We start from the raw sequence: 65,955 nt of genomic DNA on the forward strand, positions 1-65,955 counted from the left end.
GTAACTGTGCAGGTTCTCTCTCTCTCTCTCCTGCACTGTCCTCACCATGTACTTCCTTTGTCTGCTCTTCTCCCTTTTAAAACTGCTGTTGTTTTGACTTTTTTTTTCCAAAGTTCCAAAACAATGCAACAGCATCTAAAACAGTAATTGCTGCTCCTGGAATTCAAGGAAATCACCTCCAGCACATAAAATACCTCAAAAAAAGGAGCAGCTCTCACAGCCAGAAATTTTTCCGTTCTCTTTTTGAGTTAAAGAATAAATTGATTTTTTTTTCTTTAAATAGTGGAAATTGGGAGTTCTTTTCGCTCATACTTTAATAGATTATGCGGTGAGGTGAGCTTTTCTTGGTATTAGCAAAAGGGTTTACTGCAGTGTTGTTACAATATCTGCAGTGCATCTTGTAGATAGTATACACTGCTGCTACTGAGTGTTGCAGGTGGAGGGAGTGGATGTTTGTGGTGCCACTCAAGCAGACTGCTTTCGCCTGGTCAGTATCAAGCTTCTTCCGAGCTGCACTTATCCAGGCAAGTGGGGAGTATTCTATCAAACTTTCAACGTGTGCCTTTTAGTTGATGGACAAGCTGTGGGAAGTCAGGAGGTGTGTTACTCGCTGCAGTACTCCTTACCTCTGACCTGCTCTTGTAGCCATGGTGATTATGTGGCGAGTCCAGTTGAGTTCTGGGTCAATTGTAACCCCAAGGAAATTGATAGTGGAGGATTCAGTGATGGTAACACCATTGAATGCCAAGGTGCGATGACCATATTATCTGACATTTATTGGCACAGATTAACTCAACTCTGTATTACCTAACGTGGATTCCGTAACTCATGTCTCCAGGAGTCTTATAGAATGTCTTCTTCTCTGACATTCCCACAGTCTTGAATGTTTTATTCTCACTGATGTCTATGTACCGCAGGCCTTTTCCCCAGCCTTGACTGCTTGGACACCACTAATAATAACGGTTTATCTCACTCTCACTCTCTTGCTCTTTCTCTCTCTCTCTCTTTCTCTCTCTGTCTTGTTCTCTCTCTCTCTCTCGCTCTCGCACTCTCACTCTCACTCTCGCTCTCTCTAGTGGTCATAAAACCCAAGCCAGCAAACACCTTAGTTACCATCACCCAGGTGGCTAGTTGGGCATTAAGTTGAAATTACAGGACAATTGTCAGTGCTGTTTTGAATTCAGTGTTCAAAGCGATTTTTTTTTAACCTTTTTTCCAACAAGGTCAAATCTTCACAGAACTAAAATTAATCTTTCCTTCACTTTAGAACTCAAGGTCTCAAACAATTGTCTACATCAAGCTGATTCATATAATGTGAAATTTATGAATTAACAAAATATAGAATTATTACCGTGAGATTTTCCTATTTCTTGGCAATATTCGTACCATGAAAATAATAATATTTTATGCCTTAATTTTTTCCTTGTTAAAGATGCCTTCACAATTCAAAAGTCAGGCATGAAAGCAATGCCTCTTTCCCTCTTGGTATACCAGCCTAAAATGTACCCAAAACTGATGCACTCAGACTGAGAGAGCTAGGCAAAGGTCAACCTGTGACTCATGCTCCGGGTCCGTGTTCCAATCTTTAACTCTCTGAGTTGCTAATCAAAGCTATGAAAAATCTTGGAAGAAAAGCAACAATGGTTTTTGGCTAAACTTCCAGGAAATATAAAGATCATCCAGCAATTATAGGTACAAATTTCACTGAGTGTTCAATACTTTCCATGATCTCTCAACAAACATTGTGAATTCTCGCTTGACGGAAGATAATCTGATAACCCAATTAATGTTTTTCTGAGATAGCAAACAAAATAACATGTGTGTCTCTGGGAATTAATTATTTGTCAATGATTCTAACTTCAGAAAAAACATTATGAATAACTTGAGCAAAAGTACTTCCAGGCCAAATAAGTAAAAATCTCAAAATATTGCATGCTTTTAGGAATGTCTGTTCAATTACAGAGGAGGGAAAATGATCAAATGCAAGCAGAGAAAATAAATGTCTTTTTTCTGAAATTCAATTTTTTTTTGGGTACTCAAAGTGCTTTGTGCCTCAGAGCCCTGATTAATCATGCTGAAAAATTGGTGGAACTTCTTGTTACCGAGCAGCTTGAAGGCTGTATTTGCACGGCTACTTTGAAATTTACATCAAAGCAGTTGTAGTGATGGAACATAACTCTTGTCCTTGATATTGTTTGGACAATGGAGCTTCGTGACATGAAACACCTGGAGGAGGTAGGCTTGGTTTAGACATAGCATAGATGTTTCCTAACAAACCTGGTCAGAAGTGTTATCACGCACCTCTGGAGCAGGAGAATTGAACCCAAACCTCCTCACTCAGGGATAGGGACACTACCACTGTGCCACAAGAGCACTTAGACACAGCACAAAGTGTAGGATTTGTTTTATTATAGTCATGTGTACCTAGGTACAGTGTAAAGCTTTGTTGTGAACAGTACAAGTCTATCTTAGGGTACTTAGACAAAGTGAGACATACAGATTACACTGGAGGTACACAGAGTATGACCAACATTATTTGAAGTTAAACAGTCCATTCATCAGGAGGGCGAAAATGAGGACTGCAGATGCTGGAGATCAGAGTCTAGATTAGAGTGGTGCTGGAAAAGCACAGCAGGTCAGGCAGCATCCGAGGAATAGGAAAATCGACGTTTCAGGCAAAAGCTGTTCATCAGTCTAAAAATGGCAGCTGCTTTTGCACCTGTTGGTGCATGTGTTCAAGCTTCTGTATCTTCTGCCTGACAGCAGAGGTTGTAGGCGACCATTACCGGATTGGATGTGTCTTTGATGATGTTGACAGCCTTTCTGTGGAACAAAAAGTGTAAATGGAGTCCATGGATGGGAGGGTGGCTTCCGTGATGGTCTGGGTTGTGCACAAACCTTCTGTAATTTCTTATGAGCTTGAGCAGAGCATAAAATCATAGAATCCTTAAAGTGTGGAAACAGGCCATTCTGCCCTACAAGTCCACAATGACCCTCCGAAGAGTAACCCACCCAGACCAGCTCCCCTATTACTCTACATATACCCCTAACTAATACACCTAACCTACACATTCCTGACCACTATGGACAATTTTACCATGGCCAATCCACCTGACCTGCACATCTTTGGATTGTGGGCGGAAACCTAAACAGCCGGAGGAAATCCATGCAGACGCGGGGAGAATGTGCAAACTCCACACAGACAGTTGCCAGAGGCTGAAATTGAACCCGGGTACCTGGCACTGTGAGGTAGCAGTGCTAACCACTGAGCTATCATGTCACCCTACCAAGCAGTTACCATACCAGGCCATTATGCACCCGATAGTATGCTTTCTATAGTGCACCTGTAAACATTGATGAGGATCCTTATGAACGTGCCCAATTTCTGAACCACCTGAGGAAGAAACAGCATTGTTGTGCCTTTTTGACCATCGCAGGACAAGTTGTTAGTTTCGTCACTCCTTGGAACTTGATGTTCTCCACCTTCTCAACCTCAGCTGCACTGATGTAAATCAGGGCATGTCACCTCATTTCTTTCTGAAGTCAATAATCAGTTCTTTAGTTTTGCCAACATTGAGAGAGAAGTTGTTATCATTACACCACAACACCAAACCCTCTACCTCCTTTTTGTCTTCTGACTCATTGTTATTTGACATCTATCACAATGGTGATGTCAGCAAACTTATAGATGGTGTTTGTTCAGAATTTGGTTAACCAGTCATCGGTGTATAGGGAGTACAGTAGGGGCCAAAACACATCCTTGGGGGGCTCCAATGTTGCAGGTTATCATGGAGGAGGTAGTGCTTAACATGGACATCCTGAAAACCTTTTACATTTATGTACATTTTAAATACATTGGGAATACAGTTAAACACGTTCAGTGAAAAATGCACAGGGATTGATCCAACTCAATCTCCTCCTGAGGTCCACAGCATCACAAATGTGGGTCAATTTAATTTGCTCTGTAAATGTCAAAAAAAAATAGCTAAAGGCATTGGACACTACAAAGGCTACAACCCCTGAAATAGTACTCACGAATTGGGGCCTAAAATACTCCCTACCTAAGCTGTTCCAGGATAGCTACAACTATTGGCATTCATCCAACCATGTGGAAAATTGTCCAAGTACACCTTCTCCACAGAAAGGACAAGCAAGACAAACCCAACCCATCCAATTACCACACTACCAGTTTCTTTTCCTATTCATTTATGGGATGTGTGTGTCACTGCCTGGCCATCGTTGATTGCTCATTCCAAATTGCCATGAAGAAAGCAGTGGTGGGCAGCCTTTTTCAATTGCTACAGTCTTTGGATGTAGGGATATTCACATAGGAAGAAAGTAGCAGGAATTTAACACAGTGTCAGCAAAGAAACAGCAATATAGTTCCAAGTCAGGATGATGGAAGACTTGGAGGGAAGCTTGCAAGTGGTTGTTTTCCAATGTATCTGCTTCCCTTGTTCTTTTAGATTGTAGAAGTTGAAGGAGCTATGGTGAGTTACTGCAGTAGATGGTACACACTGCTGGCCCTGTTAGTTGGTGGTGATGGTAGTGAGTGTTGAAGGTGGTGCATGAGTTTACAACATGTGGGCTGTTTAACCTTAACAATGTCAAATATTCTGAATCTTGTTAGAGTCATAGAGATGTACAGCATGGAAACAGACCCTTTGGTCCAACTCAATCTCGTCCCACCTGCCAGCACCCAGCCCATATCCCTCCAAACTCTTCCTATTCATATACCTATCCAGATGCCTTTTAAATGTTGCAATTGTACCAGCCTCCACCACTTCCTCTGGCAGCTCATTCGATACACGTACCACCCTCTGCGTGGAAAAGTTGCCCCTTAGGTCTCTTTATATCTTTCCCTTCTCACCCTAAACCTATGCCCTCTAGTTCTGGACTCCCCCACCCCAGGGAAAAGACTTTGTCTATTTAACCTATCCATGCCCCTCATGATTTTATAAATGTCTATAAAGTCACCTCTCAGCCTCTGACGCTCCAGGGAAAACAGCCTTAGCCTATTCAACATCTCCCCATAGCTCAAATCCTCCAATCCTGGCAATATCCTTGTAAATCTTTTCTGAACCCTTTCAAGCTTCACATCATCTTTCTGATAGAAAGGAGACCAGAAATGCACACAATATTCCAACAGAGGTCTAACCAATGCCCTGTACAACCACAACATGACTACCTAACTCCTGGAGTTATGAACCTGCACTCCAAGGTCTCTTTGTTCATCAACACTCCCTAGGACTTTACCATTAAGTATGCAAGTCCTGCTAAGATTTGCTTTCCCAAAATGCAGCGCCTCACATTTATCTGAATTAAACTCCATCTACCACTCCTCAGCCTATTGGCCCATTTGATCTAGAACCTGTTGTAATCTGAGGTAACCTTCTTCACTGTCCATTACATCACCAATTTTGGTGTCATCAGCAAACTTACTAACTATACCTCTTATGCTCACATTCAAATCACTTACGTAATGATGAAATGTAGAGGACCCAGCACCGATCCTTGTGGCACTCCACTGGTCACAGGCCTCCAGTCTGAAAAACAACCCTCTCCCACCTCCTCTGTCTTCTACCTTTGAGCCAGTTCGATATCCAAATGTCAAATTCTCCTTGTAACCGTGCTAACCAGTCTCCCATGGAGAACCTTGTCAACTGCCTTACTGAAGTCCATATAGATCACATCTACTGCTCTGCCCTCATCAATCCTCTTTGTTACTTCTTCAAAAAACTCAATCAAGTTTTTCAAGAACTCATAATCAGTCATTGCCTTTCCAAATACATGTACATCGTGTCCCTCAGGATTCCCTCCAACATCAGGCCCACCACTGACATCAGGCTCACTGGCCTACAGTTCCCTGGCTTGTCCTTACCACCTTTCTTAAACAGTGGCACCACATTAGCCAACGTCCAGTCTTCAGGCACCTCAACTGTGATTATTGATGAAACAAATATCTCAGTAAGAGGCCAAGCAATCAATTCCCTAGCTTCCCACAGAGTTCTCAATGACACTTAATCAGGTTCTGGGGATTTATCCACTTTTATGCATTTCAAGACATCCAGCACTTCCTCCTCTGTAAAATGGACATTTTTCAAGATGTCACCATCTATTTCCCTACAGTCTATACCTTCTATGTGCTTTTCCACAGTAAATACTGATGCAAAATACTCGTTTAGTATCTCCCCCATCTCCTGTGGCTCCACACAAAGGCTGCCTTGCTGATCTTTGAAGGGCCCTATTCTCTCCCTAGTTATCCTTTTGTCCTTAATGTATTTGTAAAAACCCTTTGTATTCTCCTTAACCCTATTTGCCAAAGTTATCTCAGGTCCTTTTTTTGCCCTCCTGATTTCTCTCTTGCGTATACTCCTACTGCTTGTATACTCTTATAAGGATTCACTCAATCTATCCTGTCCATACCTGACACATGCTTCCTTCTTTTTCTTAACCAAGCTCTCAATTTCTTTAGTCATCCAGCATAAAAAGGATTCTGGGTAATCCAAGATGGAGGATGGGAAAAATTTCTGGCTGTAACCGTTGCTCCTTTTTTGAGCTATTTTAGGTGTTGGAGGTGATTTCCTCAAATTCCAGGAGCAGCAATTGCTGTTTTATATGCTGTTGCATTGTTTTGGAACTTTGGGAAAAAAAATTCAAATCAACAGCAGTTTTAAAAGGGAGAAGGACAGACAAAGGAAGCACATTGTGAGGTCAGTGCTCGAGAGAGAGAGAGAGAGAGAGAGATAAAGAACCCACTCTGCTAACTGACAGAGTTAGCAGTTACTGCCTTTGCTGTTGAATTCATGTATCGCTGGACATCGGAGTGTATCTAGGAAAATTAACAAACAGGGAAATTCAAAACTGATCTTGGAGAAACCTGTTTGGGAAAGGTCACAGCACAGAAGCAGACAAGTGGATTTTAAGCGAGGCCTTAAAATAAGTCTCCAGTAGTAAGTAGAGTGAGTTCTTTCTTGATTATATGTTTTATTGAGCTATGTTTCTTGATTAAACTTAAAATACAAGCCATCGGTATTCATTTAACCTGCAGCAGTGTTTTGTAGAGGGATAAGACATTGCTATTTTCTGGGTCTGTAGATTGAAAGAAGCAAAAATGGCCCTTTGTAGAGTGATATGCTCTTCTTGTCGGATGTGGGAGTTTAGGGAGAGTTTATGGGTTACTGAGGATTATATCTGCAATAAATGCCATTCACCGCGAATCCTATCAGATTGAATGGATCAGTGGTAGAGGCATTGAAGAATTTACAAGGGCAAGGAGATGTGATGGATGGCAATTATTGGGAGGGGGGAAAGTCTCAAATACAGTCACGTAGATGGGTAAACTCCAGGAAAGATAAGAGAGGTAAGCAGGTAGTGTAGGAGTCTTCTGTGGCTATCCCCATTTCAAACAAGTATGCTGTTTTGGAAAATGTAGGGGGTGATGGACACTCAGGGGTACATAGCACGAACAGACAAGTTTCTGGTATTGAGACTGGCTGTAATGTAATGAGAGGTACATCGGGTTCCAAGCAATCGATTGTGTTAGGGAACTCTCTAGTCCAAGGTACAGACAGACATTTCAGTGGCCAGCAGTGAAAAATCAGAATGGTGCATTGCTTCCCTGGTGCCAGGATCAAGGATGTCTCAGAGAGGGTGCAGAATGTTCTCAAGGAGAAGAGGGACCAGCAGAAGGTCATTGTACACATTGGAACCAACAACATGGGAAGGGAATAGATTGAGATTCTGAAGGGAGATTACAGAGAGTTAGGAATTTTAAAAGGAGGTCCTCGAGATTAGTAATATCTAGATTACTCCCGGTGCTATGAGCTAGTGAGGGCAGGAATAGGAGGATAGAGCAGATGAATGCATGGCTGTGGAGCTGGTGTACGGGAGAAGGATTTTCATTTTTGGACCATTGGAAGCTTTTTAGGGGTAGAAGTGACCTGTACAAGAAGGACGGATTGCACCTGAATTGGAAGGGGACTAATATACTGGCAGGGAGTTTTGCTAGAGCTGCTTGGGAGGATTTAAACTAGTATGGTGGGGTGGGGGTGGGGGTGGGGGTGGGGGCGGTGGGTAGGTGGGACCCAGGGAGATAGTGAGGAAAGATTTCAATCTAATACTGATACAGTTGAGAACAAAGGCAAGTCAAACAGTCAGGGCAGGCAGGGACAAAGCAGAGAACAAGGTAGGACTGATAAATTAAACTATTTATTTCAATGCAAGAGGTCGAACAGAAAAGGCAGGTGAACTCATGGCATGGTTAGGTACATGGGACTGAGATATCATAGATATTATAGAAATATGGCTCAGGGATGGACAGGACTGGCAGCTTAATGTTCCAGGATATAAATGCTACAAGGACAGAAAGGGAGGCAAGAGAGGAGGGGGTTGGCGTTTTTGATAAGGGATAACTGCTGTACTGAGGGAGGATATTCCCGGAAATACATCCAACAAACTGAGAAATAAGAAAGGGATGATCACCTCATTGGGATTGTGTTATAGACCCCGTAATACTCAGAGGGAAACTGAGAAACAATTTTGTAAGGAAATCTCAGTTATCTGTAAAAATAATGGGATGGTTATGGTAGGGGATTTTAAATTTCAAACATAGACTGGGACTGCTATAGTGTTAAGGGTTTAGATGGAGAGGAATTTGTTAAGTGTTTACAAGAACATTTTCTGATTCAGTATGTGGGTGTACCTTCTAGAGAAGGTGCAAAGCGTGACCTACTTTTGGGAAATAAGGCAGGGCAGGGGACTGAGGTGTCAGTGGGGGAGCACTTTGGGGTCAGTGATCATAATTCTATTAGTTTTTAAATTGTGACGGAAAAGGATAGACCAGATCTAAAAGTTGAAGTTCTAAATTGGAGGAAGGCCAATTTTTTGATGGTGTTAGGTAAGAACTTTCAAAAGCTGATTGGAGGCAGATGTTCGCAGGTAAAGAGATGGCTTGAAAATGGGAAGCCTTCAGAAACGAGATAACAAGAATCCAGAGAAGGTATATTCCTGTCAGGGTGAAAGGAAAGTCTGGCCAGTATATGGAATGTTGGATGACTAAAGAAGTAATCCAGATATTACTACTCTCAAGGAACTCCTTTTTAAATCCCTGCTGATCCCTCTGTAATCTCCCTTCAGAATCGCAAACTTATTCCTTCTTATGTCATTGGTTCCAATGTGTACAATGACCTCCTGCTGGCCCCTCTCCCCTTTGAGAACATTCTGCACCCTCTCTGAGACATCCTTGGAAGCACCAGGGAAGCAACACACCATTCTGATTTTTCACTGCTGGCCACCGAAACATCTGTACCTCAGACTAGAGAGTCCCCTAACACAATCGATTGCTTGGAATCCGACATACCCCTCATTGAATTATAGCTCGTCTCAATACTAGAAACTTGTCTGTTCATGCTATGTACCCCTGAGAATCCATCACCCCTACATTTTCCAAAACAGCATACTTGTTTGAAACGGAGATAGCCACAGAAGACTCCTGCACTAGGTGCCTACCTCTCTTACCTCTCCTGGAGTTAACCCATCTATGTGACTGTATCTGCAACTTTCCCCCTTCCTATAATTGCCTCATTTCACATCCCTTTGCTCTTGTAAATTTCTCATTGTCTCTAACGTTCTCTCCAACCGATCCACTCAATCTGTTAGGATTCGCAACCAACAGCATTTATTGCAGATATAAACCTCATCAACCCATTAACTTTCCCTAAACCCCCACATCTGACAAGAGCATATCACTCTACCAAGGGCCATTTTTGCTTCTTTTAATCTACAGACCATAGAAAATAGCACAGTCTTTTTCCTCTACAAAACACTGCTTCAGGTTAATTTAATAATTTATGGCTTATATTTTAAGTTTAATCAACAGACATAGCTCAATAAAACATATAGTCAAGATCATCTGGGTGAACTGAGTATATTCCATCATAGTCCTGAATTGTGCCTTTTTGATGTTGGACAAGTATCGGGGAGATGAGAGGAATTAATCATGACAGAATTCTGAGTTTCTGACCTGCTCCTGCAGCTACAATAGTTATTGGGCTACTCAAAAGGAGTCTGTGATCAAAGGTAATCATTAGGATCTGATAGTGGGGAATTTGGTGATGGTAATACCACTGAACATAAGGAGGTGATGGCTAGAATGTCTCTCTCGTTGGGGATAATAAATGCCTGGCACTTGTACGAGCAATTAATACTTGCCACGGATCAGCCCAAGCCTGGATGTTGTTTAAATCTTACTGCATGCAGATGCAGTCTGCTTCTGAGGTGTTTTGAATAGTACTGAATGTTCTGCAATCATCAGAGGACATCCACACTTCTGACCTTAATATTGTGAAGATTAAAGTATAAGCTCACCACAGTCTGCTTGATATGCACATGTGAAATATCAGTATTCTGATTTTCCCCTGCTGAACTCCCACCTTGTTCTCCCTAAGTTACACGTTTAGATCAGAGGAATGGAAGGGAAGAGGTGGGGCTGGAAGGGGGTATGGGGGATGGGTGGAAAGGTTATTTGAAATTCGAGAACTCAGTGTTAAGTCCCTCTTCAGTACTTGCATTGGTACTGTTCTTCAACTCTTCTGCCAATTTAACATTGAGTTCTTCCAGCCTCCTGTTTGTCTACTTTAGATTCCAGCATCTACTGTTTGTTTTTGTCTCTATAAAGCCTATCGTGGCTGGACAGACCCACAGCCATGTCCCCACATCAGATGCGTGCACATGATTAAATCATTTTCTTCTAACTGCTGAAGTTGACATTTCTAGCAATAGTGTTGCAATGATCTTCTGTCAAGCTCATTCTAAATACAGTTTTGAAAATATGAACTTTACATTTTACTCAAGCAAATAAGCAGTCACCTCACCATGCTTTCAGTGTGATTTGGGCTGGATGAGAGAATGGACAAATACCTGGCAGTATAATGTGGATAAATGTGAGGTTATCCACTTTGGGAGCAAAACAAGAAAGCTGATTATTATTTGAATGGCTATAACCTGAGAGAGGGGATTGTGCAAGGAGACGTGTGTGACCTCATACATCAGTCACTGAAAGTAAGCATGCAGGTGCAGCATGGAGCCATGGAGGCAAATAGTATGTTTTATGCCATGCAGGTCAAAGCAGCTTACTTGCTTGGCATCCCATCCATCGTCTTCAACATTAACTCCCATAATGGTTGAAACACAGTGACAGCAGTACATACCATCTGCAAGATGTATTGCAGCAACTCAACAGGGCTCTTTCAACATTACTTCCAAAATCTTTGACCTACAGCACTTTGAAGGCCATACAGATACATACCTGCTGATTTCCCTCCAAACCAAGCTTCATCCTGCCTTGAAACTGTATTACCATTGCTTCACTGTCACTAGGTCAAAATCCTGGAACTTGGAACTCCCTTACTAATAGTAATGTAAATGTTCATATGCACCATGGACTACAACAGTTCAGAAAAGTGACTCACCAGCATCAATTAGTGGGGATTGGTAATAAGTGTTAGCCTAGCCAGAGATGTCCAGATCCCATGAAAGGATATAAATAACTCCTGCTGTACTCTGGCATTGACAGCGAAATGCAGCATGGACATGAGTACACATAGGCAACATTCTTCGCAAAGAAGGTAAATTGCAGTTGCAGCCAGGAAATAACAATCAGTTCTATCTTGGCTAGAATCAACAGCTAGTTTAAATGTATCACCAATTTTCCAATCGTTTCATAATTTGGAAGATTTCATGAAAGTGTCTTGCTCCGAAATGTATTGTATTTGATAAATGTTATCTTAAATTTCAGAAATATTTTCTACAGTTCTTAATGAAATCCAATTTTATTACTTTCCTTTCCTAAAGTCACTTCCAGCAACCTCCGAAGATTCACCACATGGATTGCATTCATTTTTCACAAGGGACTGGGAAATCAAGGAGGTTGTAGGTACAGCTTTAGTTGGCAACAGTAGAATAAATAAACAGACTTTTGAATTCAGTAAATTTCCAACACAACAATTGTGTGTCCTTTGATTTTGTTATTAGTTATCAACCACAAGATGTTAAATAATTAGAATACTAATACAAATCTTCAATGATCTCTCAGTCTTCAATGACATGCTTTATGCTACCCCATTTATTCATGCGAACAAAAGTAAGGAAAGCACGATTGCTTACACTTTGGGTGACAGCAATAACAAACAGATAAGGCTAGACTTTATACAGTTAAATAAAAGGGCAACACTAAAAGCTCTTTATGTGAATTCATGTAGCATTCTAAACAAAACAGATTAACTGAATGCATAAATAGAAATAATTAAGTACAATCTGATACTCATAACAGAGACATGGCTGTTAGGATGACCTAGCATGGGACATGAATGTTGATGGGTACATAATATTTAGGAAGTAAAGAATGCCAGTAAACAGGGTAGAGTTGGCTTTGTTAGTTAATGATGGTATTAGCACAATAGAGAGGGATGAAACTAAGGTCAGGACACCAGGATGTAGTTTAGGTCGAAATAATAAAGAGACTTGTGGGAATGATGTATGAGCCCTCAGAAGTCATCGCATGAGAGGACGAGGGATAAAAGAAGAAATAAAGATGTGGTGATAATCTTGGAGCATTTGACTTTGTATATGGTCTGAAGAATCAGGTGGGTAATGGTAACCTAGATGATCCTTAAATGTTTTCTGAACAGTTTCTTTAAATAGCACATTCTGGAGCTAACCAAAAAAAAGGCTACACTAGACCTGGCATTGGACAATAAGATAGGATTAATTATTGATCTCATAATCAAGCCAGCCCAAGTAGCAGTGACCATAATTTTACATTCAGTTTGAGGGAGAGAAGAATAGGTCCAAACCAAGTATTTTAAATTTAAATAGAGGTAATTACAAGAGCATTAAAAACAGATCTAGCTAAGATGAACTAGCAACTTAGTTTAAATGATAGGTCAATAGAGATGCAGTGGTAGACATTTAAGGGAATATTTCACAACACAGAATACATACAATTTAATCAGAAAGAAAAATTTCACAGAGAGAAACCACCAGGGGTGGTTAACTAAAATGTTAAAGAAAATATCAAACTCTAAAAAAACCATAACTGCTCTTCAAGGATGAGTAGACAGGCAGGAGGCTGGAAGAACACAGCAAGCCAGGCAGCATCAGGAGGTGCAGAAGTCGATATTTCAGGTGTAACCCTACTTCAGTCCTGACAAAGGGTTACACCCAAAACATTAACTTAGGCACCTCCTGGTGCTGCCTGGCCCTCTGTGATCTTCCAGTCTCCTGCCTGTCTATTTTGGATTCCAGCGTCTGCAGTTGTTTTGTCTCTTCAAGGATGAGTGATCGTTCTGAAAGTATTTAAAAAAGGAAAGTATTAATGAAGTAAGTGTTACTCCTATGGAAAATGAGTCTGGGGAAGTATTAATGAAAAAATAACAAGATTGCAGATGAAATGAACAGGTACTTCATATTGACCTCTTGTGGGAGAATCGAGGAAAAAGGGTTATGGTTCAAAAATAAGGGTTGCCCATTTAAAACAGTGATGTGGAAATTTTCAGCTTGCACAGGGTAGTTAGTCTTCAGAGTTTTATTTCTCAAAATGCAGTGAAGGCACAGTTTGAATATTTTAAAGGCAGAGCTAGATAGATTCTTAATAGACAAGAGTGTGAAAGGTTATCAGCTCAGTGAAAATGTGGAGAACGCTGATCAACCATGTTCTTATTTAATGATGGAGGAACCTTGAGGTCTACTCCTGCTCCTAGTTCAAGTGTGCACAAATTATCGTAGAATCATAGAATCCCTACAGTGCAGAAACAGATCATTTGGCCCAACAAGTCCGTACCAACCCTCTGAAGAGTATCCCACCCAGACCCATCCCCTACTCTATTACTTGACATTTACCACTGACTAATGCACCTAACCTATACACTCCTGAGCACTGTTAGCAATTTAGTATGGCCAATTCACCTAATCTGCACATCTTTGGATTGTGGGAGGAAACTGAAGTACCTGGAAGACATTAAATGCCTGTGAATTGTATAGATGAAATGCAAAGATCCTCATCATCACAATGAGACACTTTCTTTTGGAGTCTCTAACATCACTCTCTACAACTCCAGGCTACAGCATACATGTAAAAATGTATATTGCCACAGCAACTCAAACTCCTACAAACAATGGGCATGGGATACGTGGCTCAGTTGGCTGGACAACCTGTGTGAATCAGATTAATACCAATGGCAGTGGGTTGGATGCATGTTTTAACTGGTGAGATCATGGGCTCTGCCTCCTTGCCCTACCTATGGTATAGGTTACAGTGCTGTGGTCTGGACCTGTCTTCTGGCAGAGAAGACAAAGAATGTTTTTCTACAAAAGCTCATGATTTAGAATTCTTTCCATTTGCTACTCAGAACTATATATAACAAAAGAGAAACAATACAATTACTTGGACACATTTTTATCTTGCATCATCCCATTTCAATTCCCAGTGTCAAATTTCAATGTTGACTGTGCTACAATGCTTCATCTTCATATGATCATTTATTACATCCACACAATGAAATACAAGTAAGCTATTATTTTCATTAATCACTGATGATTTATTTTTGTTGGTAGCCCATACTGTAACAGATACAAGCCAAGTGGATTATTTGAACATGACTGTCCTGCCTGAGGAAGCGTTGAGGAAAAGATCTTTTGAATAAATATTAAAGCAAAGTAATCAGTGAAAGTAAAGAGATGGAGCCAGTAAGATCAATTTTGGATTGCTATAGCTCAGAGCTCCAACAGGCACAAGGGTTTCTAATGCACTACGATTCTGTAGATATTCATTAACTCTTTCATTAGAACAATCAGGAGAACCACCAGGCACACTGCTCACATAATAGCACACTTTAGCATATGGGTAAAGCAAACAAAACATTCAAGTTGCTGAGTTATGCATAGAAACTAATATGGTTGTTCTTCAAAACAAAACGCTAAAATATTAAATTATATCATAAAAATGGAAGTAGTTAGTGAGTTTTGAGAAGATTTGTAGCTCAGGTTGAGGTTCTGGTTTGCTCGCTGAGCTGGAAAGTTCATTTTCAGTTGTTTTGTCATCATACTAGATAACATCATCAGTGAGCCTCCGGTGATGCACTGGTGTTAGTGACCTGCTTTCTATTTATGTGTTTAGGTTTCCTTGTGTTGGTGATGTCATTTCCTGTGGTGATGTCAGTTCCTGTTCTTTTTCTCAGAGGATGGTAAATGGGATCCAAGTCGATGTGTTTGTTGATGGATCTAGTTGGAATGCCATGCTTCTAGGAATTCTCGTGCATGTCTCAGTTTGGCTTGCCCTAGGATGGATGTGTTGTCCATACTAGTGAGAGTGGGTCATGTTTTTTGTGGTGAGTTGATGTTCATGTATCCTGGCGGCTAGTTTTCTGCCTGTTTGTCCAATGTAGTGTTTGTTACAGTTCTTGCATTCTTACATTACATTGGACAAATAGGCAAAAAAACTAGCCGCCAAGATACATGAACATCAACTAGCCACAAAAAACATGACCCACTCTCACTAGTATCCTTACATACAAATGAAGAAGGACACCACTTCGACTGGGACAACACATCCATCCTAGGGCAAGCCAAACTGAGACATGCACGAGAATTCCTAGAAGCATGGCATTCCAACCAGAACTCTATCAACAAACACATCGACTTGGATCCCATTTACCATCCTCTGAGAAAAAAACAGGAACTGACATCACCACAAGAACTGACATCACCAATCCAAGGAAACCTAAACACATAAATAGAAAGTGGATCACTAACACCAGTGCTTCACCGGAGACTCACTGATTATGTTACCTAATATGGTGACAAAACATCTGAAAATGAACTTTCCAGCTCAGTTAGCAAACCTACATGCAATGTAAGTAGTGTTTGATGGCTCAAATGGCTTAGAGAATTAATTATTGTGCCCACGTAAACCAATAATATTTCAAGTGGAACCTCAGACTTTACTGAATTAATTGAAGTGTCTTTCAACAATCCTCAGCATCTGATTTAAAGAAACATATCCAGGATTCTTGCTCCTGATTCCATACTGCTACCCCATCTTAAATGCTTAAACGAGGAAGACTAGAACTGAAAACAAAAGTAGAAAGTGTTGGAGAAATTCAACAGATCTGGAAGCATCTGTGGAGAGAAAAAAATTGTTAATGTATTGGGTTCCCATGTTCCTTCATCAGAACTGCTCTGTGAATAACCTGCCAATATTTACAGAGCAGGAAATAGAGGGAATTTACCTGGAGGTTTACCCTCCTCATAAGCAAATAATAATGTGGCCATTCTGCGTCTGTATCCTGTCATCCTTCTATTCAATCTTCGATGCATTTCAACCAAATCATAAATTTTGAAGCACTGTGCCAACTAAGCTAAGTTATTCCTAGCATGTGTGGTATTTCAGAAATACTTAAAATGTAGCTCAGTTTGCTGGATGGTAGAATGTGATGCAGAGTGACACCCAACAGTCTGGGTTCAATTCCTGCACTGGCTGAGGTTACTATGAAGGTCCTGCCTCCTCAACTGCACCCCTTCCCCCCACCTCCTGTGGCATGGTGACCCTCAGATTACTACCAGGTGTCTCTTTCTCTCAGAGCAGCCCTATGGACTGGTAAGACAATGGCAATATCATTTACATATATTAACATAGAACATAGAACATTACAGTGCAGTACAGGCCCTTCAGCCCACAATATTGCATCGATCTGTGAAACCAATCTGAAGCTCATCTAACCTACACTATTCCATTTTCATCCATATGCTTTTTCCAATGACTATTTAAATGGCCTTAAAATTGGCAAGTCTACTACTGTCTCTTTGAGAAAAGTAACTACCTCTGACATCTGTGCGATATCTATCATCCCTCGATTTAAATCTATGTCCCCTCGTGCTAGCCATCACCATCCGAGGAAAAAGGCTCTCATTGTCCACCCTATCTAACCCTCTGATTATCTTATATGTCTCAATTAAGTCACCCCTCAACCTTAAAAAAAATATGCAGCACTTTTCACTGGGAACAGCATTGTGCACACTCTCAAAATCAAAAAGCAAATTAACAATTAATCTCTGTTTTCTGCTCTCTACCTGATTTCTAATCTATTGTGCCATATATCCTTGAATAATATGCACCATAATTCAGAGGAGCCAATAGGGCAATTTACTTGGGTCCTTTTGAAAATCCAGATCCCCAATGCCTGTACATACCAACCAAATCATCTTTGACTTATCTAATTCCTGAACATCTTGCCAACTCCTCTCTTGGTTTTGAAACAGTTGCTATTTTTAAAAATATATCTCTGGATTCATTTTGGTCACTTGGATACATACTTGAAGGAAGCAAGTTTCCCAGAAATGGGTGTTAGAATGTAAAAATATGTAACAGTTAAACTTTTATTTAATCAACGGGGGGGTGGGGGGGGGATCAAACCATTCAATTATGGCAATCATTCATGAAATGGCAGGCATCTAGAACTTGAATTTTAAATTGTGGTTTTAATAATGTGACACAAAATGTTTGTGATTATATTTATGCAAATGTATCACTGTTAATTTGGTAGGAAGACAGAATTTTGATGAATATAAAATATGTTGAGGATAGAATAAACCACCACAAAAATCTCAGTCAAAATATAAATGTTATATTGTGAAATGGAAAGGATCACAAATGTTCTATTTATAACTGTGAAGTTAATACAATAATGTTGGTCTGAAAATGGCTGATATTGAAATCATTTCCTGCTCTATTTTGCGTCATGGCAATGAAACAATGATAGTTTGCCAACAGGAGGTACTGATAGGACACATCCACAGGAACTGACTGTATAGTGACTTAAGGAAATCAGTGCAGTGTTTAAGATTGGGCATATATCAACATGTCACTAATTTATGGAATGCTGTCAAATGATAGTCAGTGTTCAGATAAAAATCAAAATGCAATTTTGGATGCACCTAACAATGGATACAGTCTAATATTTGGTGGAGTTTGATAGGCTGATGTATATTGTTATCACTCCCAGGAGAGGAAGAACTGTTAAAAGTTTACATCAGAACTTATTTGGTGGAGTCAACCAAGAGTTTCCTGCATGTAGCAGCATAAGAACAAAGCAAAAAGAAATCAGAAGTTCAGAGCAGATGTGAAAACACCATGGATGTAGAGATCAAGAAGGGAAAGAAGGTAAAAAAAATCTATAATTTGACATTAATCTTTCATAAATTCCACCTAGACTAGTTGTAACATCAAAATCGTAAATCTGTTGTATGCCACACGTAAATGCAGTATTTGTAGGTATGTACACCCATAGTTTCCTTTAGGGAAACTTACATTCATCAAAGAGTACAAGCTTTTCAAAGCTCTTTCTGAACTGTAAATTAAAAAATATTAATTCACTGAGAAAATTTAATGTGTCATGTTAATTCAATGTTATAAATTTTGCCATAGAAGGCTAAAAATCTGCCATAGCTACATTTATGTTTATCTGTTGGTTTCTTTATACAGACAATTGTTTGCAATATTTAAGAAGGGCCTGAGATTTCAGTCACTAGAAATCAAATTTACATGCAATTATTTGGTGTAAGCAGCCTGTGTTATTGGTTTAAGAATCTGCTCTATACAGCAAGCATTCCCATTGTCTGTCACTGAAATGGGACATTAGCAAACAATGGAAATGATGATAGAAGTTTCATTTTTCTACTTCTTCATATTGGTGATTATTTAGCACATACTGCTTTGCGTTGTTCTGCCTATTCTATTTTGTACATGTTATAATAAAGTTCTGATTTTCCACTGCTTAAGATTTACAACATAACTTTCTTGATGAAATGAAAGGTTCTCACTATATTTAAAGTAAATAATATTCAATAGTGTTGGCTTCTGCATAAGCCTTCAGCATCCAGTGTCCCAGAAGAGAGTATGCAAGAAATTGGACTTTTTGGTGTTTATATTTATTGCTGTGAGTGTCTTTAGAGGGCAAAATAGCCTGAGTGAAAACACATGCATGTGCACATTTGTGGATCAAATTATCCCAGATTAGTGAGGGCATTAGCATGTGCGCAGAGTTAATGTCTGGCAGAAGTAGGCAGAGCAAACAAATTATCAACAGATAACACTGATTTGATATTGAAACTTAATATTCCAGCTAATGCTCTCCCTTATCCTCAGACAGCTGAATGCATGTCCAACAACTGGGGAGGCCCACCAACGCTCATTAAAAGGATCACCAAAAATCTACAGATTTCCTTTGGCTGTTGCTATGATTTAACAAGTGTTTTGTGATTCATGCATTTGTATCTAATTGCAAAACTCTGCAAGAAAATAGACAGAGAGTTTAGTGGGATATGGTGAAGGACAATTTACTATAATCAGAAATGGATATTTTAAAACACAGCATTACATACAGAATTAACAGAGGAGCAGGACAAGTTTCTGCAAAGTGGAGGAGAATAAGAGCAAGCACAAAGTCATATCCCCCAAATTATTCAGTTTGTGATTTTCCTATCTACTCTTATCTACTCTTCTGTTAGAATGTTGTCATAGAAATACATCAGATGCTGTACCTCAAGTGCAAGCTCAATGCAAAATGTGGACTAAATGGCCAGTAGCCATGAAAGTGACTGTGGTAATGAAATTACATGCATTTGGCTCCTTCCAGACTTCTGTGGAAGATATTTGCAACATGTCAAGCACTATTGAAAAAGCAAATGAGGCTTTCTATTCTGGCAGCAAAAATGATCCTGCCCAGATTTTGCTGCAGTGCTATGCCAGTTGCAATTGAGCCATCATGGTGGCCAAAGGGTGTATTGGAATTTTCTCAGACTCTGAAATCGTTAAAGTGATAACCTTTACTGTGACAGTGGCTATATTTTATTTGGAATAGGCAAGACATAACACATGCTAATATTTGAGCAAGTGTATCAAAGTGCCATAGTTTTACCATGGCACTTTGGGTAGATCACCAATGATCACCACATAAATGTTCCCAAATGTCATGATACCAGTTGATGCTGTATATAAAACATTGCTAAAATGAGACACAAAGCAAAAGCTTTTTGTCCTGCACTTATGAGACCTGTTGCATAAGAAACCAACGTGGAAAGACAATATATTGGGGAGGTGATGGTCTAGTGGTACGATCATCAGATTGTTAATCCAGAGACGCTGATAATATTCTGAATCTGGCATTTGAATCTGGGAAGATGGTGGAATTTGAATTGAAGAGTCTAATGATGACTATGAAAATATTGTCAATTGTTAGGGTAAAGAAACTATCAAGTTCACTAGCGCCCTTAAGGGAAAATAAATGCAAAGTGGTTGACTCTGAATTCCCTCTGGCCAATGGGGTGGGCAATAAATACTGGCCTGGCCGTGACACCCTCATCTTGTGAATGAATTTTAAAAGGCAGCAAAGAAAGAGAGTGCTGATTGATTGGACCATGATTACAGAAGCAATGGTTGACTGCTAATTTAATTAGCTGATTTGCCTGAAACCAGGCAAGTAGACTCCAAGTGGTCAGGGTATCACCTTGGAGAAAGCAATGGAGATTGAAATTCTTCATAATCCATTCCTCAATGGAAGAAGTATGCAAAGTGTTGACAAATTCCTTTCTGCTTCAGAGACAAGGGTCCTCTGTATATATATATATATAGTGTTCAATGTAAATGAATTACACTGAGAGCCAATGGTGATCTTAAATATGTTTTCAGTGTAACTCATAACACAATCAGAATTATTTTTAGTAAACATTATCCAAAAATGTGGTCGTGGATATAGGGTGTTCAGGCTTCTGGTGCCTCCTGTGGAAGGTCAAAGAACTATGTTGTTTGATAGTCTGCCAGTCAATGGAATGTATGACCTACATACTGCACTGCAGAAAATCACTTAAGGCTACATAGATAGCACCTTCCAAACTGATGGCCCTATCATCTAGGAGGACAAGGGCAGATGTGTAGAACAGAGAGATAAATAGCTCCCAGAGGATGGTAAAAATAATTGCATCTGATCTCTAGCCAAGGTATTTGGATGCCAAAGCCATTATGTTTTCACTGCTTGGTATGGGAATGCTGACTGACTCCCTGTACCAGGATGGAATGTTAGAAACTAGTTTCTTGAAAGATTGATGTGGTTTGGGCACAGATTCTTCAATGACCGGTTTCATCATTGATACATCCAAATGATAGCTAGGCAATGATTAGGTTAACTTTTAAATGCATTTTCATTTGCACACTTGCTGCTACTGAGCATTGGTGAAGAGTGGATGTTTGTGTAAGTGGTCGGAAGTGAGGACTGCAGATACTAGAGATCAGAGTCAAGATTAGAGTGGTGCTGGAAAAGAACAGCAGGTCAGGCAGCATCCAAGGAGCAGGAAAATTGTGTTTGTATAAGTGGTGCCAATCAAGCAGGCTGCTTTGTCCTGGATGGTGTAAAATGTTTTAGAGTCATAGTGTTTTTACACATGGAAGAAGTCCTTTGGTCTATTGTGTATGTGCTGGTCAACAAATATCCATCTGTTCTAATCCATTTTCCAGCACTTTATATTATGGAGTTTCAAGTGCTCATCTAAGTACTTCTTAAATGTCTTGAGGGTTCCAGTCTCTGACATCCTTTCAGGCAGTGAGCTCCAGAAACCCACAATCCTTGGGTGAAAACACTTTCCTCAATACTCTCTAAACCCCCTGCTCCTTACTTTGACACCATAACCCCCGGCTATTGCCTTCTCTACCAAGGGGAAATGTTTCTCCCTGTCAAAGCTCCTTAGAATTTTATGCAACTCAATCAGATCCCCCGTCAGCCTTCTCTCTTTCAAGGAAAACAACCTCAGCCTATCTACCCTCTCTTCATAGCTGAATCATTTCAGCCCAGAAAATAACCTGGTGAATATCTTCTGTCTTCTGCAGTGCAATCACATCTTTTTGATAACATGGAGACCAGAACTACACATAGCACTCCACATAGCATGTGGGCGGCATGGTGGCATAGTGGTTAGCACTGCTGCCTCACAGCGCCTGAGACCCGGGTTCAATTCCCGCCTCAGGCGACTGACTGTGTGGAGTTTGCACATTCTCCCCATGTCTGCGTGGGTTTCCTCCGGGTGCTCCGGTTTCCTCCCACAGTCCAAAGATGTGCAGGTCAGGTGAATTGGCCATGCTAAATTGCCCGTAGTGTTAGGTAAGGGGTAAATGTAGGGGTATGGGTGGGTTGCGCTTCGGCGGGTCGGTGTGGACTTGTTGGGCCGAAGGGCCTGTTTCCACACTGTAATGTAATCTAATCTAATCTAATTGTGGCTTAATTATTTTTATCATAACATCAACACATCAACAGCATTAGTCACCACTTCCAGGACTTGAAAAACCCAACTGCTAGAAGAAAGCAAGAGTTACCAGATCCAGGAAGCAAATCCTGATGGGCCAGGAGTTACAAATGTGTTACTCTTAGTCTTCCAAACAACCTGCTGCAATTCTCCCACTCACAATCTCCATTCACCCTTCTTGGCATCTCACTTTCCCTATGAGTTCAATCCCTTCATCTGTAATCTCTCTCCTTCATGATCTCTATCTGCCCATAATCTTTCATTCTCCCAATGAGTACCTGATGCCCATATCTTCACATCATTTCATTCCCCTCTGCTCTGTCTTGCCTCTCCATTATTTCTTCTACCTTGGCTTGGAGATGCCGGTGTTTGACTGAGGTGGACAAGTTAAAAATCACATAACACCAGATTATAGTCCAATAGGTTTATTTTTCTTTCTTTTACCTTCTTTCCTCACTATTCCATAGCTCCTTGAAAGTAGAGTCGCAGGTAGATAGGATAGTGAAGAAGGCGTTTGGTATGCTTTCCTTTATTGGTCAGAGTATTGATTACAGGAGTTGGGAGGTCATGTTGCAGCTGTACAGGACCTTGGTTAGACCACTGTTGGAATATTATGTGCAATTCTGGTCTCCTTCCTATCGGAAAGATGTTGTGAAACTTGAAAGGGTTCAGAAATGATTTACAAGGATATTGCCAGGGTTGGAGGATTTGAGCTATAGGGAGAGGCTTAGCAGGCTGGAGCTGAGGGGTGACCTTATAGAGGTTTACAAAATCATGAGGGGTATGGATAGGGTAAATAGGCAAAGTCTTTTCCCTGGGGTCAGGGAGTCCAGAACTCGAGGGCATAGGTTTAGGGTGAGAGGGGAAAGATATAAAAGAGACTTAAGGGGCAACTTTTTCATGCAGAGGGTGGTACGTGTATGGAATGAGCTGCCAGAGGATGTGGTGGAGGCTGGTACAATTGCAGCATTTAAGAGGCATTTGGATGGGTATATGAATAGGAAGGGTTCGGAGGGATATGGGCCGTGTGCTGGCAGGTGGGACTAGATATCTGGTCGGCATGGACGGGTTGGATCGAAGGGTCTGTTTCCATGCTGTACATCTCTATGACTCTATGACTCTAATGATTGGTCTCTGGCACAAAACCTTAGTTCAATACTAAAATGACAAATTCTCACTGAAAACTACTGATGAGGAAACAAGGAACTGTGTTGACAATGAACATTGGAACATATTTTTGGGGCAAATAGATAGAATGTCACTCTGCATCTCAGGGTGCTCACTGTGAGTGTTTGAAGTGAAAGGTGATGCAGCCTTAGCTCCTCCACGTCATGAACAGAAAGCTACCTAGTTTCATTCTCTATTTTCCAAAAACAGAATAGCAAATCAAACACAGAAGTGCCCAAGTTTTTTTGAAACATTGATGTATGTTGCTGTAAGTTCCAGAGAGGAAGAAACATGAATAGTTCAGGTCGGAACTCATTTGGTGGAGTCAGCTAAGTGTTTCCTGCATGTAACTGCATGACTTTAAGCTAGTAAGAAAGCTTAGGAGTTCAGAAAAGATGTGAAAACACAACAGATTTTTTTTAACAAAGAGAAGAAGGTAGAAGATTTAATAACTTGATATTAGTCATTTAGAAAATGCCAAAAGTAGTTAGTTGTAAATTTATTAATCTCCAAATTTAATCCATTTAAAGCATAATTCAGATTTAAATGTGATTGTGGTTTTGATCAGGAAAGCGTTAATCAACTTTGAGGGATGTTAGATGTTTTGAGTACTTTTCAGAAATTTGAACAGAATATTAAAGCTTTGGAGGAAAAAACAATTGGTGAAATGATGATCATATATTGTGTTGTTTTCCTGTAACAGTTAAACTACCTACACAAGTGCCTTGTTCCAGTCGGGTGAATATTTTATTTGTGTAACTTATAAGGAAAGGTGAAATTTGCATTTTTTAATTTCACTTTAAATCAATGCATATTTTATTAATAATGAGTGAATGATTGGTTTTCTGCTATAAAATGATCTTTGCCTATTATTGAAGTTCTACTGTAATCAGTTACAATATAAAATAATGTAATTTCACATGTTACATCTCTGATGGTGTTTGCACTTCAACTCGAGCTACCTATTCACAAATGTATTTAATTTCACATCTTTTTATATTCTTCCACTTCATATGCTTATATTTTTAAAAGGTGAGAGGGTCTCCGTCTTAGTAATCATTGCGGTTAAGCATTTAATGGCTCCAATAATGCTCTGGGATGCAAACATTTCTGTAATGTTCTCATTTTATAAAGTAAAAACAATGATATTTTCTGGTGTATTTGCCTTTCCATAGTGCTTACTCATTGTTTGGTTCTGTGTTAACATTGCAGAAAGATATTCATTCCTCAAACTTTGAGATTTACTGCATCTCTGATTTGCAACTCTTAGATTGTACCAATTCCAGGTTATAAAGCGAAACAATTAACTGGAGTTAAGATGCAGACCACTTATAATCTAATTGAATGGAATTTTGAACCACGAAAATCACAACACATTGGAAAGCAAGCTTCAATTGGTTAAAGCCCGCACTGAACTGTAGCAAGCAATGTTATATGTTAACGACTTAGAAAAATGTATTGTCAACTTAACTATTAACTATGTTAATAGCTCTATCACATCAATACTAATACAGCATTTACAATTCAATTGTTGGTCCCTACATCTTCCAGGATTCCTGAAACTTGCTCTTGAAAGCAAGACAGAATACAACAGCAAACGAGGAACTGAAGGCACTGCAGTGAGGTTTGTAAATATCAGAACCTCAGAACTAATTTCTTGCCTGCCTTGTGAAAGGCTGTGCAGAGAGGTTAATTTGAAACTTTGGAGAGATGTGTCTGGTCTCCATTTTGGATCTCTGATCTATCAGATCAGTGTGAAGAGTACTTTTATGGTGTAGTTTGGACCTAGGATGAGGTAAAGATAAAAACAAAAGTACCAGCAAGACCAGCACCAGCACAAGGACCATGAAACTATCATTGCCTGATGTGAAATCCCATCTAATTCTCTAATGTCCTTGACCCAGTCTGGTCTACATGTGGCTCTAGGCACACAGTAATGTTGCTGACTCCGAACAGCTCTTTGAAATGGCCTAGCTCACCACTCAGTTAGGGATGAGCAACAAGCACTGGCCTTGTTAATAACACCCATATCCCATGAAAGAATAAAACTAAGTATAATAAGCAGGAGCAGAAACAGCCTGCTGCTCAGGTACCAGGTGATCAGCAGTAACATGCACCTTGTAGAAGGCCTTATAGAATCTATAGGTAGAGAAGCACCAGTTTCTCAGAAAGCTCAGCAACTTGCATAGGATGTGGCAGATATTGTACTAAGTTGGAAATGGCTGTGGAAACAAGTCCCGCTGCTAGATGAACCTAAGGTTATGCTTTGCCAGTTGGTCTCAAAGTCAACACCATCCTGAACTTCATTGCCTCTGGATCTTTCCAAATCTCTGTCAGATTTTGCAAGCTCTAGCAGTGGCCAAGAAATGGATAAGGCAGCCAATTATGTCAATTATGATTCTAGTCAGAATGAGCAGGTACCTGAATTGACAACTGGATCTGACTTCACACATTTGATGAGTGTTACTGATTATAGTTAAGCCTCCCCCAGCTTGCCCAGGAGTATCTTCAACTGCAAGGGTTTCCATGCCATCAGCCATAAAAAATAAGTTTATGCTGGTATTGTAAGATTCCTGGGCATGTGCCATGTACTTTTATCCTCTAGTGGTGCACCTTCTCTAATCCTTTGCTATACCAAAGCAGATTTGTCCCAGACCAGGCATACCCATTGAACTTGACCAAAGAGGCACAGGAAAACCAGATGACAGGTAGATGTGTCATTGACCAAGGTATTTGGAGGCTTCTCTAAAGAAAAACAGCTAGGATCTCCAGAATGGTTGACCATGATGAACCTTATCCAATTATGCAGCACAGCGAGGGTTTGACCTGAAAGAGGAACAAAGCACAGAGCACAAAAAGCATTTCAAGGAGGAGGTGGTAGAACATAATGTCACCAGGACACTAGTAGCAGCTCACATCACTCACCCAGATGTTTTACTGTCAACAAGCTCATTTTGACTGCACCACTCCAAAAGTATAGACCATTTTTACCAAACTTAACCCGGTTCAGTAAACAACCAAGCATCCCTTTCACAACCGCACCAATCACCCACTTCCAACCTTATATCGGACATTGTCAGTGCTATACCAATAATCACAATTTCCTGGGAGCAACCAGAAATGGGTAAGGTGGGAAGGTGGTGGTTAGAAATAATAAGTACCTCAAAAATAGAAAAGAAACATGTCAATCTAGCATTGTGTATCTATGGGCAAAGCTTTACTCTTTAGTCCCTCTTCCTAGCACTTCTATCTGGCATGGGACAGTTCTACACTTCATCAGAGAGAGGTTGCTCAGATTCCTGCTGTGACATATTCTTGGTCATCATCCTCTGGGTGTCGGAGTCTATGAGAGCCCTGGCAAAGGTTGCTGCTCCTGGACTCGGGCAGGAGGAGACTCAGCTAACAGGTCAGGGAACAGTCTGTCTTCCACTGACTAAGAGGGACAACTGTCAGAAATGGAAACACTTTGAGTCAACATCCCTCTGATAAACCATCTGTGCTTCCCTGCTGGCAATGAGCTAGACGGTATCTAACTACAGATCAATGTTGAGATGAATGGCCAAGACTCAGGCATTCTAAGGAGGCATTAAAAATGGCCAAGTCACTCATGAAGGCCTACATGCCATTGTTCAATCAGAGCATTTGATGCTTCATGTAGTTGGTCATTCATTCTGTGGACAAAGACATCATCACATGCAGCCTATATGCTGAAGCCAGACTCCTCCAGTCTCCCTGCAAGTATGCACAGTGGGGCTGAAACATACAGGACGTGACACATTCTTTGCTGGTGTGAGGGATGCCTGGATGGTGTTGAAGGGAGTTAAGAGTACTCAGTTTGTGGGAGGTGGTGAGCAGTGCACAGGGTTGTGAGCTGGGATGCTCAGTGGACGTAGAGCACAGATGCATGCTCACTGCTGTGAAGTTCTTCTACATCCTCACATATTTTTTTCTAGTGCTGTGTGCCCTAATGGACAGTTCTAATTACTGCTGCACTAACGCCTGAGAAAAGAAAGTGTACTTCATCCTCACTAACTCAAACACAAGTCAGCAACAGATGCTATTCCTTCTGTCCAACCCCAGTGTGAAAGGACACATTAAAATGGGTTCACACCAGTAAAATGTTTGGGGAAGCACTGATCTATGCGAACATTTAACACATTATTGTCAAAGGGCTGCACTGTTGGGGATGCTATTCATTGATAAGAAATCTAGACCCTACTACCTGTTCATGAGAATGCTCAGAACCTCTGACAGCATTGATGGTGAGAAAGCTTTTTATACCTTCTGGTTAATCAGTTTAATCAGTTTAACTTTCTACAGGCATCTTGTTAGTTCTTCCTATGTGCAAAATAGCCTTTCAACTAAAAATACTTCTCGTGTAATTCATTACAAATGAAACACTTCTCAATGTTTGGATAGATCTAATAAGATGCTGTCAAAATGGGTGGCACGGTGGCACAGTGGTTAGCACTGCTGCCTCACAGTGCCAGAGACCCGGGTTCAATTCCCGCCTCAGGCGACTGACTGTATGGAGTTTGCACGTTCTCCCCGTGTCTGCGTGGGTTTCCTCCGGGTGCTCCGGTTTCCTCCCACAGTCCAAAGATGTGCAGGGTCAGGTGAATTGGCCATACTAAATTGCCCGTAGTGTTAGGTAAGGGGTAAATGTAGGGGTATGGGAGGGTTTCGCTTCGGCGGGTCGGTGTGGACTTGTTGGGCCGAAGGGCCTGTTTCCACACTGTAATCTAATCTAATCTAAAATGTTATTTCCCCGTCATACACTTAGATTGTTAATGTACCTCGGGCTAATGCTTGTGGATCATCTTTCTATCTGTAGATTTTGAAAAAGTTGAAAAAATGTTCAGGTTTTATATGAAAGTTGCATAGCAAAAACAGTTGACGTAGATCAAATGCGCAATGAATAATCAGTAGTTGTGTGGCGACTAATATTATAGTTGCGCCACTTTTCCAAGAGGTGAATATTAGAATTTATACTTTTAATGTCAGTAAAAATGAGAAGTATTCTTTCTGCTGTCTGTGTTGTAGATTTATTCGCATGAATTTGTTCCATTGCTATAGTTCATGTATTATAACGATTCATGTTTGTACAAAAAGCTGACATTTTTAAGCACATTTTATTAAAGAGAGTGGTTAGCATGTGAAATAGTTTTGTCACAAATTTGTTCAAACAGAGCCTATAAATTCTTTAACAAGATAAACAGATAATCATTCAAAAAAAAAACAGGAATAATGAAGGATTGAGTGCTGAAGGAGAAAAGGAAGCAAATATGGATGCAGGGAAAGGGAGAATGGAGCAACAGCTCCTGTAATGAAGCCTGTACTGAAAAACTGCCAAATTGCCTGGGTTTAACTACAATATTCTATTATTTCAGGGTACCTTGCTTGTAACTGTGTGCTGTTTTTATTTCTGAACTATTAATCACATTTTCAGGGAGTGTCGGGAAAGATACTCAACAAATTGTATGGAAGTAATTACTTCAAAAGTTATATTTATGATTTTCTATGTGATTTTCAGGGATTTGTGTCTCCGATTAAGAGGCTGGTATTTCCTAAAGCTGACAAGAACAGGAGACAGCAGGACAGAAGCAGCGTATACAGGAGACCTCTCCATTCCATCCCACTCTTCCCTCCAGATTACCTGATAGATCCTGAGATCCTGCTACACGACTATCTTGAGAAAGAGGTCAAAGTAGGTTCAGTTTCATAATCTAAAATCACTAGGTATATCATGTACAAAATAAATTACTAATTAATTCAGAAACTGCAAAACTTGGTAATAATTATGACAGGTTATGAGAAAAAGACAAGAATTGCAATTAAAAACAACAAATGCTGGAGATCACAGCAGGTCAGGCAGCATCCATGGAGGGAAAGCAAGCTAACGTTTTGAGCCTAGATTCAAAATTGTAGCTTGCTCTCCCTCCAGGGAAGCTGCCTGACCAATTTTGATCTCCAGCATTTGTTGTTTTCAGTACAGATTCCAGCATCTGCAGTAATTTGCTCCTACAATGATTGGGATTAAAGTGGATAGCTCCATTTGAAGAGTTAACTCTTGCAAAGACTTGTTGGACTGAATGGCCTCTTTCTGTCTGATTTTAATAAGGAAATTAAATCTGTGCAGTTAATATTACAAATGGCGACCAGAATTCTTTGATACACAATGCAAACACTGTTACTATTGTCTCTAATTCTGGTTGTGAGGACATAGAATGCTGTACCAGACCAGTGCTGGGGAGTAAAATCCAGATGCAATCGGTAAATTGATAAAATATATGAATTATGGGGTTAGGATTGGTGGGAAACTGTCAGGGAACTAAGTCAGTCATCAACATCAAATGGTAAAACTCTGTAAATCTTTTATTTTCTATTTTCTGTTAATAAAAATGTTAAAAATGATAAGCTGAAAAATGTAAGGAATATGGCACTGTTTGCTACTACATGATGTTTTATGTAATAGAATATAAAATTGAAATCTGTGGTTTCTGTTGGAATGTAAGGTGTAGATTTTACAGTGAAGTGTGGTACCTGGTGGAGTTTGCTGGTGAGAGGATGTTGCATGTTATGTAATTTGCTATCGAAATATCTGGCACATGGTGTGGCTTTCTTATGTCAAATGTGGTATGTGCTGGAATTTGCTACTGTAAAGAAGGGCATATGGTGAGAATTATTGCTGAAAGTTGCAGTGTGTTGAAATATTTGCAACTTAGCTTTGCCTCAAATTCAGACCAATTCACACAATGAAATCCCTGACAAATGTACATCATGTTGGTCTCACTGAAGAAATATTTCAATTTAATATAAAATATAAGTATTTCAAGGCAAGAACAGCAAAAGTGAAAAATGAATATTTCTCCTCTGTGTGTACCATGGAGAAAGACATGAAGATTTAGGAATTTAGGGAAGTTACTGGTGATATCTTGGGGACAGTATATATCACAGTAGAGGAGTTGTTGGATGTATTACAATGTATGAAGGTGGATAAATCTCCTGGTCCTGATCAGATATATCCAAGAACACTGCAAGAGGCTAGAGAACAAATTTCAGGGGCCCTTGCTGATATTTTTGTATCATCATTAGTAATGGGTGAGGACCCAGAAGACTGGAGGGTAATGAATGTTGTGCCATTATTCAAGAAGGGCTGCAAAGAAAAGTCTGGGAACTATAGATCAGTAAGCCTAACATCTGTGGTGGGTAAGTTAATTGAGAAGATTCTGAGAGATAAGATATACAGAGGAACCTCAATTATCTGAATACCAATTATCCGAAAATTGGATTAGGCTCGAGGTCCCGACAGAAACATTACATCAAAGACATGTGTCCAGCACTGATCGTATTTTTTGTTTCCAGTGATTAAAAGTGCTGCCGAGAACAGTCCTGGACATTTCGAGACGGTGCCTGAACTCCCAACCTCCTCTCTCTCTTCCCACATTTTCCCTGATTTCTACACAAAGTGTACCCCCTTCCCCAGGTAATCCCTCCAACATTGTCCTATACAGGGCAAAAGTGGAACCTGTCAAAAAGTTGCAGTAAGAAGGTGTGAATGTATGTGTTATTTGGAGACTCACCACCCGAAAGGCAGTAGCAGGAGCAGCAGACTTGTTGTAGGTGTCCTGTTCCGCTGCCCTGGAGAGGGGGCGGGAGCACATGGGGGGGGGGGGGGTGGGCAAACTGGGGGGTACGTTGGGGTTTGGGTGCAGGCAGGAGGGTGGTGTTGGACAGGGTTGGGGGAGCGGTTTTGAGTGGAGTTGGGGGGCAGGTGGGGTGGCAGTGTTGGATGGGATTGCGGCGGGTGGAGGGCTGTGTTGGGAGCGGGAGGTGGGGTGGTGTTGGGCAGGGTCGGGGCGCGAGGATGGGGGCTAACGCACGGTGTGCTGCTGCCTAGTCTGAACAGGGAGCAGACTTAATAGAAAACTGAGTCCCAGAGGAAAGGCATTGAATCGATTAACCGAATAATCAATTATCTGCATGCAATAGTGTCCGCCCATCTCATTCAGATAATCGAGGTTCCCCTGTACATGCATTTGGAAAGACAGGGTTTGATTAGGAGTAGTCAGCATGGCTTTGTAAATGGGAGATCATGCCTCACAAGTTTGTTAGAGTCCTTAGATAAATTTGACGAGGACAGGGCAGTACACATAGTCAACATGGATTTCAGTAAGGTCTTTGATAAGGTTCCACATGGTAGGCTGCTCTGGAATGTTAGATCACTTGGAATCCAGGGAGACCTGACAAATCGGTTACAAAATTGCCTTTATGGTTGGAAGCAGAGGGTAATAGTGGAAGGATGTCTGTCAGACTGAAGGCCTGTGACTAGTGAAGTGCCTCAGGGGTCAGTGCTGGGCCCATTACTGTTTGTTATCTATATCAATGATTTGGATGAGAATGTACAAGGCATGATTAGTAAGTTTGCTGATGACACTAAAATAGGAGGTATTGTGGACAGTGAGGAAGGGTATCCAAAATTGCAGGAGGACCTTGATCAGCTGGGGAAGTGAACTGAGAAATGGCAAATGGAGTTTAATATAGAAAAGTGTGAGGTCTTGCACTTTGGAGGTAGGAGTTTCATGGTGAATGGTAGGGACTTAAGGAATGTAGTGGAACAGATAGATCTTGGAGTTCAGGTTCACAGTTCTCTGAAAGTGGAATCACAGTGAGACAGGGTAGTGAAGTAGGTTTTTGGCACACTGGCCTTCATCAGTTAGGGCACTGAGTGCAGAAGTTGGGAAGTTATGTTGCAGTTATACAGGACATTGGTGAGGCTGCACTTGGAGTATTGTGTTCAGTTTTGGTCAGCTTGTTATAGGAAGGATGTTATTAAACTGGAAAGAGTGCAGAAGAAATTTACAAGGATGTTGCCTAGACTCAAGGGTCTGAGTTATAGGGAGAGGTTGGACACGTTAGAACATTTTTCTTTAGAGCACAGGAGACTGAGTGTGGGGGGATTTATAGAGGTGTATAAGATCATGAGAGGCATGGAAAGGGTGAATGCCCTCAGTCCTTTTCCCAGGGTTGGGAATTGAGGACTAGAGGGCATCAATTTAAGGTTAGAGGGGAAAGAATAAAAGGGAACCTGGGAGGCAACTTTTGTACACAGAGAGTGCTCCGCATATGGAATGAGATGCCAGGGGAAGTGGTTGAGGCGGGTACATTAACACCATTTAAAAGGCATTTGGACAAATACATGGATAGGAAAGGATTAGAAGGATATGGGCCAAATGCAGGCAAGTGGGGCTAGGTTTGGTTGGTTGGACATTTTGGTCAGCATGGAGCAGTTTGAGTCAAAGAGCCTGTTTCTGTGCTGTAGGATTCGATGACTCTATAATTGAAATTGCCTGTGACATTTAATGAGATTTAATGACTGACAGTGTCGTAAACATTAAGGAAGTAGTTACCAAGAAATCTATGGGTTTTTTGGGGGATTGTATTTGCTATTTGAAGAGTGTTTGATCAAAATATATGATCCATGTTTAGCACAAGTGACTCTGGGTTAAAAATAAGTTGTATATATTATTGTTCATTGTATTAATGTTCTAGGTTGTTTGATCATCTTGAATCTTGTGGTTATGTTCACTCAACAATTGCCTGGTCTAATCTTAAAAATAAAGATTATTAATCCCTAACCAGATCACAACGTAATTTGGTGATCTCATCCAAGATCGAAGCATAAAGTTGGTGTCTGGTCTGAGATCCTAATGAATAGATGTAGTATTGAATCAAATACTTACTTTTGAAGAAGTATTCTGAACAGCTGTGTGGTATTTTAATTAACCTAAAATGCCTTAGGAGTGATTTCTGGCTATGAACTATAGAACTGAAAACAAATTGCTGTGATATAGCTGTAGTGTGTGAGCAACAGGCTTTGTGACAGAAAAAAATAAAGAACTGAATACACCAGAAAGCAACAACATCATTTTCACTGTGCCACAGACATTTTTAGACAGTCAGTTTATTTACATTCAACTTTTAGAATGATGTTGTGCAACAGACAAACCACATGCAGTGTGTTCAAACGTAAAGTAACTGATTGCATTTTATTCATAAATTATAAAAGAAATATTAGACATCATTATAATCTTAACAGAAGTATGCAGAATTTACAGCACAGAAACCAGCTATTTATCTTTCTCAGTGTTTATGCTCCTCATGAATCTCCTCCAGATGCCCTTCTCATAGTCAATAATCATTTTCACTGTGTTTTCATGGACATTTTAACCTTTTTGTGTGTTTGATGATAATATGGTGAGACAAAGTGCAGAGAGCATTGTTTCTGTTTATAGCAATAAATTCTATATCGTTGGTTCATAAAAGAAAAAATTGCTCTCACTCTTAAAACTTCCCTCTTTTTGTATTGTGGTGAATGGCTGACTGAATTTTAATTGTTCCAAAAATTGCAGGATTTTCATGAAGAGAATAATGAGACACTTCTTTACTAAATATTTTCGCAGGCAAGAATATTAAAGGATATCTTGCTTGTTATTTGTCAATATGTTAACAGATGATTAAAAGCAGACAGCACGAGCTTGCGATAGTTATCTTAAAACAAGGACTGGCACAAAAACAACCTGGGCTGCAGTTCAAGCTGTAAAGTCACTGCAAGAGTGGACCATTTTAAATATGCTCCCATTAGTAGGTTTTTTGCCACCTTTCTAAAATATAATTTTGTTCAATGGGACTTGCATTATCAACCTGTTTTATAGTCAAATCAACATTGTTATGCCAGAGTAGACCAGAGGTTAAAACAGTTAACAATTCCAGGAAGGAATCAGCTGCATCTCACTGTGAACGGATAACTGAAATTGATTTATTTAGACAGGAAATTGTGTTCCTCATAGGCGGCATTTTGTTTTTTGTTTCATTTGTTCTTTCATGGAGATCAGCTTACCAATATTACATAAATTGTCAAACTCAGCAAGATAAATAGGGAAGATCACATGTTGTTTGTCCCACTACGTCAACCTTCCTATCACCACTAAAAATGTTGCAAGTATGACAGCTATGTAAAACTTCACTTATATATTAACATCACAATTAAAACATCTGAGCAAAAATATTTTATTTACATGGACTTCAGATGATTGAAGTAGTTTTCCAGCAAATCTTAAATTAGCATTAGAAAATTCATTTTCTTGTTTTTAAATATAATTTGCAGCATGTGTTATGATTCTATCAGTGGCAATAGTAAAAAAAAACTGCTAAATCCCTTTCAGAGAACAAACTGTGAACAGTAATCTTGACCAAATCCCATAATATAGTAAAACAATATATGTTACAGATAGCAGAAGTGATTGCAAGATACTAATCTATGAATTCATTCAGTGATGCTGCTCTTGTGGTGTCAAGAACCATTCCTCAGGATTACAATTCACTGTTCCCTTAACATTTTAAGCTTAATTGTGCAAGACATAACTCTCACCAAGTGAGACTTTGCATAGTGGGATGGCATTTCCTGTATAGTTTTGCTCAGAGAAATGTGCAATCAGTAACCCAACATAACTGTGCTGCTTAATTACATACTTTCTCCATACTTTGAATTCTTTTCTGCCTGTCTATCAATTCTTGCACTCAAATACATTTTAGTTCATTATTATGGTCAATGGCCCCAGGCTAAAATGAACTTCTAGCAACAACATTGATTCATAGCAGATGTAAGACAAATCCCAGAATAATAGACACCGCAGTGTTGTTATATTTTGATGATTTTTTTAAAGCATTTATTGTCACTGAGACCTGTGTTTTTTTTATGTTTGAATGAATTTCTATGGCATCAGTAAAAATTACTCATTAAAAATTGAAACCCTTCCACAATGTGACGTACTTAATATGCATGAATGCTTGTTAGATGGTTTGAAACGTTAATTTTTATCCTTGAGAGAAGGTAGTCCCTCAAGCACTGATTGCAAACACTGATTTCTACTTGTTCTAATGTATGTGAATGAGATGGCAGGAAATTTAGATGCTAATAGATATGAGCACAGTGGGTGTATTTCTGATTGTAATTTAGACCCCAGGAAAATTCCACTTAAACACCCATAGAGAATTTCTCTCCAGAGACTGCAACACCATTGAACTAACACTCTAATTTTCAGATTCATATAATGGTTACATCCACATCAATTTCAGAAGCTATATCATTGCTTGGGCCTCTGAGGTGCGTTATTGCAATCACTTCCAGGTTTATAACATTCCAGATTTAATCATGCTGTCATATAAATCTTTAAGGTGATTATAAAATCCCGGGTTACAACATAATCTAAATCTGTACTCATAGCCATTTCCCTTTGAATGTGATCAATAATGTTTCTTATCTCTATGGCGTTCACAGAGAGGGAGAGATCACATCAAACAACATCACATAACAACCAAATTTGATAACAGTGATAAATAATAGATTCATACATGAATTATATAATTGTACACTACATCTTGGAGCATTCCAATGATTGTAAAGCATCATCTTTGCTAATAGTATATTGGAATCTTGATGTTTGATTGTTATTAAGACACCAAAGTTGCATACCAAGGCCATGATAAAACTAAGAGAGTTCCAGTTTAGAGTTCTTGAAAAAGAACAGGTTAGTGCACAATGTAGGGAAAGTAAACATATACAGCAGCACATTTGAAGCTCAAGAGAACAAGAGAGGAAATTTCAGCAGAGAATTGACTAAAGATATGGGTAAAATCGCAAAATAATTACGCATAGCTAAGTTTAAACCAAAGGGTGAAGGAAGGAGTATGAGCCAGTGGGAGGCATGATAGGTTAGAAATGTATGAAATATTGTGGATTTTCTCTTGACTAGTTTAAAATCACATAAAGAATAACTCCAGTTGTAATCTGCATGTGTCCTTTGGCTCATTCCCATGCCATTTGTTGAATGGAACAATCTGGCTTTGCACCAGTGTTGCAGTTACAATGTAATTATAGCCTGAATCTACAACCAAGACCCAATTTGACACACAAAAAGAATCATTTTAAGCCCAGAAGCTAGTTTACAATTCAACTTTCACATCAATGTTTAGTGACTTCTCTAAACTTGTGCCATATAAACTCATATAAATGATTCCTGAAGAAGGGATTATGCCCGAAATGTCGATTCTCCTGTTCCTTTGATGCTGCCTAACCTGCTGCGCTTTTCCAGCAACACATTTTTAAGCTCTGATCTCCAGCATCTGCAGTCCTCACTTTGTCCATATAAAACTCACCCATATTATTCTCCTTTTCAAGTACATTCATGGATTCCCTTCCATACGTTTGATTAAACTAAAATTTATTATTTCATTAGAATCTCCTGAATAATATTACATAGCCTTCTAAACCCTTAAATGTTAATGATTACTACCGAGAGCAATCTTGATAATTTCATAAGGTCTTGTAAAACTGTTACAATCCACACACCAACAGCCCTCATTGTCACCTTTGAATGAACTAACATTGTATAAATAATGGATTGTTTTGTTTTCTTACCTTTCAATTGCTAAGGAGTAAATTGGTTTGACTCTGAGCTATGTAATTCCATTTAGGACTCTTAAGAAAATCTACAGCAGGCAGAGATTGAGTTAATCCCATTAAACTAATCTAGATTTGAAGTTGCAAAAGTAAAAGAGTCATGGTCAAATATTGTGTCAGCCAGTTCTCTTCGACTACCGACATCTTGAAAAACTAGTTAGAATCCAGTAATTTTATACAATCAAATGCACCAGCTTCCTTCTTTAAGTTGCTATTCCTTTCTTCAGTTTTTAGGTCACTTGACATGGGTTTCATGTTCTTTAAATCCAGCTAGCAGAGCTGAACTGCTACAGCTTTTGGATACAGCAAGGGTAAGAGACAAATAATAGACAATAATGTGAACAGCTCATAAAACAGCTGAAAAATAACAATATTTCACAATCAATTCTGTTTCGCAGGTTGGACAATCTGTTCTCATCATGTAGGTTGAGGAATGAATGTTGTCTCGCATGCTCGGAGGTCCCCAATGTCGTCTTCGTGGAGTTGTTAAGTTCACCTGAGAAAGCAGATAGAATCTTATTTTTACATCTTCTCCAGTAGACATGGGGTTGAATCGAAGACTATTGCGATGGTCCAATCCACTGGGGGCAATCATACATGGCCATTTTCAGAAATCCCAATGAGATTCAAAGTTTAATCAGTTAGTTTGCCTGCCCTGGAGTTTCTTTGCTTTTTAAGGTAAAGTTCCTACTTCTGAGAGATGCCAGCCAATCACAGGCTCTTTAATCCCAGTCGGCCACAATTTAAGACAGTCACTGTTAGTACTTTAACATGCTCGAGAACAGCAACAGGGAGGCATCCTGTGAGTGTAGATAAGTTACTTACTTCGGCCACTCAGACAGGTTTCAGCAAGCTGGGATGAAAGGTCATTGTGGAGGGGGAGGCTCTCTTTCATCAGGGAGAGGCAACTGCTGACAGAGGAAACTCTGTGTGTGATAAAGGGTTCCAGAGTCCTAAACCAGTAGGGTTCCACATGGTTTCCTCATGTGGAATACTGCCCCTCCCTGCTGAATACCAGCAGAGAGCTATGGGCCACGTACGTGGCCATCAATCAGTCACTTAGGGGTCTCAAGTTACCACTGGGTAAAAAGGCCCACCTTACCTTTCCTGGACCTTGACTTAATCTCGATGAGATAGGAAGTGACAGGAAATCTATCTCCTGGCTTCCCTTCTATTTCTATGGCCTCACCTCCCAGATACTGCTACAGAGCAGTTGTTATATTCTGCTCGTGGCTTCAGCCAAAGAAGTATTCTCTCAGTGAGGTATTAGCCTACATTAGGTGCTCAAATCATTGCTGCTCAGGACCTAAAGCTTGGCAAGTAAAATGCTAAAGAATTTCAAATCAGCACATTATTATGTATTCCCTTTTATATTTTAACATGAATTAAATTTTAAATCAAAGCTTAATGAAAAATTTATAGGGTCACGTTGCTTCTTTGTGATATTCCCACATAAGGAAAGTTAGATTTTTCCAGTTCATGGTTGAATCGTTAGGTTTTGAAAGAACTATGTACTCAGAATTATTCATATAAAGCAATTTTTTGTATAAATTTTGCTTTGAAATAAAGAGTTCCTTCCAGGTCTTTGACCTTTTTATGAATTATCTACCAAAGTAAAATGGTTTTCTTCACCAGTTCAAAACTCGGTTAATATTTCAGAATGCTAATATTGTAATTTATAGAAATTATTTTTATCCCCCACATGAAAGCCATTCGATTAAGATAACTTGGTCTTTTTATAAATTCAAGGAGTTTAGTTGTTAAACTGATGTCACATGAAATAACAGTTTTTTTTTAAAAAGGAAGTAATTAATTAAGAATAATTGAAATATACAGAATCCTACCTTTGACAGCAACAGAAACAACTGCCTTTGCAAACAACCGCAGAGCAGGATACCATTCTGAGTTTGTCTGCACGCTGCCTCCTCTTGACCTGGAGGGACAATGAAGAGTTGATCCTGAGAATTCCAACCCATGAGATTGCTGCTGTATCCTATGTCAGGGATGATGCTATACATCTACTCATTCTGAAGACAGGTATATTAATTTACTTCAAAACATTCAGGGCAAGTTATCAACAGATTTCCAGTGATCAGCGTTGCGCACAATACTAGTTCAGAAGTAGCCCTGTAAGATATTGTCATTTATGTCTGAAGTATAGAGTCATAGAGATGTACAGCATGGAAAAAGACTCTTCGCTCCAACCCGTACATGCCGACCTAATCTAGTCCCACCTGCCAGCACCCAGCCCATATCCCTCCAAACCCTTCCTATTCATATACCCATCCAAATGCCTCTTAAATTTTGCAATTGTACCAGCCTCCACCACTTCCGCTGGCAGCTCATTCCATACATGTACAACCCTCTGTGTGAGAAAGTTTCCCCTTAGGTCTCTTTTATATCTTTCCCCTCTCACCCTAAACCTATGCCCTCTAGTTCTGGACTCCCTGACCCCAGGGAAAAGACCTTGTCTATTTATCCTATCCAAGCCCCTCATAGTTTTGTAAACCTCTATAAGTCACCCATCAGCCTCCGACGCTCCAGGGAAAACAGTCCCAGCCTGTTAAGCCTCTCCCTCTGGCTCAAATCCTCCAACCCTGGCAACATCCTTGTAAATCTTTTCTGAACCCTTTCAAGTTTCACAACATCCTTCCGATAGGAAAGAGACCAGAATTGAACGCAATATTCCAACAGTGGCCTAACCAATGTCCTGTACAGCCGCAACATGACCTCCCAACTCCTGTACTCAATACTCTGACCAATAAAGGAAAGCATACCTAACACCTTCTTCACTATCCTATCGAACTGTGACTCCACTTTCAAGGAGTTATGAACCTGCACTCCAAAGTCTCTTTGTTCAGCAACACTCTCTAGGACCTTACCATTAAGTGTATAAGTCCTGCTAAGATTTGCTTTCCCAAAATACAGCACCTCGCATTTATCTGAATTAAACTCCACCTGCCACTTCTCAGCCCATTGGCCCATCTGATCCAGATCCTGTTGTAATCTGAGGTAACCCTCTTCGCTGTCCACTAAACCTCCAATTTTGGTGTCATGTGCAAACTTACTAACTGTACCTCTTATGCTCACATCCAAATTATTTATGTAAATAACAAAAAGTAGTGGACCCAGCACCGATCCTTGTGGCACTCCACTGGTCACAGGCCTCCAGTCTGAAAAACAACCCTCCACCACCACCCTCTGTCTTAATAAAATTTCATAATTCTGAATATCAGAAAAAAGCATTTTTTGCAAGTGAATGACAATGCAATGTCCAAAACACTATTTCCTCTCAAACACTGGGTTGTGTACTGGGTTAGACAGAGGTCTGTAGGAAGTGAGATTCATGGGAGTAAAGACTCTTACATTTTTGAACATATGAAATTAAATTTGACAATTCCACAGTACAAAATTGACCATTATTTTCCATTAATTTGCAATACCATTCAGAGTGCGTTAAGATGCCAATTGGGAAATGCCTTTTATTGACCATCCTCTAATTTTACAGCCTTTGCTCTAAGTAATGCTGTAAGTCACACTCTGTGCAACAAGGACCTCCTCCGAAAATGATGTCAGTTTGAATTCAGTCAGGTTCGGATTTCTTTCCTGTCCTGCCCCATTCCCTGAGTGAAATATTGGAAATAGGGGCAGGACTTCAGGATTAGGACATCTGGCATAATTTTAGATAAAACATGCCACATCCATGACTCCAGAAAAATCAATGCTCCCATATTCTGTTCTGAAATTACGGCTGACACAATGTTGGAATAGAATGTATCCTCCAAAGCAAAAACAAAGTACTGAGAATGCTGGAGATTTCATGCCTGGTAATATAAATCCAACTGTGCATGGATCATTGAATGAACAGTGTTTCATTCTTCCTTCACTTTGAAAGTTATTACCTTTCTAAATTAGTTGTATCTGTTGAACGTTTACAGCACCAAAATATTCAAAATTTGTGTTGCTTTAAAAATGTGCTCTTTGGATAAAACATGTTTAAATAACCACTTAACTGTAAAGTCATGATTCAAACATCCAATTCAGTATATCCAATATATTTCCTTAAAATCAAATTGTGTTGTGTAAATGTAAATATGCTAGTAATCAATATGGTCCAGACAATTAACCTATGTCTGCATTTAATTTATGTGTTTTATTCAGAGTGTAATTCAATAAACGTTGTGTATGAAGCATACTGCTTTGCATGTAACATGACATTTAATACAATTCAAACCATTTCAGTTCAAATCACACACTGCATTATGTTTCCAATTCAAATCTCATCATCTGATCATGTTTTCAGTCTGCACCATGATGCTTGATGTCAGAGCGAAATAAACTCGCTAAAACTGGCTTTAACCATTCACTGTAGGTGTAAGATAGGAAACAAATACAGACTGCAGGATGTTGCATGGACATAACAGATGCCAAAGTTAAGATGACATTAATAAATTAATTGTATTTTCCTCCAATAGCGATGACGCTATTTTATTTCCTTGATATGGCACTGTACAGTACATACACGTATTAATGCTTTTGTCTTATCCAATGAATACTACAGATAAAAAATTGCTTTTACTGCTCTTCATATCATTCACCAGATTCTCTATTGTGATCACCCGTTAACTTAAGCTTGATTAATATTGTATGAATGTCCATTATTTGTATCAGCTTAAACAAATATTAGAACTATTTATCTCATATTAGGTCTTGGAGTGGCTGCTGTAGCTGCGGGTGGCAGTTTGGAACGTAGACAAACAACAGGAAGTTTGCCTGATCCCCAGGAAGCTGTGCCCAATTCGGAAACACACTGCAACCTGGTGATACTTGCAGTGGACAGCAGAGTGAGCTGTTTTTATTGTCCGAACAATGAAAAGTTTTGACAGCCATTTTTAACATGAGAAGATTAATAATCTCATTTGTTTTTGAACTAGGATTCAGCTGAAGAATATTGTGCTCTCATCTGTCAGGTGTTTCGTATCATTTATGGAGATCAGACAATAGACTGTGTGGATCGAGCAGGACTCCATTATACTTCCACACCAGACAGACGTTGGTTAATGGAAAGAAGTATGTTTCAAATCGAAAGCAGGCATATTATTATCAATTGCTCATATCAAATGTGTTTATTCAGTGTTGTTGACAGCAGCATCGAGGAACAATCGTAACATCAGCAATATTGCCACCAAGTACAGAAGAAAATGACAATTTATGTAACGTTTGCATAGATGTACATGTACCTAAAATAATTTTTCACTTCTAAATTCTTCAAACTATTGTTTTAAACAAGAACAGTCTACCTGAACAATCCTGAGCTATGACTTATACAGCTGCATAGCATAGATCAGCTCCTTTCCAATTCTATGCACACACACAGACATACACATACACAAGGACACAAGAAACAGTCAGGGTAGCAACAATAGTTTGCGACAGTGCCAACAGCTCATGTCTGGTAATTCTAGTATTCATGATTTGGAAACACAGAGAATCAGAGTACACACCAACCTAACCTTAACTCTTACCCTAACTTTGACCCTTACTAATGCCCAAACTAACCTGAGGCCCCTGATCTGAACTCTAATAAATGTAATGAGGGTATTTGTGTAAAAGAAAATCTGGTTTTTGTATTATTTGAACAGTATCCATGTTGAAAAAATGGGCGGGGCAATCAAACATGAATTGCACTTTGCTTTAAAAGCACTTAGTTGTTTATAAAGTACTTTGCGATATCCTGAGATCCGTAAAGACATCATTTAGACATAAGATAGATCTTGTGCAATAGCAAACTCTCGCGAATTGGCAGTATGTCCTTCATCTTGCCTGATTATCTTTTCATTTGAAGTTGCACATTTTTACCCCCATTAAAGACCTTGCTTTCTTTCTTTTAAATCATTTGTTGTGAGGCACCAGATAAAAATAAGTTTTTGATAAACTGCTATAATCAGGGGCTGAGAAGCTTTGGCTAGTTTCATTGCCATCGATCCTTCCTGCTGGTATTAGTCCAAGGGGAGTTTTTAAGAACAGATATTAAACTTGAAATGTTAACTCTGTTGCTCTCTCCACAGATGCTGAATTTCCCCAGCATTTTCTGTATTTATTTCAGATTTCCAGCTTCTGCAGCACTTTGCTTTTATTTGAGTCTTGTTTACATATTTCTTAATAGTTAGTAATGTAGCATCTAAGCTGCATGATGGTCTTTTGGGAGACATCAGACTAAACCTAAGAGTTCTTGTTACTACTACTGCAACATTCTCACAACTTTGGTAGCAAACAAAGAACTGGTTAACTCCTCCTAGGAATAGTTCTTTGTAGATATGTTTTTATTCATCCTGTTCAGAGATGTTGTTATACATCTTTGGAGCAGGTAACACTTGGCCCAGAGGTAGGGACATTACTGCTGCACCACAAGAGCCCTACACAGTTCTTTATATCCAGACACAGCCTATTTCATAATGTCAGTTTACTCTTTGAGATACTAACTGCTTTATATGACACCTTTGAGACCCATGAAACTGTTTAATATCTCTCTATTTTGCGTGTTTGGAAATGCATATTTTGAAGAACAGCAAAGGATTTATCTCTCAGTTAACATTACAAAAACAGATTATATGGTCATTATCACATTACTAGAATAGTACAAAAACACTATAACATGACTGCATTGATGATTTTAGGTCTGCCTTAGTTAGAGAGTGTGAAAGGTAAATCCTCTGGGATCCCTTCCCCAAAACACGCTAACTACCATTGTAAAGTTGCCTAGAATATAATTGTACACTCCCATAGAAGAAACTGAATTGATCCCAAACTAGTTTCATTGCATTACAAGTGAGTTAATTCTCTTTTTGAAAAAAACTGTGATGCAAGTATTTAAATTTGAAAATTGATCTAGATGTAGGTTTGCTTGCTGAGCTAGAAGGTTCATTTTCAGATGTTTCGTCACCATACTCAGTAACATTTTCAATGAGCCTCCGGACGAAGCACTGCTGATGTTTCCGGCTTTCTATTTACATGTTTGGGTTTCCTTGGGTGGGTGCTTTGATTTCCTGTGGTGATGTCATTTTCCATGGTGATTTCATTTCCTGCTCTTTTTCTCAGGGGGTGGTAAATGGGGTTCAAGTCAATGTGTTTGTTGATAGAGTTCCGGTTGCAATATCATGCTTCTCGGAATCCTCATGTGTGTCTCTGTTTGACTTGTCCTAGGATGGATGTGCTGTCCCAGTCGAAGTGGTGTCCCTTATATGTATGTAAGGATACTAGCGAGAGTGAGTCATGTCATTTTATGGCTAGTTGATGTTCATGTAGCCTGGTGGCTAGTTTTTTGCTTGTTTGTCTAATGTAATGTTTGTTACAGTTCTTGCACGGTATTTTGTAAATGATATTAGGTTTGCTAGTTGTCTATATAGCGTCTTTCAAGTTCATTAGCTGCTGTTTTAGTGTGTTGATGGGTTTGTGGGCTACCATGATGCCAAGGGGTCTGAGTAGTCTGGCAGTCATTTCCGAGATGTCTTTGATGTAGGAGATTGACTTGGACCACATTTACCATGCCCTGAGAAAAAGAACAGGAATTGACGTCACCACAAGGAATGGCTTCATCGACCCAAGAAACCCAAACATATAAATAAAAAGCAGGAAACGTCAGCAGTGCTTCATCCGGAGACTCACTGAAGATGTTACCTAGTATGGTACGAAACGTCTGAAAATGAACCTTCCAGCTCAGTGAGCAAACCTACATCCAGAACCTCAACCTGAGCTACAAATCTTCTCAAAACTTGAAAATTAATGCTTCCTGTCTGAATGATAAGGGTATACTTGGTTGGCAGGTTATTACTCATTTCATAGGAAAGAATTAGACTACCATATATATGTGGTAAAAACAATGACTGCAGATGCTGGAAACCAGATTCTGGATCAGTGGTGCTGGAAGAGCACAGCAATTCGGGCAGCATCCGACGAGCAGCAAAATCGACGTTTCGGGCAAAAGCACTTCATCAGGAATATATATATATGTGCTCTACTACAGCTCTGAGTTATGTGGTCACTCTCTGATTAACGCCGTAGCAATATAAACCTTTATTATGTTGGTCCACTAGCAACACCAAAGTATGAAATGTTGCACATGTCATTGAAATTTATTATTGAAATGACTATCAATGAGTTATAGAAGATAATATGGTGTAATGATTAGCTTTCCTGTCTCTGAATCAGAGGATTTCATTCTCACCACAGGATTTGATGAATAAGGAAAGCATGCTTGTATCATGGCTGAACAAATTGTGTATCAATCTACAAATATTTCCAACGCATGCCAATGGCAGGCAGTAAGAATGGAAAAGATTCCTGGTCAGCCATATGATTGAAGGAAAACTGCAGTGTTATCATCACTATCTATTGTTTCTGATTACAGCATGCATGTGAAAGGGCATTTAGGCTCCTGGCATGATTTTTGATAGACATACATCTATAAGTTGCACAAACATTAAATTATAAACTGAAAATAATTGTGATGTTATCTTTAGGTTAGTTTCTACTATTGGCTCCAGATTTAGCATACCCAACTTCTGGAGGTATTAAATAATATGTTGCAAATCTTTGTGAATACATATTTTATGGAAGTTGTTGGGGAAGTATCAGCAGATTATACTGAGAAGTACAAGTACACATTCCTAAAGTGTTTTGATGGTGAAATCGCACTGTGACTTTAATCTAACATTTTACTGTGATTGACAAGTAAAGATACAGGAGTTTTATTATTTAAGTAACTCTAAAATAGTGGGATAAAGAAAAATAGTCTTAACATTGTTAGTTGGACTAGGCAGAGGGATGAAGTAGAGATGCCTGTATAAAAGTCATAGTTTGGGACATGGGTTACTGAATCCATGGTTGCTGTGTTTGTGATTTGTCAATTCTGTATCTGGGCTGCAGGGCAGGTTTGCTTAGTTTCATAATGGATGACCTGCTTCTTGCAGAGCATTATTGATGTTCCTTTCACATTGGCTGTTCCTTTGTTGGAGATGTATTGCTGTGCAAAGCCTTAGGAAACTACAGAAACCAGTAAATTGTCTCTTCTACATAACTATGTGATTCATGCCAGGTAAGAAGCAAATGATTATAAACAGGCTAAGGGATAAGACTAAAAAGCCAAAGAAAAATACTCAACTGTGTTTTTTCTTTCTTATTAAAGGGGGAAACTATGGTATAGAAAAAGTCAAAATTTAAAAATCATGCAGCAAAAAATTATTTTGTTTTAAGTGTCAATATTAGAAATAAATATTTGACTGCTCACAAAGTTCACTAATAACTTGAAACTAATTTTCCTTACAATGTGAAGCACTGTAACTCTAAATATTTTGCTAACAGTCCCCTTTTCACTGATTCTTCAGGTGACAGTAATCAAACCGCTCAGACGTACGGCTATGAAGCAGATTTTAGCTGCTGCAGCTCCTTGTAAGTATTCCTCATTCTGGAAGTGTGTTTTGAACAACACTTGAATAATAGGCACAGAATGTTTCTATTCTAAACTATGTTCTTCTAGTTTCACCTTTTTCTTTTCCTGAGCACAGTGATGGGTCACAGGACATATACGAACCTTACTGCAATGGTAGTTCTTCCCCTTCATTCAGAGAATCACAATTCAGCCAAGGCACAGCTGGCAGTGAGAGTGACCAGAGTAGCACTGGAGCTGATCTGCTACAGGATTATATGACAACTGTAAGTAAATATTTTGTGCATCATAAGTGAGACATTGCAATCTTTATTCATCTAAAATGACAGTATCCAATTAGATTAGATTACTTTACAGTGTGGAAACAGGCCCTTCGGCCCAACAAGTCCACACCGACCCGCCGAAGCGAAACCCACCCATACCCCTACATTTACCCCTTACCTAACACTACGGGCAATTTAGTATGGCCAATTCACCTGACCCTGCACATCTTTGGACTGTGGGAGGAAACCGGAGCACCCGGAGGAAACCCACGCAGACACGGGGAGAACGTGCAAACTCCACACAGTCAATCGCCTGAGGCGGGAATTGAACCCGGGTCTCTGGCGCTGCGAGGCAGCAGTGCTAACCACTGTGCCACCGTGCCACCCACAATTACACAGTCTGAAGTGTGAAAATGTTTCCCCCTTTCATTCTCACCTTATTCTAATTGATTTATTTATTATACCATTGTCATAGAGATTACTTAAATATGTAACTGTCACTTCCAAAGCAAAGTTTTTGAATTGGTTAATTACAGTGTCCTCGCCCCTCTTTGAAATAGATCCCTGGAGGCAATAATCCTTAAGATGTCAGTCTTCAAACCCTTCTTTGGCTAATTCAGACTTATTGGCAGGCTTATTCAGCAGCAGGTGTCATCACAGTTGAATCTAACTCTGTTTCAATCCAAAGTTTCTACGCCCACACAGTATTGAAACGAAATGTTGAATTGTAAGCATGATCAGGAATCTTGGCTGTATTATCCTTACCAGTCCTGAGGCCAAAAATTGATCTGCATCACCACTGCCATCAAGGTTGTTCAACTGAACAAAGATCATTCATTCATGTAGGATCCTCCTGGTATTAATACTCAGAGTTACACCTCATGACATGCTTATCCATGGAACCTAGAAATTGATTACCCCTTCCAGACAACTACCAATTGTTGATTTCTCTTTAAACAACATGCCTACTATCTAAACATCTGGCAGAGCTCAGTGAATGGTTACTCTTATAACCAGCAACTAGAACAATAAGGAGATTTCATTTTCTTCCATGTTTAGAAACAACATTTCGAGTTTTCCAAATGGGACACTGAGATTGAAATTCACCATGTAGACATAAAACTACTTCAAACTATTCTGTCACACACTCCAGCAAGTCCATCAAGTCCATGAGTGAAATTTTCCCAACATCTAAATGACAAGGGTATTGGCAAGAAAGTTTGAAGAATACAGTGAGATTGGGGAATTGAGATTATCTGTGTTAGGACAGAAAAGTTCAATGCTTCCCTTAAGGATTCGACAGCCAAATAGGAATCTTGTCAGTGAGCAAGGGCATATTTGCAAATATTAGCATCTCATTATTATCTGTTTCACCTGTTACATGCAGGTTGCTCTTCTCCCAGGTACCATGAGAAAATAAATGGTGCCAATTTGCAACTTGAAGTCAAAACGATAACTTGTTGCATCTTCTTCAGGCCTCCAAGGTGCCAGTGATTCCAAACATCTCAGGACACACTCCATGCATAGCAATAGCCTGCACCCACCATCCATGGAAGTTGGCATCAGCAAAACACTCCCTTCACTACATCATCATGCATTTCACACAGTGCTTTGGTGCCCATTCACCTGTTATATTGCAATGCTGTCCTTCACTTTTTCCATTGTTTAATGAAGGTTAACATTAATAACTGTCTGAAAGCTTCACAATACATGATGACCTATGCAACAATAGCAACATGATATGTCAAGTTGGGAGTTAGAAAAAGAATAGCACAAGGTTGTAATGTCATATGGCACTAAGGAAGGGGACCTTCTGTGCTTTCACTCCTGTAGCTACAAGTAAAATGACAGTCAATCATACAGGTGATGATTAAAATACAATTTATTGACAAAATGTCATATTTTATGTACAATGAAGTATTACCCATGCCACCTATGTGCCTCCAGAAAGATTACTTTTTCCTTGCCCTCTCACTACATGTAAGTGCAGTCCCAGAGTCCCTACTGGGGAGGAGGGAATCTGTCCTATAGCACAGCTTGCGTATTTGTATTTCACTAGAATCATAAAGAGAACACAAGGCAGAGGGAGAGTAAACTTGAGCAGGGAATATTTTACTGTATGTCTCTCATCTCCATGGTTTTTAGACTGTCCTCTTAGTTTCTGCCTCCAGGTCACCTGATGCATTCTCTTAAAGAGGCAGCACGCACCCCACTACATATGTAACAGCTTGGATGGGCAGGCCTGGGCGTGTTTGTGGATAGAGGGGCTAAACATACTAAGAGTGTGCTGTCCAGATGCAGACTCAACCTCCCTAGCTTGAAGTCCATAGGGTTATAAGGTCATAGGTAGGGTGGAGGGGAAGGGGTCAGGTTCCATTGCAGCATCCTGACAGGAGTCATTTGGGGGGTCTGCACATGGTTCCTCCTCTGAATGGGTAACTGATTGCACCACCTTAACTCACTGAAAGGAAGTGGAACTGGCGTGAGGTTAAGGTCCCTTATCCCTGCTGTCACCTCATTGTTGATATTGAGCACCAATGATTAATGTAATGGAGTACTAGTCTGTTTACATCTCTGGCAGCCACTGTGTGTCCTATTGGCTTTCCATCACAATGACCAATCTGGCCATGGAGACAGCCAGTAAATGCATTGCCAGAACCAACCTGGTAAAGGGAGCCCTGGTGGACTTCAATCTTCTATCCAATTTTTCAACTGTCTCTGTTGGGGAAAAGTTAACATTATTTGCCTGGAAACCATCTTCCTAATTCAGCTGAGAGTTCCATTTTGTGTCCCCAGCCAGAACTTTGCTGGCTATGCGTTCCTTATTTGAGGCAATGTGAAAGGTTGTCCTTATCTTCCTTCTCAAGATAGTATCTCCTCCCTTTGCTGAATGATCAGGGCAGGCTGTAGAACCAGTCAAGCTGACATAGACTTTCCAATTAGTCCCCCTTCCTTTTCTAGTTATTGCCTCTTCACGGTCATTCAGCCAATTAGGGATATCTCTGCTTAGTATTAGCAATCTATGTAACTAGAGCAGGTGGTGATACCACTTAATCTGTCCATTTGTGGAATGCATAACAGTGCTTTAGTTTTGAACTTAATGACTAACCTCTAATTTAGTACCAACTTGCAAGCATGCCAAACTGTGTAATTAACGGTCAGCTCCGAGCTGTTTTCTCTATATAATCCTGTAGTATCCTGATGTACTTTGGAATAACAGCGAGCCACAGTTAGGATGGTGAATTCCCCCTGATATATCGTGTAATAAACTAATCAGTTTGCAAGGTCTGAGTCTGAGAGTTTTTGTCAATAGTCTCTAACCAATGCTTGCTGTTCCTGCATCTGCTAATACATTTGCACAAAGTTACTCATAGCGGACAGCATGGAATCCTCTTTACCTGGAGCTAACCTGGACTTGGTCTCCAAATGTGTCTTGATTCTAATCTAGCCACTGAAATGTCAATATCTGAGCTGGTGGAGGGTGCAGGAGGCAGCCTTGCCAGTATTTCCTCTGAAAGATCTGTGGCCTCTCCCTCAGCAGCAGGAGAGGAGCTGATAACTGGAGGGGCTGGCCTCTTGCGGACTGGAGCAGAGTGCTGTTGGTATCTGCAGAAGACAAAAGAGGGAATGAGTGATGGAATGATGGGTGGGTGGGGGCGCAGTGAGGGAAAGCTTCAGCATTACATGAATACTTTGACATTGGTGATTATTGGGAAGCAGCATAGCACACCACAATGAATCTTACCAACTGCTGGAACATGGAAGTCTCAGCATCACGAGTGGTCACAATCTTCTCTCAATAATTTAAGGGCATTCTCCTCCTAGGGGGTGAGGAGACAAATGTCATCCACCCCACCATCCCTCTTGAGCATCTCAGACCTATCATATCTCATTTAGTGAGATGAAAATAATTGGCACAGCTGGTGTGGGTGGATGAAAACTGGCACACTATCCCGAATTGAGGAAGTGTAGAGGATAGGAAGGTAACTAGTAACAGTACTTTACAGTAGAAAGATGGACTGGGTGAGATCCACACTGGAAGAAGATATTACGATGTTGTGGGAAGTGGATGCAGTAGTGGAGTTAGTGGGAATGTGAGGTAGCAGAGAGAAAATGGTGGTACTTACTCTGGCAGAGCACAGAAAGTCAATGACATTTTTGTGGCACTGCTGCACCTTCCTCCAGACCACTGACAGTGTAGTCACTCAAGTGAACTACTTCAGAACAATTTGGCAGGTGTTGGGGTCTCCACTGGTGGTTCTGGGAAAAGAGTACAACCTTCTCTTTGCTACCCCATTCGTCACGATCTCCAGGCCCCTGTTGGCAAAGCAGAGTGCGAGTTTGCCATATTCTGTCCAAATGTACAGCAATGTGATGAGGCCTGCAGCATTCGAACTGGTGTGTAGTTGGGGTTTAAGTATGACTGTCTCAGCCAGAATGCAAGTAAAGGCTAGCACTTTCACCTGTGCTAAGTGTGAGATTGTATAAATTGGTGCCATTGAGGTCGGATATATACTTAATGAGATGAACAGCAGAAAGTTACATGAGTAAAGGCACAAGGGCTTGCAGACAGAAATTTGACATGAATCTTCCCAAAACTGATGCATAGCCATAATGTGGGCTAATTCAGTCAGGAAGGAAATTTGTTCACAAAGCATCAGTTCGCAGACTTAAGTCCAATTCCTGAGAGCAGACACCATTCTGGACAACATGCTCAGCCCTCACAGCATTCTTCTTCAAAATCAAATCCCCCTTTACAAAAAAATAGCACTTTGTACATACTTCAAGGTATGCTTCTTACTGAATATAAGGAGTTACAAATGTAGAAAGGAGAAATGCTTTTCTGCTTCTCCCATCCACTCTATTATCTAGCCCCTTATATTGGAGCTGAATAGACTGCTTATCTGTATAAACAGTCAGGGAAATGGGCATTGCTGACTTGGTCAAAAAGTATTGTCCATCTCCAGTTGTCTTGGAGAGATGGTGATGAGCAACCTTCTTAAATCAATGCAGTCTGTGATGTAAGTGTGCACATAGTGCTGAAGAGCAGGCAGTTCCAGGATCTTGAGCCATCGATAGTGAAGGGCAATGATATTGTTCCAATTCAAGAAGGTGTGTGGTTTGGAGGGGAACTTGAATGATGAATCTTCATTATGCGCATGAGTATTAAACTTGTGGTAGCAGCCTGATTGTATTTACTCAATTAAATGGTTTCTCTGAATAGTGGTTCACAATGTTAGTTTTACTGTTAGTGACAAATTAAAAACCTACTTTTTTATTTCCTTAGTCGACCCTATGATAGAATATTTCTTTAAAAAAATTTTACAATAATTTGTTTTGTACTCGGTAGCTTAATTACATTTACTCCACATAACACACACCTCAGATTGTTTTTGACAACTTTATCAATTAAGATACATACTAAATAAATTGATTGGAGTGACAAATATATAATGCAACACTACAAGATGATTCTTGTTTGAATTGTGTGTACTGTCACTGAGTGTGTGGCTCAGAAATCCAGCACCATTTTTCAGATACTAAATAGTTTTCTAAAATTCCAGTATGAGGAACATATGTTCATTACAAGCCAAACAAGTGTTGTCTGCTATGTTGGTAAAAAGCAAAACACTGGGGCAAAGTGCACACACCTCAAGTAGACACCAAATCCTTCACAAATCTTACTAAAAGGCCTAATTCTTATTTGAGGCACCTATTGCAAGACTAGTTTTCCCTGCAGCAGTCAGGAAAACAAAGTCTACAAAAGAACATAGATACACTGTAACAAATTCAAAACAAAGAATAGGAAAAATCTTGTCATACTGAGGGAAGTGAGACTGTGGATTTCAGAAGTAGTATTTATAATTGTGTTAAAAATTAAGAATATTTTTGATAGCTGATTGAAGGTAACAGGATAGAGGAACACTGTAGGCAAATGGGATTTAGAATATTACTCAAGTTGGAAGAAAACACCTGTATGAATTGATTAGGTTTTAAAATGGGACTCAGGCATACCTGCGTCAGGGAGAGGAAAACTGACCAGGGGGTTCCCATTCCTGTTTGCAATTGCAAGTGACTTAGCAAGGACATCTGGTAAGGACAGGGTTGCTCATGGCTCTGATTTACTTTGCAGCCGAATGACCTTGGCAGCCTTCATTATCGAGGGCCACATTTCAATTGTGGCCAGTGAATGAGGTATTGGAAGACATCTGGTGCCTCTGGAACTGTGCACCAATAAGAAGTCAATAACTTCAGGAGGGAATAAAGTTTATTACAGCAACATTATAATAAATACTTAGCTTATAGTTGTTGCTCACTTCTGATTTACTATACAGACTCTTCTCCATTACACTGTATTGGGATTTGCTCTTAATCTCCCCTTTTCAAATCTAAAATTTGTTCTAATTTCTTTTCACTACTGGAGTTTGCTGTCTTGATACAAATCGCAAAGCCATAAATTGAATACTATAACAAGGTCCTTCCTTGTATCAAGATTCTGTGGCAGTAATAGAGTATGAAGCATACCAATTTTTTTAAAGGGTAAAATGGGGACATATATACCACAATTGCTCTTATGCTATAAATAAAGCAGTACAAATGCAAGGCCATTTGTTAAACAGACACTTTATTGCACAGATGAGCTTTTGAAACCTCAAAGGCCTCTTCTGAAACTGATGTACTGCTTATTGTAAGCAAGCTATGAAGTAAATTTATACCAGTGTCAGTTTAGTTTGACAAAACCATTCTAATGGAGTGGTTTATAAAAATAATATTTTTTTCTGCCAAAAAGAATGTCAATACAGTCTGGAGACTATAAAATGCTCTTCAGAATTATAGCAACATTTCACAGGGCTGGCCTTGAACAAGACAACTGTATATCTTCCACTCAAGTGAACCATGGATTAGCTCCAGGTAAAATGTCTTCTGTTTACATTGAAAATGCACTGGGAAAAAGTACCTATAATCATGATGAGAAAGTAGAAAGTTTGCTTCCTCAGTAAAATTGACCCCAATAGCACAATCTATTGAAAAAAACAGCTTATATGTCACAGCGTTGATGGAGAATTTCATATAAATAATGTGTGCACAAGCCAGCAAATCCAGCAGTGGTTGGTGTGGGTGAAGGTGATCAACAGGCATTATTACTGGGCACAGAGGAAGAGAAATGTAAAAGCTTACCTTGTTCTCAATGCACAGACAGAGATGCAAGTCACTCACTGAACAAAATGTTTTGAGTTCAGCCACAGATATTGCTCCACACCCAACAATATGGTTGATTTGAGCTCATCAATGGAGGCAATATTAATAGTTTTTCCCATACATATATGTAAAACAGGCCTCCAATGTCTTTCAATTGTCCTCTAGGTGTTTCCTTTCTCCTTTGAGAAGGTTAATACTGTTAAATCTTTCTATCCACGTTTATAATTTTCACTCATTGATCAAGACATGTGACCAGAACAAAAAAATGTCGACTGTCCAAATTAAGCGATGCATTTTTGAAATACTGAGGAGTTTCTTTTTTTTTTAAAGCCACATATTTATTTGAGGATTAGCATTGCTGGAGGGATTTATCAATCTTTCTGAGAATTAGTCATGAGCTATGTTATGATATTTTAAAAATTCCAAGTTTGACAGTTTTGCATTCCATCCAGCAAATGTTCATACCTTGTTAATGATGCTTCCAGGACAATCTAAGTAATATCTGCACAGAGGCCTCATATCACAATAAAATAAAACCATCAAAACCCTTGCACTGAGACCTATTGTTTCACACTGAGGTTATTGTGCTTATCTTTTTTTATAGCTGAGAACAAAGTTGACAGCACAAGAAATCCAACATTTTGCTTTGCTACTCCATGAGTATCGATCTGGTACATCAATTGAAGATTATTGTGCAGATCTTCTTCGCCTTTATGGAGAAAAACGGAAGTTCCTTCTTTTAGGTATAAGATTACATTGTGCTATCACAGCTGATGAATTCAACCTTAGACTAGATTAGACTAAAGAAAAATGTCTCTTCTTTTAGAAAAATCCATTTTAAAATGTATTTTATATGTAGAACAGAAACTGAAAGTGACAATTCAAAGTGAAAGGGGATTCTCAGGGCAAAGTAAGTTAGCAGTATCGCACTGTGTGATTGGAATTCAGCCTTACATGTAGCATAAGAACATAACATAAGAATGTAAGAACATGAGAAATAGGAGCAGGAGTAGGCCATCTGGCCCTTCGAGCCTGCTCCACCATTCAAATAGATCATGGCTGATCTTTTCATTGCCTTAGCTCTACAGACCCACTCACTGGCCATAACCCTTAATTCCTTTACTGTTCAAAAATCTCTCCATCTTTGCCTTGGAAAGATTCAACAAGGTAACCTCAATAGCTTCACTGGGAAGGGAATTCCACAGATTCACAATCCTTTGAGTGACGAAATTCTTCTTCAAATCAGTCCTAAATCTGCTCTCGCTTAGTTTGAGGCCATTCCCCCTAGTTTTAGCATTTTACATCTGTTGCCTTAATTGTCACATGGATTGCCTTACCTAAACCAATTCTGTTAAGAAAGATCCAGCCACTGTTTAGTTTCCAATAGGAATTAAGCATAGCATCAGTCAAACCCCTTTAGTTCTTGGAAAGCACATTTGATATAATAATTTAATGCATTTCTTCTACACAGTCAAAGATTCAAACTGATTGGTGCAAACAGAATAACAATGCTCTCTCTCAATTACAATAACACAGAATTAATTTATTTAATTTAGCACAATGTAACTAATTGCCCACACTCCCCAGTAAGTAAAATTCTTCACAACTAAAGCACATTTGGAAATAGGCCACTCGTAACTCAGATCTAAAGACCATTTCTTAATTCTAACTGGCTTAACTGAGGTGGAGATAGGAAGGTAGCAATCTGCCATCCCACCACCTGAGTAAAAACATTCCATTTCCAAACTCACCATGCGGAGAGCATTAATATTGGCAATCATGTCTGATGTTAAAGAAATGGGGAGGAGAGAATACAGATGCCATTTTCATAAGATTGTTCCTTTATTTGAAATTGAAACAATGCCCTTCGGACTGGGTTTATTGGTATATTTACAGGTAGTTTAATGTTGATCACATAACAAAAACTAATGGCTTGGCAGCATGATGGAATTGTGCTCTTTGTTCAGATTTTCCTTTTTCTCTTGATTTTTGTGGGGGAGGGGATATAATAAGCTTTGTGATTTCTACAGCGATTGCATTAAATTCAACCTGAAAATATGCTGCAGGTCACGGTGCTCACTTTGAGCAAAATTGATTATAGTATTGACTAACAGAGTTTGAACAAGAACATTCTTTTACTAGCATATGTGACAAAGAGCTGGTTGTAAGTGAGAGACAATTCACTGAAACCAAATAAGTACTCACCAGCAAAAGTCCATTTCCTTCACATTACCAAAATTCAGCATGGATCAATTAATACAGGTCAGAGACAGGCTCGGCTACTTATTCTACAGAATAGAAAAATAGTTTAAAGTTTATGATGCTGTTCTGAGAGGCTAAGCTATTGCATTAAGTACATCCAGCAGGCAAGATCCCTATCAACCTCAATTAAACTCAATCCTTTGATCTGTTTTGTAACTTACCTCAAGCAAAAATTTGAGTTAACCAATTTATATCTCATTCTTAACTTAGGGATGCGGGGCTTCATACCTGATAAAGACGCAAGCTACTTCGAGAGTTTCTTAGAAACCATTGGAATTAGAGATGGAAGAGGGATATTGACAGACAGTTTCGGAAGAATTAAGAGGAGCATGAGTAACACATCAGCATCTGCTGTGAGAGGTTATGACAGCTGGTCTCTGCATTCAGAAGCAGAACCCTTTGAAAGAACAATTCCAAACATTACGCATGACATCGAAGCCTTAGAATGTGATGCAGAAGATGATTTACTGTGAGCAATGTAAAGACCACCTATCAGTTTATTTAGGTATTTTAATTGATTACTTAAAAGTCTTCAGCTCAACAAAATGTGAAATCTGTATCAAGTTCATTTTTGCTTCCTGCTCCTGAAATTTAAAATGTGCTAAATGGTTACTGTTTTCTTAGTATTTAATATTTTAATACAACTGCAGCTGAAGCTCACTGAATGATGTTATATTAAACCATATTAAATTTCTCTTTCACTATAAACTGAGCCAAGACAATGACTTATTTTCTTTAAATATGTCAATGGCTAGAATTATTTGCTGTTTAAACATTTCAAGTGTTGGGATCATTTCTGGATCTCAACCATACTGCTGACTGTGACCCATCACCAGCACAATGTTCCAAGGTGCAACCAATTAACATGTGATCTCTGCATTCACTATCCAATTAGGGATGACGGGAAACCTACAAAAACAGGAAAGCCATAGTGCTGCCCATAGCAAAGGGAAGATGCTAGCCCCACTGTGAAAGCTGTGCTCTGCATGAGGTCAACATAAATTGGAGGTGCAATTCTCAGTAGATGAGTGATAGCCTATCCCTCTAGCCTAATGCTCTCTGGAGTATTAATGTACAGATGAGGTAAATTCACTAACAAGCCTTTGCTGCAGGAAAGCCTGCAGATTTCTATTTTGCATCCTCAAAATTATTATTTTTTTTGCTGATCTCAGCACCCTAACCTTCTTTTCTGCTTTCACCTCCACTGCATAAGTAAGCTGCAGACAAAGTGGGGTGCCATCTCAGATTTTTCAAACATGGCCACTCATTGTTGATTATTGGAGGGGAGGAGTTTGTAATCGCAGTTCCTAACATGGGCAGTCAACTGTTTGTAAGCAATTTTCAGAGAGATTATAAGATCTGTTAAAAAGCAACAGGTTAGATATGATGCTCTATTCAGTTAGGCAAAGAAAGAAAATATAAAACACATGACAGATGAGCAGATTTTATTACTCCCCCGCCCCCTGCAAAAAGTGATTCTGTAGAATGGATAAGCAAGGATAGTGGGATTGGACTATCCATTCCAATTTGAAACGAGGAATTAAGAGGGCTAAAAGGGGTCATGAAATATCTAGCAAACAAGGTAAAGGAAAGTCTCAAAGTCTTTTAATCCTATATTAGGAGCAAGAGGGTAACCAGAGAAAGGTTTGGTCCACTCAAGAACAAAAGAGGAAAGTTATGCGTGGAGTCAGAGAAAATGGGTGAGATTTTTAATGAATACTTTGTCTTGGTATTCACCGAGGAGAGGACATGATGGATGGTAAGGTTAGGGATAGATGTTTGATTACTCTCGGTCAAGTCGGCATAAAGAGGGAGGAAGTTTTGGATATTCTAAAAGGCATTACGGTAGAAAGTCCCCAGGTCTGGATAGGATCTATCCCAGGTTGCTGAGGGAAGTGAGAGAGGAATTAGTTGGGGCCTTAACAGATATCTTTGTAGCATCTATAAACACAGGTGAGGTCCCGGAGGACTGGAGAATTGCTAATATTGTCCCCTTGTTTAAGAAAGGTAGTAGGGATAATCCAAGTAATTATTGATTGGTGAGCCTGACGTCAATAGTAGGGAAGCTGTTGGAGAAGTTACTGAGGAACAGAATCTATTTACATTTGGAAGAAAATTGGATTATCAATGATATACAGTATGGTTTTGTGCAGGTGAGGTCATGTCTTATAAACTTAATAGAATTGTCTGAGGAAGTGACAAAGTTGATGAATGAGAGAAGTACTGTAATGTCATATACATGGACTTCAGTAAGGCGTTTGATAAGCTGGTAGACTGATCGAGAAAGTGAAGTTACATGGGGTCCAAGATGTACTAGCCAGATGGATAGAGAACTGGGTGGGCTGCAGGAGACAGAATGTAGTAGGGGAAGGGAGTTTCTGAAAATGGAGAACTGTGACCAGTGGTGTTCCACAGGGATCCATGTTGGGATCACTGTTATTTGTGATATACATAAATGATCTGGAGGAAGGTATTAGTGGTCTGATTAGCAAGTTTGCACATGACAGTAAGACTGTTGGAGTAGCAGATAGTGAAGGGAACTGTCAGAGAATACAGCAGAATATAGATAGACTGGAGAGGTGGGCAGAGAAATGGCAGAAGGAATTCAATCCAGGCAAATACAAGATAATGCATATTGAAAGATCCAAATCAAGAGCAAACCATACAGTAAATGGAAAAACCCTGGGGAAAATTGATGTACAGAAAGATCTGAGTGTTCAGGTGGCAAACAAGTTGATAGAGTGGTCAAGAAGGCATATGGCATGTTTCCCTTCACCGGATGGGGTGTTGAGTACAAGAGTTGGCAAGTCATGTATAGCTGCATAAGACTTTGGTTCGGCCACATTTGGAATACTGCGTACAGTTCTGGTCGCCACATTACCAAAAGGATGTGGATGCTTTGGAGAGGGTGGAGAGGAGGTTCACCAGGATGTTGCCTGTTATGGAGGGCACTAGCTATGAAGAGAGGTTGAGTAGATTAGGATTATTTAAATTAGCAAGATGGACGTTGAGGAGGGGAACTGATTGATGTCTACAAAATTATGAGAGGTATAGACAGGGTGGATAGCAAGAAGCTTTTTCCCAGAGTGGGAGAATAATTACTAGGGGTCACGAGTTCAAGGTGAGAGGGGAACAGTTTAAGGGAGATATGCATGGAAAGTTCTTTACACAAAGGGTGGTGGGTGCCCGGAACACGTTGCCAGCGGAGGTGGTCGAGGCGGGCACGATAGGACATTTAAGATGTATCTAGACAGATACATGAATGGGCAGGGAGGAGAGGGCTACAGATCCTTGGAAAATAAGCAACAGGTTTAGACAGTGGATCTGGATCAGTGGAGGCTTAAAGGGCTGAACGGCCTGTTCCTGTGCGGTAATTTTCTTTGTTCTTTGTTCTTTGTAGTACAGTGTTCATCCCTGATGTTTTGCAAACTTTGGCAGTAGTCTTTGGCCCTTTGTTCTTCCCTCAGGCTGATATAGGGGAACTCTGGTCTTCTCCCAAGAGAATGGTGGCTCATTCTCCTCTCTCTCTGTTCTTTCCTATGCCTGCTGCTAAACCTCACTTTGGGAATTGGCAATCTATGTTGTATCAATCAGCTGTCTGAACTCTCTGGGCTGACAACCACATTTGTGGGTCAGTTTACCATTCTTTCTAAAAGCAAAATCTTCTTATTTTTACCAGCAATGATGATAACTGGATTATGTGGCACCGAATAAATCTTTAATGTCATTTATAACCTCAATGATTCTTATGACCTTTCCTTTGTTTTCACATACTTGACATCTATTTATATTTGTAAAAGGCTATGTGACATTTAGGCTACATGGAAGATACTTAATATGAAATACTAAAAGGAATTTACATCTAGAGAAGACACAATTTACAACATAATTACTTCAAGTAATGCAACCTGCCACTGTTGGGGCAAATTATCACTACAGCTTTCATCCAGCCTCCAAAAAAATCACTCAGAAGTGGAAACATGTTGTTGAGCTAATCCATTGTCTGCTTTGTAAATCTGATCCCAACTCCACATCAAAACCTACCTCTGTGGGCTAGGAAGATCCCACTGTGTCTTCATGAAAATAGCATTTCATGCAATGAAGTAAGATATGATCCAAAAACAATGCTTTGGTAGCTTTCACAAAATTCTATTCAGATACCATTATGTAAATTGAGTCTGAATTTGATTTAAGTTTTCTTCAAATGCTGAAAAAAACTAAAGTGTGACTAAAAGAGATATCTTACTTGAACTGTGGGCACTAAATGATCAAGTTAAACACTTTGCTGTGTTAACATAGCTATAATGAAGTGAACGGTGAACACATTGTCAGTATATTATTTTTAAGTACTTTTTGTTGTGCATTATAATAATGCTGTCAGTATGATAATAAGCATCTTTTGCTACTGTGCAATGAAAAAATGTGTTGAAAATTATTTATTGTCTTCTCTTCCTTAGTCTCACTTTATTTCTCTCCTCATTTGAATTTCACTTCTTCCCTTATCTGGACCTTTGTTTTCTTTATGATATCTTTACCTCTGTTTGTGAAAAGCCTATTTGGCCTCTCTGAGATTAGGTTTTCTCCTTGCTTCTGTCTCCTTTATCGCCTGTCTCCCGCACAAAGCCTCGGTGTGTTTCTCACACATGTTCCATATACTTTTCTAATATCCTCCAATGATGGGATTCAGTTCCATATTTGTTGGCCATGTTCTGGCGCTTTACTTCATTCACAACTAAAGAGAGATGATAAATACTGTCAGACTATTTAACCTCAGAGTTAAGCTCAATTTTATTCTTACTGAGTATGCTCTGTCACATGCACTTTGTAGCAGAGACATTGAATAGTAAGCAGAAGCATGAACATGACTGAAATTTTACTTCTCTAATCCCTGGTGCTGACCATTTCACTTCTATTGGAGCACAAACAGGGATTAACTAATTCTATGAAATTGGGGTTCCAATCTGAGACCTTCATTGTCTATATCGTTGAATACCATGCGAGATACCAAGCATTTTAACTGGGCCCTAAAGCCTGTGTAATCTACCGAATGAAATTTCAATTTTAAACCAGTAAGTTAATGTTTCTAAATGTTATAAAAATATAGCAAATGAAAAGAATGGATTAATCTCCAGTTTTAAACTTTACAGGAAATATTTCTGGAGGTATTGTTACAGGGGATTCATGGGTATTTTGTGGAATCTGCACATCTTTGGATTGTGGGAGGAAACCCACACAGGCACGGGGACCATATGCAAACTCCACACAGACAGTCGCCTGAGGGTGGAATAGAACCTTGTATCCCTGGTACTATGAGGCAGCAGTGCTAACCACTGAGCCATCCTAATGTTCCCCTAATCTTTAAGAAGGGTCCCTGGTGTTGGGATTGTTTTAGGCTGCCAACCACACACAGTATTAATGTGACACAAAGATCATGAATTTTGAATGAAAGATTACTTAATGCCCAGAGGATGCATTCACCAGCCTGTTCAATTCACTGTTATTGGTGCATCTCAAGATGGAATTACCCTCTCTGCACTTTTTATAAACCTTTAGAACGGAAATGGCCTCAATTTTCTGACAATCATCATGAAACTGCTAACAGCCTTACACATGGCTCTGTAGGTATTCTGTTGGGATGCCACCGCAGGGTATTGCTTGGGCTTTGGATTCTGCAGGAGTTCTACAGACTGATTGGAAAAGTGCCAGTCTATTGCTGGTCATTGACCTTACAGACCTTTAAACATGTTCACAAACTGACCGCGGCTTGTGCACAGTAAGCTATCATACCAAAATGACCTGCCTCATTAAAAACGGCCTGGAGGTGGGAACATGCCAACAAACTGCAGGTAATTCCTGACATTCCCACCTCTGTTTACGCTTCTGTCAAATTTTCCATGAAAGCAGTACACTCAGGCGTCTCTCTTTGTTTAAGACTTCGTCCAATTAAATAGAACACCAGAATATTGGGTGAAGGTTTGAAGCTGCCATCAATCAATTGTGATGATTTCACTAGCCAAAAGATGACTGTTAATTTGACATGATATTTAAAATGTTCTTAATTGCTGCTTGTGTAAGTAAAATCATTGTTGATTTAAAACAAAACCCTACCATTCTTCCCATTTCACTTGTTCTACTTTATTTTATAGTTATGGCTTATTTGGCTGGAGAGATAGATATAAAAACTTTAAAAGATATATCTACATTTTAAATCTTTGTAAATCTAGAAAAGCTCCACCGTTAATCAATTGTCTTGACTTGTGCCACTACTGAAAGGACATAACAACTATTACCAGTGATAACTTGCAGTTGAGTTACACTTTGGAAAGTAAATTATTCAGTAAAATCTTTCATATCAAATTTATTTACAAAATCAGTGATCAAATATTCAAACAAATGTAAATGTCCTTGTACTGTATGTCATTGCAACAGTGGATATTAAAGTGTCTATGAGAATGTGCAGAATCGATAGACACAGGGTATTTCAGACAAAATGTAATGGAAGTCTCCCACTCACCACTCCTCCACAATCTCATTCCCGAATCACTGTTAAGGCTGTGTCAATTGAAGATTTCAAAACTGAACTGAATAGATATTTATTCAGTGAGAGATATGAAACAAAGATGTGTAAATGGATTTGAATTACAGATTAGTTGTCACCTAATTGAATGACAGACACTCTTGAAGGACTGAATGGTCAAATCCCACTCTTGTGTTCCCAAGAAAGGTCATTACCAGCTTTTTGGAACAATCGGGGATTGACAGTAAATGCTGGATGAGTCTAAACACACAACTCCTGAGAATGAATAATAAAAGCCATTGCATTGTTAGACAGACAGTTATTTGATCTAATTTTAACTGTAGCAATTGACAGGTAATAAAAATGTGCAAGATAACTTCACATCTTTGTTGAAAATGACCTTAATTCTATCCAGCAGCACCACCTTATGGTGATCAGCTCTCCTGCTTTGAACATGAATTACAGCAGTGAGTTATTGGAGACCATTTGTTGTAAAAATGACTGGATTGGGTCAAACATCCCAGTGAAGTGTACTTTTTACTGATGTCAAATTATCCTTGCTATCTCTGCTATTATGGGTTTCCACAAATTCTCACAATGCAACATAACTTTTCAAAGTATTGTACAGATTAGTTTAAGAAATTAAAATCATTAAAATGTTGTTATTTCACTGGAAATAGACTCAGGAACAAAGCAGAACAACCTCAGATTGCTGTGTACTCTGCAAATTCATACCGCCTTGCTTACTTAGCCCAATAGTGATTAGTATTATTGACCTTACAAATAACTTCGATTTATGTTTCATCTTAAATTGATTGTTGAAAAAGTGAGCATAGCTTTGCATTTTATCTTGAAATTGTACTGATCAGAATAAGGAGTTACAGTATGTTTAGTGGTAAATGCTATATTATTGTTTTCTAACATGCTAGCGACATATAGTGAGTTTGAGTTACTCTCAGTAATGAATTAGTGATTGAATTGATTACCTATGGCCTTGTGGATATTTCCAGCTGGTGAAAACTAAAGGTTTGATGGATAATTTAGCTATTCTTAAATACATATGAACTTTTTAATTGAATAAAACATCAGTAATTAATAGTTTCTTGAAATAATGCACTGTTTCATTGATTTACTAACTTGTATGGTTAGATAGAGTGAATTACTTTCTTTCCCACTATTTGCATCTAGTTGATGCTGCATTGCCTATGGGTCTCAGTCTGTGAACACATTTCTGTTTCATTGAAATTCTAGTGAAACATTGCTTTGCTGCATTAGCAATCTGCTTTACTGAAGTGTTGGACTTGCATTTATCCACAGGATTATATACATTCAGACAAGCCTACAAGATAAGAAGAGACAGATCATGCACAGATCCTGGAAGTAACTGTCAAGACACAGGTAAGATGAAAAGTATCATAAGATACATTTGAGTTAAATCAACTATAAAGGTTACACAATGAACAGATGTATATAAATCAGACAAAGAATTACAAAATACTCATTTGGCCAGGCCGTTTCTCTGGAGAATGAAACAGAGTTAAAGTGTCAGGTTACAGTATGTGATGGATGGCAGTTATAGGAAGGGGGAAAGTCTCAGATACAGTCACATAGATGGGTTAACTCCAGGAAGGGTAAGAGAGGTAGGCAGCTAGTGCAGGAGTCTTTTGTGGATATACCCATCTCAAACAGGTATGCTGTTTTGGAAAATGTAGGGGGTGATGGATTCTCAGGGGAACGTAGCACGAACATCCAAGTTTCTTGTATTGAGACTGGCTCTAATGCAACGAGGGGTACGTTGGCTTTCAAGAGATCAATTGTGTTAGAGGATTCTGTAGTCAGAGGTACAGACAGACATTCCTGTGGCCAGCAGAGAAAAAGCAAAATGGTGTGTTGTTTCCCTGGTGCCAGGATCAAGGATGTCTCAGAGAGGGTGCAGAATGTTCTCACGGCGGAGAGGGCCCAGCAGGAGGTCATTGTCCACATTGGAACCAACGACATTATAAGGGAAAAGATTGAGATTCTGAAGGGAGATTACAGAAATTTAAAAAGAAGGTCCTCAAGGGTAGTAATATCTGGATTACTCCCAGTGGTACAAGCTAGTGAGGGCAGGAATAGGAGGATAGAGCAGATGAATGCATGGCTGAGGAGCTAGTGTATGGGAGAAGGATTGACATTTTTGGATCATTGTAATCTCTTCTTGGGTAGAAGTGACCTGTACAAGAAGGACGGATTGCACCTAAATTGGAAGTGGACTAATATACTGGAAGGAAATTTGCTAGAACTGCTTGGAAGGTTTTAAACTAGTAAGGTGGGGGGGTGGGACCCAAGGAGATAGTAAGGAAAGAGATCGATCTGAGACGGGTACAGCTGAGAACAGAAGTGAGTCAAACAGTCAGGGCAGGCAGGGACAAGGTAGGACTAATAAATTAAACTGCATTGAAAGGGAAGGCAGATGAACTCAGGGCATGGTTAGCAACATGGAACTGGGATATCATAGCAATTACGAAAACATGGCTCAGGGATGGGCAGGATTGGCAGCTTAATGTTCCAGGATATAAATGCTACAGAAAGGATTGAAAGGAAGGCAAGAGAGGAGGGAAAGTGGCATTTTTGATAAAGGATAGCATTAGAGCTGTGTGAGGGAGGATATTCCCAGAAATACATCCAGGGAAGTTATTTGGGTGGAACTGAGAAATAAGGAAGGGATGATCGCCTTATTGGGATTGTATTATAGACCCTCCAATAGTCAGAGGGAAATTGAGAATCAAACTTGAAAGGAGATCTCAGCTATCTGTAAGAATAATAGGGTGGTCATGGTAGGGGATGTTAACTTTCCAAACATCGACTGAAACTGCCATAATGTTAAAGATTTAGATGGAGAGGAATTTCTTAAGTGTGTACAAGACCATTTCCTGATTCAGTATGTGGATGTACCTACTAGAGAAGGTGTAAAACGTGACCTACTCTTGGGAAAAAGGCAGGGCAGGTGACTGAGGTGAAAGTGGGGGAGCACTTTGGGGCCCGCTACCATAATTTTATTCGTTTTAAAATAGCGATGGAAAAGGCTAGACCAGATCTAAAAGTTGAAGTTCTAAATTGGAGAAAGGCCAATTTTGATGGTATTAGGTAAGAACTTTCGAAAGCTGATTGGAGGCAGATGTTCGCAGGTAAAGGGACAGCTGGAAAATGGGAAGCCTTCAGAAATGAGATAACAAGAATCCAGAGAAAGTAT

General features: G+C 39.5%; 1 protein-coding gene across 2 annotated transcripts; it reads left to right on the forward strand.

Moving 5' to 3' along the window:
- The first annotated feature begins 17,922 nt into the window (after positions 1–17,922).
- Positions 17,923–56,898, forward strand: ccm2l (CCM2 like scaffold protein). Of its 2 annotated transcripts, XM_043710493.1 has the most exons (10): positions 17,923–18,217; positions 29,048–29,221; positions 37,264–37,347; positions 38,890–39,073; positions 41,744–41,880; positions 41,971–42,106; positions 46,420–46,483; positions 46,600–46,747; positions 54,549–54,687; positions 56,417–56,898. In XM_043710493.1, the coding sequence occupies exons 1-10, from the start codon at positions 18,188–18,190 to the stop codon at positions 56,677–56,679; spliced, it is 1,359 nt and encodes a 452-aa protein (XP_043566428.1). In that variant the 5' UTR covers positions 17,923–18,187; the 3' UTR covers positions 56,680–56,898. The 2 variants fall into 2 exon arrangements, with proteins under 2 accessions (XP_043566428.1, XP_043566429.1); XM_043710494.1 differs by lacking the exon at positions 29,048–29,221.
- Positions 56,899–65,955: the final 9,057 nt, after the last annotated feature.

Source organism: Chiloscyllium plagiosum, chromosome 20, assembly GCF_004010195.1.
Source record: "Chiloscyllium plagiosum isolate BGI_BamShark_2017 chromosome 20, ASM401019v2, whole genome shotgun sequence".
Classification (NCBI taxonomy): domain Eukaryota; kingdom Metazoa; phylum Chordata; class Chondrichthyes; order Orectolobiformes; family Hemiscylliidae; genus Chiloscyllium; species Chiloscyllium plagiosum.

Bases quoted from the DNA above. Each gene is read 5' to 3' on its own strand.
- ccm2l (XM_043710493.1), top strand. From the start codon at position 18,188: ATGGATGTAGAGATCAAGAAGGGAAAGAAG. The intron at 37,348-38,889 runs GTAAGAGACAAA...TACCTTTGACAG, and splicing joins AGCTTTTGGATACAGCAAGG to CAACAGAAACAACTGCCTTT. The intron at 42,107-46,419 runs GTATGTTTCAAA...CTGATTCTTCAG, and splicing joins ACGTTGGTTAATGGAAAGAA to GTGACAGTAATCAAACCGCT.